General features: G+C 44.2%; 1 protein-coding gene across 2 annotated transcripts; it reads right to left on the bottom strand.

Moving 5' to 3' along the window:
- Window positions 1-7,342: 7,342 nt before the first annotated feature.
- Window positions 7,343-21,592, bottom strand: LOC140491272 (NACHT, LRR and PYD domains-containing protein 3-like). Of its 2 annotated transcripts, XM_072589243.1 has the most exons (4): window positions 21,182-21,592; window positions 19,675-19,844; window positions 13,985-14,051; window positions 7,343-10,010 (listed from the first exon to the last, which is right to left on the bottom strand). In XM_072589243.1, exons 3-4 carry the CDS (start codon window positions 14,031-14,033, stop codon window positions 8,701-8,703), a joined length of 1,359 nt encoding a protein of 452 aa, XP_072445344.1. In that variant the 5' UTR covers window positions 14,034-14,051; window positions 19,675-19,844; window positions 21,182-21,592; the 3' UTR covers window positions 7,343-8,700. The 2 variants fall into 2 exon arrangements, with proteins under 2 accessions (XP_072445344.1, XP_072445343.1); XM_072589242.1 differs by lacking the exons at window positions 19,675-19,844; window positions 21,182-21,592 and having other exon boundaries at window positions 13,985-14,282.
- Window positions 21,593-66,291: the final 44,699 nt, after the last annotated feature.

Here is a 66,291-nt window from a genome sequence, read left to right as displayed (position 1 = left end):
CATTTGGTCCACTTTGGTGACTGAGATCACTGCTCATGATATAGTTCTTTGGCAATGTGTTTAAACTTTGGTCAGAAGGCAACTCTTCCGTATTTGGACCTTCTGATACTCATCTGCAAGAGGCCACTCAACTCATCATCCAGAGGTGTGATGGGAAATGGGGTAACGTGGTGGAATCTGGAGTGGAATTCTGGTCCAGGTAATGTCTAAAATGAGGAATGTATGACCAAACTTAAATTGACCAAGTCCCAGTACGATCCGAGGTTACAACCGGAATGGGATCCGATCTTCAACATTGTGCAGCTTTAGCTTCTCGTGACTCTAAAATAGGTGAGCTAAGTCAAAGAAAACCATTCCCATTTGTCCAGCCTGACAAGAAGTGTGCTTACATTTTCACTGATTCTGGGTTTGCCTTCTTTCAGCTTCATGATTTCCCACACCAGTCTGGGAAATGCTCAAACTGTAAAGTCAGTTAAATCAAGGTTCAAAAATCTCATTGAAACTTACAAAGATGTCAATCAGCTTTCAGGAAGTGGACTAAGGTTTATCCCATAAACTCTGTGTATTAAACTTTGGAATAGGCATGTCTGAGATTAAATTAGATCACAGTTGTGATGTTTAACCATTTGCTTAATTCAAAGTCCATGTCTTTTTGTATCAAAATACAGATATGATAGCCTGGACTCGGACAGTATGTTTGCTTCAAACTATTTTGGTCTATTTTCTTTTCTCTCCCAAGCAACAGTGAATTTAGTGGCACTTAATATTTTGTCTCTGGAAAGTGTGGCCTGTCTTCCTGCACCTCTTGCTACCTGGTGGCCATGGCAGCATCTGATCTGATGGTTGTTATCACTGAGGTCATACTGAGGCAGATCAATGTTTATTATTTCCCTTTCCTTTCTTGGATAAAACTCCTGTGTGAAGCATAAACTATGTCCTGTCAATAACAGCCACTTCTTGCTCTGTTTGGTTCAATGTCACTTTCAGCTTTGATCGTTTTGTCACTATATGCTTCCAGAAAATGAAAAACTAAATATTGCACAAAGAGAAATGCTGTTGTAGTTCTAACAACAACCTACCATGGTTTTGTATTTCAAAGCCGAGCTATTATAGTGAATCCCAGCTGGGTGGGATTTAAATGGCTCCTTACAGTTCTTAATCCATTGTTGCCATTTGATCTAATTCTGCTGCTCAACGCTCTGACAGTTAGACATATTATAATAGCCAGTCGAGTCCGTAAGGGACTGAGGGGTCAGAACAAAGAAGAGAATTACAGTGATCCAGAGATGGAGAGCAGAAGGAGGTCTATAATTTTACTCTACCATTTCTGGCAGCTTTGTTATTTTGTGATCCACATATGTGATAAATTTCATTTGCAATACTATTCCTCGAACTTATCCCATCGATGGAAATCATTCTTTACACGTATTTGAACAAGTCGGAGTTATTTTGGTGAATTTAAGTGGTTGCACAAATGCATTTATTTGTGGGGCAACACAGTCCAAATTCAGGCACCAGATTAAGAAAGCAGTGAAATGTTCTTTTCCATAAATCAGCATTGTAATGAACAAATAGAGTGTCCAAATACAGATCCTAGTGTTTCCAAAGCATGGAAGGTTTATTAATATCTTAACTTGACATTTGCATTTCTCTATTGGCTGATTTTGTGGGTGGATAAATGAGATGCTGCTGGGGAATGGTGTGTAGGGGGATGCAGGTAGTGTTGTAGATGGTAAAATAATTGTGATTCTGAAAACACTGCACAGAGCTGGTATCCCATTATCAGGTCACCTTTTATCTACATGTGCACAGTACACTGGCTGTGGGTAGCCAGCTCAGAATCAGCCCCTGAAGTGAGGAGACTGAATTTTTTTTTTTTCTTTTCTCTTAAACTATTTCAGATGGTGGTAATTCTGTGTGAAGTTGTGCTCTGTTATTATTCTTATGCAGCCTGTTTCGGAAGTCAATTGCTCATTCATTCTCTTTGCCCAATCTTTCGAAATCATAGAATCCCTACAATGCAGAAGGTGGTGATTAGGACCATTGGGTCTGCCCTAACCCTTCAAACAGCATCCCACCTAAATTCAGTGCATCAACCTACCACTGTAACCCCAATTTACCACGGTCAATTCACCGAGCATTGTACACCCCTGGACACTACTGCATAGTGAATCCACCTAACCTCTACACCTTTGGAATGAAGGAGGAAACCCACATGGACACAGAGAGAACATGCAACCTCTACACAGACAGAGGGTGGAATTGAACCCAGGTCCCTGACACTGTGAAGCAGTCATGCTAACCACTGAGCCACCATGCCAACTTTCCCACAGATGGAAGAAACTGGAATCAAATCAATGAAAACAGAGGAGTAGTTGTGGCTATATCTTCACCCCAATATTGTATAATGTTGCAGAACCATTGGCATTACCTCAGTGTCCCTTAGCTTGTTGTCAAGGAAGAGCTGAATCTCATGGTCATTTGTACAATTAATAAACTTGTACAACAAATCTGTGTAATCACTGGATGGCCGTCTGTGAAAAGGATTGATGTTTACCCTCAGAAACTCAATAAAAAAGTAAAACTTGCTGACTTTACAGGTTCATGTCAATCTCATTCATACCTTCTGTTGATCCCGTGGGAATTGTGTGAAATAATTGCTGGAATAGGGAAGGGTCCAGCAATTCCTTTCCCTCCAGCTCAGTCTGAACAGCATCAAGAAGCTGTGACTCTGGGACTGGAACAGATCTGCAGCAATCTCGGCTGGTTCTAACAAGTTAGTCTGACAGAGAGAGAAGTTTGTGTGTGGATGTGTGGATGGCACGGGCTGGGTCCTGGTCACTGGATATCCCACACTTAGTCTAGGTTCAACCCTCCCTGTTCCACTAAGCTGCCATCACCTGACTGGTCGCACTGTATACTGCAAAGGTTGTGCATCCTGACAACATCAGTCTCTAAAAATTGTCACATGCCTAATAAAGGTGTGCCAGTACAGCTACAGTGCTGGCGTGGAATACAATGTCTACACTGTGAGATAACTGATGTATGGACAGTCCACAGTGTGCAATGTATGCACTGTCTACAGTAATACAATATCTACAGTAATGCAACATCTATAATATTTGATAACTAATATACGGACACTCTGTAGTGTGCAAAATGTGAACTTCCAACAGTGATATGCTGTCTACAGTGTGTGACAATGACATGTGGACAGTTAGCAGAGTGCACGTTTTGTATTTGTCTACAGTAATACATAGTCAACAGTGTGGGAGACTAATGTCTGAACATTTAGCTGAGTGCAGCCTGAATTGAACACACGGGTGCACAATGAAATGCTGGGTCCTTTCCAGTCTTTACCATTGGACGATGCACCATTTGTTGAACTCTAAGACTGAATGGAGCCTTGTGGAGATCTGCGTTAGAGGCAAATATTTAACAGACAAATTGACAAAATTGCCGTTGGACACTGACAAGTCGACCCGACCCTGCAACCCGACATGAGATAGGGACCAGAGATGGTCAAAGTGAAGTCACAGTGAATGCAGTGGGAGCATCAAAAAATGGTCTTTTAGGGACTGGGAGGGAGATTACTTAATTAATCCTCCCTTACAAATGTGATTTCTTTCAGAGTTTTGTTAGCGGGGTCTCCAGTGTATTTGATGAGAGTGGGACAGGCACACGTGCAGATGGTCACTGGTTCCAAACTACGACCTGATCCCGACTGATTTTACACACACTGTTGATGCTGACCCTGTCATTCCCACAGGGGAACAGTTACAGCGCTGACCAATCTCTGACCCAGTGTCAAACACAGACTGTCACTAAAGTCGAACGCTGGGAATAATTACACACTTAAACATATGACTGTTTGTGTAATAAACATATGTTTATGACAAGTTGAATATCGCTTTATGTACAACTGAAGACAGGTAATAATAAGAAATAATTAATAACTAACCGGTTTATTGTACAATTGAACAAATTGCAGAGAATGGAGTACAGGAGTTGGAATGCCTTGTTGCAGGTATACAAGAGTTCTTTGAAGAAGTAACAAAGAGGGTTGATGAGGACAGAGCAGTAGATGTGATCTATATAGACTTCAGTAAGGCTTTGACAAGGTTCCCCATGGGAGACTGATTAGCAAGGTTAGATCTCATGGAATACAGGAAGAACTGGCCATCTGGATACAGAACTGGCTCAAAGGTAGAAGACAGTGGTGGTGGAGGGTTGTTTTTCAGACTGGAGGCCTGTGACCACTGGAGTGCCACATGGATCCTCTACTTTTTGTCATTTATGCTCACGTCCAAATTATTTATGTAAGAGGTACAGTTAGTAAGCTTGCAAATGACACCAAAATTGGAGGTGTAGTGGACAGAGAAGAGGGTTACCTCAGATTACAACAGTATCTGGACCAGATGGGCTAATGGGCTGAGAAGTGGCAGATGGAATTTAATTCAGACAAATGCGAATTCGTACATTTTGGGAAAGCAAATCTTAGCAGAACTTAATAGTAAGGTCCTAGGGAGCGTGGCTGAACAAAGAGACCTTGGAGTGCAGGTTCATAGCTCCTTGAAAGTGGAGTCGTAGGTAGATAGTGAAGAAGGGGTTTGGTATGCTTTCCTTTATTGGTCAGAGTATTGAGTACAGGAGTTGGGAGGTCATGTTGCAGCTGTGCAGGACATTGATTAGGCCACTGTTGGATGCAATTCTAGTCTCCTTCCTCTTGGAAAGATGTTGTGAAACTTGAAAGGGTTAAGAAAAGATTTACAAGGATGTTGCCTGGGTTGGAGGATTTGAGCTATAGGGAGAGACTGAACAGGCTCAGGCTGTTTTCCTTGGAGTGTCGGAGGCTGAGGGGTGACCTTATAGAGGTTTACAAAATTATGAGGGGCATGGATAGGCTAAATAGACAAAGTCTTTTCCCTGGGGTTGAGTAGTCCAGAACTAGAGGGCATAGGTTTAGGGTGAGAGGGGAAAGATATAAAAGAGACCTAAGGGGCAACTTTTTCACGCAGAGGGTGGTACGTGTATGGAATGAGCTGCCAGAGGATGTGGTGGAGGCTGGTACAATTGCAACATTTAAGAGGCATTTGAATGGGTATATGATCAGGAAGGGTTTGGAGGGATATGGGCTGGGTGCTGGCAGGTGGGACTAGGTTGGGTTGGAATATCTGGTCGGCGTGGACAGGTTGGACCGAAGGGTCTGTTTCCGTGCTGTACATCTCTATGACTCTATGACTCTAAAAGATATTTTGATAAATACATGAGAAGGAAAGGTTTGGAGGGATATGGGCTTGGAGCAGGCAGCTGGGACTATTTTAGTTTGGGATTACGTTCAGCATGGACTGGTTGGACCAAAGGGTCTCTCTTCATGTTATTTGACTCTCTGAACAGTTGAACGCAATTGATTGTCTTATATCCAATTTTTTTAAACATTTATGCAATTATATTCCATTGAACTCATCCATATGTAATCCAGCAAAGAGTAAAAACAATGGTTAATTGTGAGGCATTATTGTCCTGCTTGGATAACACAACAAAGAAAAAGACTTATAGACATCAATCAATCAATAAATTCCTCCTTCTGTGATGTATTTAACAATACACAAGCCATGTTTTCAGTTCCAAACAGAATGGATAATAGTTCATCCCAACAGTCATGTAAAATATGTGGTGATGAGCTGCCCAATCTCCCTGCTGCTGAGGTGAATGGTGAATCTTGTGCTACCACAAAGGGCAGATCATGCCTCCTGTAAATCACAGACTGTTGAACCTCTATTTCAAACCCACCCTGACCCGCCCCTGTAACAGTTTCAGATACATGAATGGCAGCCTTGCTGTTAGCAACGTATTCTGCATTGAACTAGGTACAGCATTCACTTACTATTTATCTAGTGAATGGTTGGGTCAAATACAATATCAGATTAGCTTTGGTTTGTAAAAGTAAACTACAAACGATGATATTCATCTCTGCAATGGCACACAATTGGTGACAGAGGTTGGGTTCAACAGTTTGATTTGCCACCTGATCTCCATTGCTATTCTCTGTCAGTGAACTGTGTTCAGTCACACACCAGGTCTGTTCATTTAATTGAGGGCCTCTTAGGATTAGTGTTCAAACCTTCGCCAACTTTTCATTTAATTTATTATTTCATCAATATTGCTTTGTCGCTGTGAACTGCAATGAGCTGGAAATGATTTTTGGATTGTGGACAGCAACTTATGTTTCAACAAAACAAACAAACAAGCTGCTGTTTGTTCGCGAGGTGGGGCTTCAAAGTTTAATGGCAGGTTAGCTCTTGATCAATAGGATCCTGTAGATGTTTCAGCACAGTGGGAGAGCAGCACATTGAACCAGAGAAGAAATGTTTGGGAATTGATCAGGCCAGTACCTGGGAATTGTTGTGAACAAGCCTGGGATAGAACATAAAATCAAAAGAACTGTGGATACTGGACATAAGAAACGAAAACAAAAATTGAGGGAAAAGCGCAGCAGGTCTGGCAGCATCTGTGGATAGATATATTTTGGTCCAATGAGCTTTCCTTAGAACAGCAATTTCCATTTGTTTCTGGGAGAGAATGAGATGGTCAATCATAGGCATAGATCATGATTTAAGTTGGTTTTTGGGACTGTGCTTTTGAGAGAATGAACTTAGCTATTGACATTACAGCATGAAGATTTAAATGCTCCCTGCCTAAACTTCCACTTTATTTCAGAATTTGAGTTCTCAGAGTGAATTCAAAGGTGGCACAGATTGATATCTTCAGAAAATTAACAAAGAAACCATTAAATATACATTGAGAATAAGATATGAAAACCACTTAATCTGGCCAGTTTTGTTACTTTATTTTAATTATCCCTTCACTGTGTTTATTTGTCTGTCTGTCTGTCTTTTGTGTGAATTGCCCTGAAAACAAGGCTATTGGTTTCAAACTTTGTTGTTTAATTTTGCTCTGCTAAAGTTCCTATATTGGTAATAAATTGCTTTTTTTTTGTTGTTTCAGTTATTAACCTACCGCCTAGGTTTCATTTATCAACAGAGTCTGCGATTGGTTATAAAGTCTAGTTAGGAATTGTTGAGGTTAAAATCTTTGAAGGTTTTCATTTTACTCTGTTGTGAACACAGAGGTACGATGATTTGGCTCAGTTCTTTGTTTCCTTGTCATAGCACTAGTTAAAGACTCTGCCAGACTCCTTGTGGCTTTGAATGTCCCACAGTGTAAGACCAACTAAGTTAGCCTGGTGCTTTTTTTTTGTTATAGTTAAGAGTACTTAGTATCAAGGTCAATGCGGTAGTAGCGTTAAAAATAAATAAAAAGCATGGAAAACTCATTGACTCTCCTTGAAAAAAAAACGATAGTAATTGTGATTCAGCTACTATAGTGACAAGTGGCTCAACAGTTAGCACTGTTTCCTCACAGCACCAGGGATCTGGGTTTGATTCCACCCCTGGGTGACTGTCTGTGTGGAGTTTGCACATTCGCCCAGTGTCTGCAGGGGGTTGCCTTTGGGTATTCTGGTTTCCTCCCACAGTCAACTATGTGCAGGTTAGATGGACTGATTGTGCTAAATTGCCCATAGTGTCCAGGGATGTGCAGACTAGATGGGTTATAGAGTCATAGAGATGTACAAGGAAACAGACCCTTTGGTCCAACTCGTCCATGCCGACCAGATATCCTTAATTAATCTAATCAAATTTGCCAGCATTTGGCCCATATCCCTCGAAATGATTCCTATTCATATACCCATCCAGATGCCTTTTAAATGTTGTAATTGCACCAGCCTCCACCATTTCCTCTGGCAGCTCATTCCATACGCACACCATCCTTTGTGTGAAGAAATTGCCCCTTAAGTACCTTTTTAAATCTTTCCCCTCTCACTTACAGATCCCAAGGAAAAGACCTTGCCTATTTACCCTAAACATGTTCCTCATGACTTTATAAACTCTTATATATAAGGTCACCCTCAGCCTTCAATGCTCCAGGGAAAACAGTCCCAGTCCATTCAGCCTCTCCCTATAGGTCAAATGCTCCAACCCTGGCAACATCCTTCTAAATCTTTTCTGTAGCCTTTCATGTCCCTTGGGAAATGCAGGGATAGGGGAGGGGTCTGGATGGGATGCACTTCAGAGGGTTGATGTAGACGAGATGGTCCAAATGACAGTTTTCTGCTCTGTAGAGATTCTGTGATCCTATGAAATTCATATCAGGTGGAATTTATAAGAGAAAATCAATGGGTCATTGCTGACATGTTATCTAATTTCACCCGGATCAAACCTATCTTAGAACTTTGCACTTGTGGATTGCAGGGGCCAATCGTTTGATTCCCTCCTCCTGAATATAACATTTCTCCAAATTCAACTCCATCACTGATTCACAACGTTGTCCAACATGAGACATTACAAAACAGTCCATTGGGTTCAATCTCAGTGCATTCTTTGGATTGGAGTCCCCAAAGTTCAAATGTTCCACAGATCCAATGGTCTTCAGAACTAAAGCTCAATTCTGAGACTCTGACAAATAATGGAATGTGTTCAGCAGTTTCCTCTTTCCAGTGACTCTGTCCATGTTTTTAATTTCTGCCTGAACATTGGCCTGCAGCCAATCTATTACCTGACAGGTCGTGTGATCAGACAGTGGACCCAGGAATGGTTCCAGATTTCGGGATGAAGTGGGTGTTGAAAGACCAACTAAAAATCAAATAAAAATCTCAAACCGACCATCATCATTCTTAAAAGCACAGTGAAGCATTTCCACCACATTCTGAGCCAGGGCGGCCAAGAATTCCTGGATGGTAAGGTGGAGAAATGTATACACAATGTTTTTAGCTGTGTCATCCCTTTCAAGGATCTCCATCATGAATCCTGAAATTAATTTGCTGGACTTCAGCTGATGCTGAATGAAGTGATTCTCATTAAAAACAATTCTCCTTTTCGAAACTCCCTGGTAAGCCAACTCCCTGAGTCGCTGTAAAACCATCCGCTGGTCCTCAACATCTCGCTTGTGGTTGTCCAAGAGATTGGAAAGGTAGATGGAGAAAAGTTGAGTGATGGTTTTGGGAAGAGGTTGCTTGCACTTCTGCTGTGTAAAGAGCGGGCCTAAGGTTGAGCAAATGATCCAGCAATATGAAGGGTTGTAGCACATGGTGTACAGGATCTCATTCTCCTTGACGTGTTTGAAGACATTGGTAGCGAGTTGCTCACTGCCAAAAAACTTTCTGACAAACTCTTTTCTTTCATCAGCAAGAAAACCCAGGATCTCAGCCCAAAGGTTGACATTGGCCTTTTCCAATGAGTCAAGGGCAGTCGGCCGGCTGGTAACCAGCACAGAACAACCTCTGAGCAGCTGTTGCTGTACCAGGGAGTGCACCATTTCAAAAATTTCACATCTGCAGTCAGGTGCAACACAGTGATTCGCAGAGACATCACCAGCCACGCGGCCAGTGAAATCAATCTGGTGTTTGTACTCATCTAATCCATCAAAAACCAAGAGAAGATATTCAGGTTTCATCCAGATATCTTCAATTATCTTTTCTAAATAAGGGTACTGATCCAATACCATTTCAGTCAGAGAAACGGCTCTGTTGATGACATTAAGATTTCGAAATGTGAAATGTAGAACAAATTGGAACTGAGGATAGATGTTTCCTGATGCCCATTCATGGACCATCCTCTGCACCATTGTTGTCTTACCAATGCCAGCCACTCCGCTAACCACCGTGGTGCCAGACAGGCTGGAGTGGCCAAAACTGCTCCTGAATAATTGATCAATCCGATTTTTTTCAAGTTCGCTGGTGATGTACTTCCGCTGCCATTCTTCATGTTCCCTACCTCTCGAAAGGAGCTCATGTTCCACTAGTCTCCGTTCAGGCAGAGTGGAAATAATGATAAGCTCTGTATATCGATCAGTGAAGGAAATGATCGTTATTTTGCTGTCTCCTTTGATGGTGTGTTTGACCACATGCTCGGTTTGGTGGAGGAGGTGTTGCTTATGTTGATCTTGTATACCTTTCATGACAATGATCAAAATTATGTTGGCATTGTTCTTATTTGTTAATTAACTACATTAAAACAATTAACAAGAAGCAAGGAGGAGTTTGAGTTGGGTAGCAATACAAAATATGTGAGTCGAATCCAAATTTTACTACGCCGTGCTAGAAATTAATCTTGCCGGATAAATACTGAATTAAATTAAATATAAACCAGGGAGAATCAGATGGATTATAGTAGATTTTACGTTATAACAGACAAGCCCCTCCACTCTTTCATCTTCTCCATCTCCATTTGAGGAGAATTTACCATTGGAATATCTGAGAAGCCAAATATTATCACATTGTTCACTTATTATTATTTACTGTATTCATTTTTGTTTTGTCTGTTGTCCTCAGTGGAGATAGTATCAGAGTGTTTATAAGATTGATGTCTGCTTCAATCTCAGACAACTTATACCTAATGTAAACATATGGCCCACTGGCTGAATAGGGACTGTGCATAACACTCACTTTTTCAATGCTGAATGTTGGGAACAGGATGACAAACCAGTGATACAATTAAATGTGCTATGTGAACCATAATTATAAAACAACACTGTCGATGTATAAGGATCACATTGGGATCTTCCACCAATTTTATCAACTCATTGTTCATTTCAGTGCGAAAGCTGAAGCCTCTCATTGTACAGTCTAAGATTGTATGTAAATGAACTCCCTATCTATTCTGAATCTTCATGTGAATCTACCTATACCCAGCTTGACCCCATATTTGATTTCATGTTTTAACAAGTTCGAGACATAGATACATAGATGAAGCAAATCTTACCCCATTATGAGCCTAAATATGTTTCCAAGTCAACTAACTACCTGGCCAGACAATTGAGTACAGTCTTTGACACAGCCACTCTATGTCAGTAAGATTTCAGCAAATATGTGCTCTTCACAAATCCAATGTTTCAGCACTGTGTGTAGAAATGTGTTTCAGGGATATGTGACTTATTGAAAAACAATTCCTTATCTAGTCCTGGTTGATCAATTAGGTCAAGCTAATATCATTGTAGCCCTATTTGTGCCTTCATTCAATGCCCAAACAACATGTGTGCAATCTGATACATGGTGAACTCTAGTACACATGCAATCGGTAGAAATATGACACTTGGATGTTTAAAGATTCTGTTTCTATACGTGACCCACATCCTCACCTTCTTTAGGTCAATGTGTGTTTCAAGTCACTGCCCAGGGTGGAGCCGACATATGAATCAAGACCTTCTTCAACCAGTACATACATATCAGTTCAGACTGTCCACACTATGAGACCACACTCTAACTTCTGTATTCACCAGATCTGACTTCATCAGTAACTAGTCTAGATGTGCATAAATCCTATCCCTTACAATTCTCTCTAAGACTTTGCCCACAACAGAAGTGAGACTCACTGGCCTATAGTTACTAGGATTATCCCTACTCCCCTTCTTGAACAAGGGAACCACGTTTGCTAGCCTCCAGTCCTCTGGCACTACTCCTGTCGACAAAGAGGACACAAAAATCAAGGCCAATGGCTCTGCAATCTCCTCCCTTGCTTCCCAGAGAATCCTGGGATAAATGCCATCAGGCCCAGGGGACTTATCTATTTTCACCCTTGCCAGAATTTCCAACACCTCTTCTCTACATATCTCAAAGCCATCCATTCTACTTATTCGTGCCTCAGTATTCATATCGACAACAATGTCCTGTTCCTGAGTGAATACTGACGAAAAGTATTCATTCAGCGCCTCCCCAATCTCTTCAGCCTCCACACGCAACTTCCCATTACTATCCTTGATTGGACCTATTCCTTCCCTAGTCATTCTTTTATTCCTAACATACCTATAGAAAGCCTTAGGGTTTTCCCTAATCCTACCAACTAAGCACCTTTCATGTCCCCTCCTTGCTGCTCTTAGCTCTCTCTTCAGGTCCTTCCGGGCTACCTTATAACTCTCAATTGCCCCTATTGAACCTTCACGCCTCATCTTTACAAAGGCCGCCCTCTTCCATTTAACAAGGGATTCCAACTCCTTATTAAACCACGGCTCCCTCACACGACCCTTTCCTCCCTGCCTGATAGGTACGTACTTATCAACGACACTCAATAGCTGCTCCTTGAACAAGTTCCACATATCAATTACGCTCTTGCCTTGGAATCTACTTTTCCAATCCACACATCCTAAGTCATGCCTCAACGCATCATAATTTCCCTGCCCCCAGCTATAACTCTTGCCCTGTAGTACACACTTATCCCTCTCCATCACTAGAGTAAAAATCACCGAATTGTGGTCACTGTCCCCAAAGTGCTCACCTACCCCTAGTTCTAATACCTGGCCTGGTTCGTTACCCAGAACCAAATCCAGTATGGCCTCACCTCTTGTTGGCTTATCTACATATTGCTGTTTGTCATTTTTATAAATGACCTGGAGGAAGGGTTAGAAGGTTGGGTGAGCAAGTTTGCGGATGATACGAAAGTCGGAGGAGTTGTAGACAGTGAGGAAGGATATGGCAGGTTACAGCGGGATATAGAGAAGCTGCAGAGCTGGGCAGAAAGGTGGCAAATGGAGTTCAATGTAGCTAAGTGTGAAGTGATTCACTTTGGTAAGAGTAATAAAAAGATGGATTACTGTGCTAATGGTAGACTACTTGGTAGTGTGGAAGAGCAGAGGGATCTTGGTGTCCATGTACACAGATCTCTGAAAGTTGCCACCCAGGTAAATAGTGCAGTGAAGAAGGCATATGGCGTACTGGCTTTTATTGGTAGAGGAATTGAGTTCCGGAGTCCTGAGGTCATGCTGCAGTTGTATAGGACTCTGGTGCGGCCGCATCTGGAATATTGTGTGCAGTTTTGGTCGCCATACTATAGGAAGGATGTGGAGGCACTGGAACGGGTGCAGAGGAAGTTTACCAGGATGTTGCCTGGTATGGTAGGAAAATCCTATGAGGAAAGGCTGAGGCACTTGGGGTTGTTTTCATTGGAGAAAAGAAGGTTTAGGGGTGATTTGATAGAGGTGTACAAGATGATTAGGGGGTTAGATAGGGTTGACAGTGAGAACCTTTTTCCACGTATGGAGTCAGCTATTACAAGGGGGCATAGCTTTAAATTAAGAGGGGGTAGATATAGGACTGATGTTAGGGGTAGGTTCTTCACTCAGCGAGTCGTAAGTTCATGGAATGCCCTGCCAGTAGCAGTAGTGGACTCTCCCTCTTTATGGGTATTTAAGCGGGCATTGGATAGGTATATGGAGGATAGTGGGTTAGTGTAGGTTAGGTGGGCTTTGATCGGCGCAACATCGAGGGCTGAAGGGCCTGTACTGCGCTGTATTCTTCTATGTTCTAACCAATTGTGATCCTATAAATGACATCATCTTTACTCAGTCTGTCATGTATTTGATTCAAGCTTTAACTGGGTCTCGAACTCTATGTGACTCCAGCCCAATACAGACTTTGTAGACTCCGAGACTCTGGCGATATTGAGGTTTACATTTGCATAAAGGCACCCTAAGGCCTTGTATTGACAGTAAAAGCAAGACTTCTATTCAGACCCTGATGTGACTGAAGGGAAAAGAAATAATGGCCTGACAAAGTACTAGGGAAGATTTTAAAACCAACTGACTTGCAAAACTGAATGTGACTTTGTGGTTCAGCATCTAAAACTGGAAAGTTGGGCTCAGTCTACTCCAGAGCAGCTGGGAAAATCAAAATGAGCATTCAGCAATTTCCAACAAAGCTCAATATCACACAAGTGGAATATAATTTGTGGCAGATGGAACACTGTCCATGCCCAAGTTCCAGTTCATTTGCTTCGTGTTGTAACTTTGATTGCAGTTTATAGAAACAGTTCATGGTAATAATTTGGAGGGTTTGTTTCCTTTCAGTGGTGAAATGTGAGACACAAATAAAATGTTAGAACTTAATTAATGCGGTACGTTTTTATGATTAACGATTATTTTTATTTTGACTTACCTTTTGAGGTGATCTGATAGCTCTCCTTCCATCTCTCCGATGCTTGCATTATAAAGCAAGTCAAAACCTGGGAAAGATGTTTCATTTCATTAGTAGTGTATGGCAGCCTCACCCATTAAAGAGGCAACCATGTTTGATTGCTAGAAATACTTGGACTGTACAACACTTCTGCTCTGAATTTCTTTCAGAATGAGTTTCAGTTTTGGTTTTGATTCTTGCATTTTCACCAATGTTTCCCAAAATATTCGTTCTCCACAGCCATTGGTTTTGGTCACTGTGTTCAGAAAATGTTTTGTTGCTTCCTTTCTCTGTTGATGCTCTGACAGATTATGGATATACTGAAATAAAAGAGAAGAACAGGTAAAATAGAAAGGGAAAAGGGAAACAATAGATGAAGGAACGGAATGGAAGAATGAATTGATGGAGGAAATGAGGGAAAAAGAAAGATGGGAAAGAAAGAAACTAAGGAAGAGCAATGGAATAAACCAGAAAGAAACAAGAAAAAGAAGAAATAGAAAGGAAAACCATGAGAGAAAATGATAAACAGCAATGTCGTAATTATGAAAAGCTGTTACATTAATGATGTTCGATTGGTGAAGAATATTCATCTCAGCACACTGATGAGACCTTCCCTCCACTTGTGAAGAAGTACTATGAGGGAGACATTAGTAGTAGGCAAAAACAAGGGCTGCAGATGCTGGAAACCAGATTCTAGATTACAGTGGTGCTGGAAAAGCACAGCAATTCAGGCAGCATCCGAGAAGCAGGAAAATCGATGTTTTGGGCAAAAGCCCTTCATCAGGAATAGAGGAATCTATTGGATATGACATGAAACTTGCAGTTAACAAGTCATGTGATAAACAAAGCCAAACTCTACAATATTGGAAGTGGAAGTTTTGGGGTTTGGGTTTGAATCCATAACAGTTGAACTATGATGTGAACATGAGATCCATGTTGTCACTTTAATAGCCTTTGATGCTAGAACCACAACACCTTCAATGAATTCCTACATTAAAAGTGGACTAGTTTCACTGCTATATCCAAAGAAACAAAAAGGAAATCCAAAACAATAAATTGGAAATTTTGTAGGAAATATTGAAAAGTTTGTAATTGCCATGATTTTATTGCAGTAAGAATTGAAAGGATATCAACGGTCATTATGGTATTTGGGGCAATTTGGGTAACTAGTTCTGATAACATCATGAAACTCCAATAATTGAAGTCATAAATATCCTTCAGCTCACCAACAGACACAATATTAACATCACTGCAACTGCATGAAGTGTTGCCTTTTCAACTCGTGTGCTTACAAAGAACAAAGAACAAAGAACAAAGATAATTTACAGTCCAGGAACAGGACCTTTGGCCCTCCAAGCCTAAGCCAATCCAAATGTACTGTCTAAACCTGTCGCCCAATTCCTAAGCATCTGTATCCCTCTGCTCCCCACCTACTCATGCATCTTAAATAAATCTACTGTGCCTGCTTCTACCACCTCTGCTGGCAACGCGCTCCAGACACCCACCACCCTCTGTGTGAAGTACTTGCCGCGTGTATCCCCCTTAACCCTTCCATCTCTCACCTTGAAAGCGTGACCTCTTGTTATTGAATCCTTCACCCTGGGTAAAAGCTTATCTCTATCCACCCTGTCTATATCCTTTATGATTTTGTAAACCTCAATCAGGTCCCCCCTCAATCTCCTTTTTTCTAATGAAAATAAACCTAACCTACTCAACCTCCCTTCATAGCTAGCACTTTCCAGACCAGACAACACCCTCATAAACCTTCTCTGCAACCTCTCCAAAGCGTCCACATCATCCTTTTGGTAATGTGGCGACCAGAACTGTACACAGTATTCTAAATGTGGCCAAACCAATGTCTTGTACAATTTTAACATGATTTGCCAGCTCTTATATTCAATACCCTGTCCAATGAAGGCAAGCATACTGTATGTCTTCTTGACCAGTCTATCCACCTGTGCAGCAACCTTCAGGGTACAGTGGACCTGCACTCCCAGATCTCTCTGCTCATCAACTTTTCCCAAGGCTTTTCCATTCATTGTATAATTCACTCTTGAATTAGTCTCGCCTAAATGCATCACCTCACATTTATCTGGATCGAAAGCCATCTGCCACTTTTCCACTCAACTCTCCAGTCTATCTATACCCTCCTATATTCTCTGACAGTCCCTTTTGCTTTCTGCTACTCCACCAATCTTCGTGTCATCTGCAAACTTGCTGATCATACCAACAGTGCCCTCTTCCAGATCATTTATGTATATCACAAACAACAGTGGCCCCAACACTGACCCCTGTGGACCACCACTGGTCACGTTTCCCCATTTCAAGAAACTCCCTTCAACTACTGCTCTCTGTCTCCTGTTGCTCAACCAGTTCTTTATCCACCTAGCTAGAACACCCTGCACACCATGTGACTTCACTTTCTCCATTAGTCTACAATGGGGAACCTTATCAAATGCCTTACGAAAGTCCATGCAAACGCCATCAACAGCCCTTCTTTCATCTATCAACTTGGTCACTTCCTCGAAGAACTCTAATAAGTTGGTAAGGCACGATCTCCCCCGTACAAAACCATGTTGTCTACCACTGATAAGCTCATTATTTTCCAAATATAAATAGATCCTATCCCTCAGTACCTTCTCCAACAACTTTCCCACCAATGACGCCAGGCTCACTGGTCTATAGTTACCCGCAATATCCCTACTTCACTTCTTGTAAAGGGGGACAACATGAGCAACCTTCCAGTCGTCCGGCACCTCACCTGTATTTAAGGATGCTACAAAGATATCTGTCAGGCCCCAGCTATTTCCTCTCTCACCTCCCTCAGCAACCTGGGATAGATCCCATCTGGTCTTGGGGATTTGTCCACCTTAATAACCTCTAGCCGACCCAACACATCCTCCCTACTTGTGTCAGAGTGATCCACTCCACCACGGATATGCAAATCCTGGACCTCCTCCACCACCAAATCCTAACCACCTGATATCTAGAGGAAGAATGTCTCATCTTCTGTCTTGGGACCCACCAACCACCCAGAATCAATTTGGGTTTCACCATTTTCCTCATTTCCCCTTCCCCCGCCTTCTCCTAGATCCAACCTTCCATCTCAGCACTGCCCTCTTGAACTGTCCTACCTGTCCATTTACCTCCCACCAAGCTGCTCCACCCTCCTCTCCAACCTATCACCTTCACCTTTATCTACCTATTGCATTCCCAGCTACCTATACCCCACCCCACCCCCCCAGCCCAACCCTATCTCTCAGTCCCCTTGGGACCCCCCCATTCCTGATGAAGAGCTTGTGACCAAAACGTCGACTCTCCTGCTTCTCAGATGCTGCCTGACCTGCTGTGCTTTTCCAGCACCAGAGATTCTGATCTCCAGCATCTGCAGTCTCACTTTCTCATCCTTAAAATTAAATTGGGCGACTTTTCTTTTTCAATTTCTTTCTGGTTAGTGCAGACATGCTGCACTGAATTGCTTTATTCTGAATCTTTATATTCCTATCGTACCAAATCCACAACCCTGATATTCAACCTACAAACAATCTGGACTTGGAAATATTCTACCTTTCATTCACTGCAGCTGTTTAATAATCCTGGATCCCAATCCTATCGAGAATTCAGCTAGATCACATCAAATCGAGTGCAATGCTTCATGAAAGCATGTCATTCCCAACTTGGCAAGAACAATTAATGACTCAATGCAAATGCTCACTGAGCCACTGGGGAGGAAACTTAATGAAATGATAAATTTGCATGTTATTATATTTCACTGTGATGTCATAATCATTATCTGACTTAGCTTGATGGTTCATGTTTCTAAGGAAGCCTTTCTTCCACCAAGGAATAATTTGTTTTTGGAATCATGAAATATTTCCTTCACAGCTCTGGTCTTAATTTGTAAACATTTTCCCGAAGATTTTTTTTACTGTGGAATAGCTGGCATGATATACTTTTATAAATGTATGTCATCTGTCCAAACATGAAAGGCTCTTCCCTTCAATATGAATTGATAAATTTTCAAGCTGTGGTCATTCTTGGTGACAGGGATATTCACTATGGCAAAACTATTTACTGTATTCATTACATGTAACTTGTTTTTGTTTTGTTTAAAAATATTTTGTAGTTGTAAGAAACCATTTTGAATGAACTCTGCGTGTTAATTTCAAGTCACATTTACCAGTTTGTTTTGTACGTTTTACAATGTGACACATGAGCACGTGGAAAATCTATATTATGATTTGACTAGAGACCAATTACCTTCATCTAAAGAGTAGACACAGTGAGTTCAAGGAACTTAGTCAACGAAAAAAGCTGAATAATTCTCTAGCAACAAACAGCAACAGATTTTACTTAATACATTTATAACAGTGGGCCAGAATTTATGCACAGTTTATGTTCAACATCCAGAATTAACAAGAGGCAAATATGGGAACAGACTTTGATATAGCACACTATGGAGCACATTGATTAGCAAAAGTAATTAGTACAGTGACCAGAGATTTCTCAGCTAAACTCACCGGCCATGAATAACATGGAACACTACCAAGTCAAGAAAACTTCACAAGGGGTTGTAATTCCTCACTTTCAATGATCTGGACAGAACACTTCTTCAAGAGTCCCTCAATATTACCTGCCTCAGGGACATGAGTGGCACCTTACTGGTACTTGAACTTGAACTTCATAAGGTTTAAAACTTGACAACATATTTCTTATTTTTTTTAGATTCCCTACAGTGTGGGCACAGGCCCTTCAAAGAGTAACCTACCCAGGCCCATTTCCCTCTGACTAACACACCTAACCTATGGGCAATTTAACATGGCCAACTCACTTGACCTGCACATCTTTGGACTGTGGGAGGAAACCGGAGCACCCGGAGAGAAATGTGCAAACTCCACACAGATAGTTGCCTGAGGCTGGAATCGAACCTGGGACCTTGGTGCTGTGAGGCAGCAATGCTAACCACTGTGCTGCCCTGTGACAATGTTTCACTTATTTCTAGGTCAAGCCAAACTTAACTCTCTCAGTTCTGAATGACACAATGACCATAGTGTTAGAGCTTAAACCAAAAGCTGCATACAACATAAACTGAAGAATTCCATCATAATCGATTTGGAAACTGAACTCACTGGGTATTCCAGCGTCACCCTTAAAACCGCTGACACCAATCCCTCCCCACCATGGTATTTTTATTTGTGCTCTCTGCTAGGATCTTGTTGCTTGCAGAGCACACACAAGCTATTCTTCCCAGTGAAATATTCATCATGGCATTTCTTCCATCTCGCTAAAACTAATCTGGTATCCTGACATTCTCTAACATGTGGTTTTCATCATCACATGGTTTCATCCACTAACCACTAAGCCATGGGGTCCCACCTCCCTAATTTCTATTTTGCTCTCAGTTCGTTATCGGTCCTTCAAGTAAACAACTTTTCATTATTTTTTTTATTTGAAAAAAATATTGTTTCAGTATTTTCTATTTTCTGGTGCATTTTTAGTTTTGTACCCCTGACCCTTACTTTTATTGTTTTTCATATCATTAATGAGATGCACAACCTTGTTACTTTTCCTTAAATTTCCAAAGGTTCCTTCAATTACATGCCCACTTCAATCAATTTACTGATATATTATAGAATTTTTCCATTATTCCATTATTCTATTGTTAAACTTACAGTGTAATTTCCATTGCTCAATGAATCAGTTGCTGTTAATGTCAGGGCAATGCTCTCCACCAAGTCTAATATTGCATCCTCCAATCTCTCACAGTAGAATTGGGTAATCAGGTTTAATTCCTTGTCGCTGTAACTATTCAGCAATTGACTAATTCCTTTTCCATCATTGTCTGTCAGAAGAAAGTGAACCAAACATGCAATTAAAAAATCTGATGTAAAAAGTTAAAGAAATATCACACCGAAAACCTTCTACTTTCAACCATAGATACAAAATATTAATTTGCAATAAATAATTGTGCGATTTTACTTGCAGACTCTTCCTGTCTCTATGTAGCAATTTCAAAAGGATTAATGGTCTCTTTCTCCTCCTACATGACAGTCAAAAACCTAAATTGTTTCAGTTCTCATTAGTTATTTCTAATCACTCTGCCCATAGATATTACACATTTAGGGTAGCAGGCTGAACTTGAACACACTTAAGAATTCTAACCCTGCACCATAGGAGTCCTTCATTGCTGTGTTTTATTAGTATATGTTTCTACCCAGAAGTGTTATCACACAAAAATGAGTTCTTTCCCACTGCAACTTCTTTTGTTGTTTTTGTATAACGAGCAGCCACCACCAGTAAAAACTCATGTGTATCCAATTGATGATTTACAAGCGCAGCCTTTTCTGGGCAATGCAATACCAAATATAAACATGGTAGGGGACGTAGTAGGAAGAGAGGGAAGGGATAAAATCGAAATGGAGTTGGACGGGAAATAAAGCACTGTATGCCTCTGTGGTGTTCCATCCCTCTAAAGGCATTGAGATGGACATTCTGCACCCCATCTCCAAGGATGCCCGGGCTTGAATGGAACCACAGAAGGACAGATAGTTACCTCCCTCCACAGCCACACTGCCAAGACCTGCTTACAACCAGCCTGACCATCCAATTGATGTTATGAGCTGGTTCAGTAAACTGAATTCTGTGTTTCCATGTAGCAGGATCGTGAGCCTAGATGATCTCTCCTGCTGCCACAGATCATGTATGAGGGGATAAAACAACTGTTTTTGTTCATAGGTGGTCTGCCCAGTGGCCAAGCACCAAATACCATTCATCTGCAAGTTGTGCTCAGGCTATGCAGTCTCCTGAGATGCTTGCCATGCTGTTTACCATTCTGATAGCCACAGTTACTTCTCAGCCTTTCCTGAAATTGTAACATTCTATCCTGGAGTGTCTGATACTCATCAGGGAATATTGCCAGTAACACAGCTGATCTTTGAACTTTATCTTTTCCATTTCTTCCTTTCACTGAAGTACATTGTATTTGTCCCACATTTACTCCGTCATAATTTTGCATTTGTTCACAAGCTAAACAAAAGAATATGTACCATTGTTAGACTGATCAAAATTTGGCGGAATTTTGTTGCTGCTGCTATTGAACAAATGTAAGCAAACTACATTCTAATAACAGCAAAATGATCATGTTGATATCAAAATGCAATGACACAAAAAATATTTAACTGTATTGATTTAAGATGAAAAGTCATCTAGACTCGAAACGTTAGCTTGTTCTCCCTCTGTGAATACTATCTGACCCGCTGTGATCTCCAGCATTTGTTGTTTTCAGTTCCGATTCCAGCATCTGCAGTCATTTGTTCCTGCACCTTGATTAAGATCTCAGTGTGTTATCTTCTGGTTATATGATTGTCGTAGAGATCGACAGCACAGAAGAAGGTGATTCCGATTTATCCCCTTTTTCACACCTCTCAGTGACAGGTTGATTAATATTTAATCGACACTGTCAACACCCAGCACAGTCCAGGCTCCCTGTGACCCGGCAATGAAACGGTCTCACTCAGTGGGAGCTTCCAGATCAATCCCGAAGGAGCAGGGTCGGGTTTGAAGACACACCTTGAGGGGCTGAAGCAGCGGAAGGAGCTTCCGGGGCCAAACCTGGAGGGGAGTGACGTCACAATGCCAAAGTAACGTTTTGGACAGAAGGGCTGCTGATTGGTCAGTAACAGTCAGATGACTCACTATTCTTACCTGAAACCTCCATTCACCTTGCCCTCCCCATCAGGTTTAAGGGCAATGGGAGTTAGGCTGGTGGGGGAGCAGTACAGTCATGGGATTTAGAGTGGGATCTAGACTGCTATTTCTAGAATTAATTGCATATTTAATGTTCTTTAATAAGATTCTAACTCTACGGCTGTAAGTTAATTTTAATAGACATTAATTTTCAATGAAATAGTTGTGAGAAGATTAAAATGGGTAGTGTGCTTATCATGTCGAATGTAGGAAGTAAGAGACAGTTCGAACAGTCATGCCAACCAAACCTGTGGGAACTGTCCAATTGTAGCTTCTTACATGGGTCAGTTTGTGGATACACTTCGTGGCATTCAGGAAAGTGAGTGGAAAGCGTCATAGACAGGAGTTTTAGAGTCGTGGACGCTATCAAGGTTCAGGCAGGTAGCTGGAAGGGACAGGCAGTTGGAGACTGGGACACCCCTGTGGCTAAACCATCTCCAACAAGAATACTGTTTTGAATATTGAGAGGAGAGGAGTGGAGTGGTTGGTAGGGCCTGATCAGGGGATAACAACAGCAGCTGCCAGAACAGTGCTACCACAGCTGGCACTGTTGTTCAACAGGCAGGATCAAAGTGCAGAAAACCAGTACTAATAGGGGTCTCCACAGGCTATTCTGTGGCTGCAAAAGGGACCAAGATGGTGCATGGCCTCCCTTGTTCCAGGGTCAAGGATGTCTGTGAATGGACATAGAACATTGTCAAAAGGAGCAATGAGTTGAAGCTGTACAGGACATTGGTTAGGTCACTTTTGGAATATTGTGTGCAATTCTGGTCTCCCTCCTGTAGGAAGGATTTGTGAAACTTGAAACATTTCAGAAAAGATTTGCAGGAATGTTGCGAGGGTTGGAGGATTTGAGCTAGAGGGAGAGGCTGAACAGGCTGAGGGGTGATCTTATGAAAGTTTATAAAATCATGAAGGGGCATGGATGGGATCAATCGACAAAGTATTTTCCCTGGGGTGGGGGAGTCCAGAACTAGAGGACATAGGTTTAGGGTGAGAGGGGAAAGATAAAAAAAGGGACCTAAGGGGCAGCGTTTTCACATAGAGGGTGGTGCCTGCATGGAATGAGCTACCAGAGGAAGTGGTGGAGTCTGGTACAATTACAGCATTTAAAATGCATCTGGAATGGGTACATGAATAAAAAGGGTTCAGAAGGTTATGGACCAAGGTGCTGGCAAGTGGGACTAGATTAGGTTAGGATATCTAGTTAGCATAGATGAGTTGGACCAAAGGGTCTGTTTCCATGCTGTACATTTCTATGACTCTGAGTAGCCAAAGAGTGTGGCACAGGTTGGTATGAATAACATAGGCAACCCCTCTGGGTTCACATCTCAGGACTATTCCATGTGCCAGTGAGGCGAGGAATAAGAAGACAGTGCAGTGAAAAACATCACTAAAAGGCTGTCGGATGGAGGGCTTCCAATATGTGGATCATTGGAATGTCCTCCAGGGCAATTGGGACCTCAACAAGAGGGAAGGATTTAACGCAAATTGGAGAGGCACCAATATCCTGGCAGGGAGGTTTGCTGGTTTCACTCAGTAGGTGTTTAAAGCAGGGTGGGAGAAAGGGAGGACTGCAGATGCTGGAGATCAGAGTCGACTGTGGTGCTGGAAAAGCACAGCAGGTCAGGTAGCATCTGAGGAGTAAGAGAGTCAACGTTTCAGTCATAAGCTCATTATCAGGAATGGGGCTTGTGGGCCAGGGGTTTGAGAGATAAATGGGAGAAGGCTGGGGCTGGGGGGAAATGTACCTGGAAATGTGTTAGGTAGGTGAAAGTGGCAGGGAAAGGTGATAGGGTGGAGTGGATAGATGGGAAGGAAAATGGACAGGTCAAGAGGGTGGTGCTGAGTTGGAGGCAAGGGACTGGGATAAGGTAGAGGGAGAGGAAATGAGGAAACTGGTGAAATCCATATTGATCCTGTGTGTTTGCAGGGTCCCAAAGTGGAAGATTTGGGTTTGGTGATGGAGGAGGACCAGGACCTGCTTGTCCTTGGTGGAGTGAGAGGGGGAGTTAAAGTGTTCGGGGGGAGGGGGTTGGTTGGCGCTGGTGTCCCAGAGATATTCTCTGAAACAATCTGCAAGTTAGCGTCCTGTCTCCCCAATGTCAAGGAGGCCACATCGGGTGCAACGGATACAGCAGATGATGTGTGTGGAAGTACAGGTAAATCTCTGTCAGATGTGAAAGGATCCTTTTGGGGCCTGGGATAGAGGTGAGGGGGGAGATGTACGTGGGATCGATGTGGATTTCACCAGTTTCCTCATTTCCCCTCCCCTGCACATTATCACAGTCTCAACCCTCCAACTCGGCACCGCCCGCCTGACCTGTCCATCTTCCTTTTCACCTATCCGTTCCATCCTCCTCTCCGACTATCACCTTCCCCCACCTCCCCCAACCTTCACCTATTTATCATATTTCCCCACTCCCCCCAGCCCCACACCCCTCCCATTTATCTCTAAGCCCCCCTGAACTACAAGCCTGATTCTTGATGGAGGGCTTTTGCCTGAAACATCGAGTCTCCTGCTCTTTGAATGCTGCCTGACATGCTGTTCTTTTCCAGCAGCGCACTCTCAATGAAGTAGAAGAACAGACAGGAAGAGGTTACTGAACACTGCAGGACTGGCGATGTGAAGTGAATTTGTTCTAATGCAAGGATTATGGCACATTAAACAGATGAACTTAGGGCTTGGATTCATGCAAATAACTATGACATTGTAGCTATTACTTGGTTCAAAGAAGGAAAAGAATGGTAGCTTAATGTTCTATATTTTATCATGCAAAATAGAGAGGGATGTAAAAGATGTTGAGGATTATTGATTAGGGAGAATATCACCGGTTTACTGAGGGAGGACATCTTGGAGGGCTTATCCAGTGAGGTCATATGGGTAGAGCTCAGGAATAAGAGGGCTGCAAACCTTTCAATGGGTTTGTATTACAGGCTTCCCAACAGCCAGCGGGAGACAGAGGAACATATCCATGGAGAGACAATGGAAAAATGTGAAAACACCAGGGTTGTGGTGATGTGTGATTTTAACATTCTAGAAATTGACAAGGACTCTCTTAAGGAAAGTGGCTTTTGTGTGGGTGGGGGTAGAATGTGTTAGTTGAGTCCAAGAGGATTTCTTGAAGCAAAATGTCTCTAGTCCAATTGAGGAAGGGAAATACTTGACCCGGTATTAAGAATGAGCCCAGTCACGTGATCAAAGATTCAGTGGAAGAACATTTTGGGAACACTGACCATAATTCTGCAAATTATACATTACTTACGATGAGGATAAAAGTGGTTCCTGGCGAAATTGGGAGAAGCTAGCGATGGCGATATTAGTCACAAACTGGAGCATATATATGGGAGTAGCTGTTTGCGGATAATAAGGACTGTTTTAAAGGCTAGTGAATTCCAGACCAGCGTTTCCTGTGAAAGCGAAGGATAATGATGGCTAGTTTCAAGTGCTTTTGATGACAATTGGTTAAGCTACTTTTGGAATACTGTGTGCAATTCTGGTCTCTCTCAATATGTTGTGAAACTTCAAAGGGTGCAGTAAAGATTTACAAGGATGTTGTCAGGGTTGGAGGCTTTGAGCTACAGGGAGAAGCTGAATAAATGGAAGCTATTTTCCCGCTAGCATTGGAGGCTGACGGGTGACTTTATAGAGTTTTATGAAATCATGAGGTACATGTATAGGGTGAATAGTCAATGTCTTTTTCCCAGGGTATGAGAGTCCAGTGTCAGAAGGCATAGGTTTAAGATGAGAGAGGAAAGGTATAAAAGGGACCTAAGGGGCAACGCTTTCACACAGAGGGTGGTGCATGTCTGGAATGAACTGCCATTGGAAGGGATGGAGGCTGGGACAATTACAATATTTAAAAGGCATCTGGATAGGTACATGTATAGGAAGGGTTTAGAGGGATATTGGCCAAAGCTGAAAAATGTGTTGCTGAAAAAGCGCAGCACATCTGGCAGCATCCAAGGAGCAGGAGAATCGACGTTTCGGGCATAAGCCTTCTTCAGGAATGAGGAGGGTGTGCCAAGCAGGCTAAGATAAAAGGTAGGGAGGAGAGACTTTGGAGAGGGAGGAGGGAATGCGATACGTGGAAGGAGGTTAAGGTGAGGGTGATAGGCCGGAGAGGGGGTGGAGGCGGAGAGGTCGGGCAGAAGATTGCAGGTCAAGAAGGTGGTGCTGAGTCCGAGGGTTGGGACTGAGATAAGGTGGGGGGAGGGGAAATGAGAAAGTTGGAGAAATCTGCATTCATCCCTTGTGGTTGGAGGGTTCCTAGGCGAAAGATGAGGCGCTCTTCCTCCAGGCATCGTGTTGCCATGGTCTGGCGATGGAGGAGGCCAAGGACCTTCATGTCCTTGGCGGAGTGGGAGAGGGAGTTAAGGTGTTCAGCCACGGGGCGGTGGGTTGGTTGGTGCGGGTGAGGGAAAAGCCAGGTCCAGTTGAGGACAAAGAAGGAAATTTCTGCATGAAGCCAGAGGATGTGGGTGAGGACCTTAGTGAATAATTTGCATGGGTATTCAATAGAAATGGACATGGTAAATAGTGAGTCTAGTCAAGGGTATGTTGATAATTCTATGGCATGTCTATATAAAAAAAGCAGGAAATGTTGGGCTTTTCAAAAAACCATGAGGTTACAAGTTCCCAGGAGCTATTCTAGGGAGGAAATTGCTGGGGCCTTGTACAAAATCTTTAAATCCTCTTTAGTTACAGGAGAGGTCCAAGAGGACTGGAGAATAGCCAATGTTGTTCCCTTGTTTCAGAAGGGCAACACGGATAATATGGGAAATCCAGTGAGCCTTATGTCAGTGGTAATTTAACATACCTGGTCAGTATGGATGGGTTGGATCGAAGGGCCTGTTTCCTTGCTGTACAACTCCATGACTCTATACCGCCAAGCCAAGAGATCTTGGAGAAGATTCTTAGGGCCAGGATTTACTCACATTTGGAAAAAAAAGGACTAATTAGTGACAGGCAGCAAGGCTTTGTGTGGGGAAGGTCATGTCTGACATACTTGATTGAGATTTTTGAGGAAGTGTCAAAGATGCCTGAAGAGAGCAGAGTGGCAGATATTGTCTCACTGGACTTTAGCAAGGCCTTTGTCAAGGTCTGTCATGGTAAGCAGATACTGGGGGTGAAGTCATATGGCCATATGACCAGTATTGTTGCACAGGGATCAGTATTGAGACCCCTCATTTGTTAAAAAATAATTTGGAGGAGAATATCCATTGTCTGATCAGTACGTTTGCCGATAACACAAACATTGAGGGAGCTATGGATAATGTGGAGAATTGCCAGAGGATACAGCAAGATTATAGATAATCTGGAGATTTGGGTGAAGAAATGGCAGATGGACTTTAATCTGGAAAAATATGAGCTGATACATTTGGAAGTCCAATGCATAAGGGAAGTTACACAGTAATTGGCAGAACCCTTAGAAGCATTAAAGTACAGGGGCTTGAAGCATACAGGTCCACAGTTCCCAGAAAGGGACAATGTCAATGGATGAGGTAGTCTAGAAGGCATATGGCATGCTTGCCTTCATTGTTTAGGACACAGAGTATAAAAATTGGCAAGCCATGGTGCAGAGCGTTAGCAAGGTCGCATTTGGAATATAGTGTACAGTTCTGGTCATTGCATCATGACCAGAAACATGTGAGAGCATTGGAGAGGGTACAGAAAATGTTCTCCAGGATTTTGTCTGGTTTGGGAGATATTATCTGTGAAGGAGATTGGACAAGATTGGTTTTTACTTGAACACCAGAGGCTGAAAGGCGGCCTGATAGAGATTTACAAAATTATGAAAGGCATGGATAGAATGCATAGTTTTCTTTTTCCCAGGATAGAAATCTCATTTACGAGAGGACATAGATTTAAGGGTAAAGGGGGAATGATTAAAGGAGGTGAGAGAGGCAATTTCTTTTTTCCACAGAGGCAACTTCCTGAGGAAGTGGTGGATGTGAGTATAATTACAATGTTTAGAAAGAGATGAGAGAAGTACATGAATAGAAAAGGTTTGGAGAGTTGTAGGCCAGGAGCAGGCAGGTGGGACGAGTTTAGTTTGGGATTATGCTCAGCATGGACAGGTTGAACTGAAGGGTCTGTTTCCATGCTGTATGACAATATGACTGACTCAATGTGCCTGGAATGCGCTTTCAGAGGATGTGGTCGAAGCAGACACAATAGCAATGTCTATTGGCATTTTGACAGACATGATTGGCAGGAAATAAAAGGATACAGACAATACAATATACAATACTGTTCACCTTCATCAACATTGACCTGGCAAAGGAAACACTGACCACACTTTTAGAAGAGACCATCACACACACCCCAACCACCATCCAATCACATTACCAATGAAAACATCATGAAGCTAGTGGACATGTGTCTCACCACCCACTTCACCTTCAACAACATAATCTACAAACACACCAACGGCACATCCATGGGATCTCCGCTATCAGGATTCATAGCGGAAGCGGTAATGCAAAGACTACAACAGACAGCCCTACCAACCATCAAACCAAAAATCTGGGTCCGCTACACAGATGACACCTTTGTCATCACAAAACAAAACAAGATAGAAGAGATATTTAACATCATCAACAACACCCTCACAGGCATAAAGTTCACCAAGGAGGAAGAAACCGACAACAAACTCGCATTCCTGGACGTCACAGTCGAAAGAACAGACCTGCCTATACAGAAAACCAATAAACACTGACCAATTACTTAACTATACCAGCAACCATCCCAACACACAAAAAATGAAACTATTCCAACGAGCCGCCACACACTGCAGCACAGATGAACTTCAGAAAACAGAGGAGAACCACCTATACAACGTATTCAAGAAGAACGGATACTCAAAAAATACAGTCCGCAGATTCCTCAAGAACAATGACAAGCAGACCAATAACAACCAGAAAGCCTAACCACCTTACCATACATCAAAGAAGTTTCAGAAATGACAGCCAAACTACTAAGACCCTTCGGACTCCTAGTAGCACACAAACCCACCAACACTCTCAAACAAAAACTGACAAACTTAAAAGACCCAGTACAAGCCATGGACAAAACCAACGTCATCTTCAAAATTCCATGCAAGGACTGCCACAAACACTACGTAGGACAAACAGGAAGAAAGTTAGCCACCAGGATCCACGAACACCAGCTAGCTACAAAAAGCCACGACCCTCTCTCCCTTGTAGCCCTACACACGGATGAAAGAAACCACCAATTCGACTGGGACAACACATCTATCCTGGGACAGGCTAAGCAAAGACATGCCAGAGAATTCCTAGAGGCCTGGCACTCCAAACACAACGCCATAAACAAACACATAGATCTAGATACAATCTATCAATCCCTCAGAAACACAACAGGAAATGACATCACCACAAACACCAGGAACCCCATCCATGACAAACATATAAATAGAAAGCAGGAGACAACAGCTTCGCTTCACTTGGAGGTCACCACTGATGATGTTACCTAGCCAGGTAATGAAACATCTGGATATCAAACCTACAGGTCAGCGAGCAAACCTACATCCTAAACCTCAACCTGAGCTACAAACCTTCACAAACCTTGCACATACAATACTAGTCCGATTAAAACATCCCTTTGATTAAGATTTACAAAAAAAAACAAAACTTCTTATCTCAAAATCAGGCAGCTTTTGTTTTTCTCTGTATTTCAGTCTTCTTTCCTTCTCCTTGGGGATATTGCGTCACAGGTTACTGATCAATAAAGTTTGGTTTTTTTTGGGATACAATTTAAACTGATTGACCTAATTCGATTCTGTTTTGTCGTTTCCTGGCAACCAGGCTACCCTAGCTACACCAGTAGCTGGGGCACGTTACATTATCTTTTTTTTTCTGTCAGGTAGTTCTGTAGCTTTTAACTCTCTTAAAGGTACAGTACACCCCACATCTTCACAACACTCACCCAAAATTAACTTGTAGGATAAATTAATTTTGTACTTATGGATGCTTCTTAAACTCGCATTCAGATGCGTTGTGGCACAGCTCTGAAGTAGATGGGTTTTAAACAGAGGTCTCTGGGCTAGGGGAAGCAATGGCCTAGTGGTATTGTCACTAAACTGTTAACCCAGGGATGCTGGTAATGAGCCTGGTCCCCAAGTTCAAATTCCACCGTAGCAGCTGGTGGAGTTTGCATCCGATACAAAATCAGGAATGAAGAGTCTCACAATGACCATGAATCCATTGTTGACTTTTGGGAAAACCCTTCCTGGTTCACTGATGTTCTTTAGGGAAGGAAACTGCCATCCTTACCTGGTTTGGTCTACATGTGACTCCAGACCACCTAGCCAATGTGACTCAATCACAACTGGCCTCTGGGCAATTAGGGATGTGAATTAAATGCTTCCTGAGCCAGCAAAGCCTTTCTCCTGTGAATGAGTACAAAATCCCAGCCACAAGAGTCTCTAAATATTTCAATCAATCTGTTCAGACCCATCTTTAGAGAAGCTGGGTCTTGAACCCAGGACTCCTGGGCCAGAGCACCGCAAGAGCCCAATTTTGCTCTCGTGTTGAATATTGGGAGTAGCAATCTAAATTTTTCACAAATACTTAAAGGTTGAGTGCAATGTTACTAAGCGTAATGTGCCTTCAGAGGCATATTGTGCAGTAGTAATGTCCCATCTCTGAGTCAGGTGGCCAGAGTCCGAGTCTTGCCTACGCAATAACATTTCTGAACAAGTTGCTTTGCGGAAAATAAAATGAACAGAATGGTTAGTTTTCAACCATCATTTATTGGTGCGCTGTTGCTCAGAATTTGAAATGCCCATTTTTAGGATGGTGCTTTTGCCTCCGAGGCAGAAACATATGGGATCCTACTCCCAAGACCTGCTCCAGGTGGATGCTTGTTGCATAATAATAATGGAAAGTCACTCATCATCTGTGACATTCTCTAGTGTAAATTTAAAACTCCATTACAGGAGCCAGAAAACATCACACCACTGCTAGTTCAGTTTGGGAAAGCTGGGCGGCATCGACAAGTTGAACCCAAAGGTCTGTTTCTATGCTGTATAATTCTATGACTGCAAGATTAGAAGAATTTTGAGCTGAGTTCTGTTCCTCAACTAACAACCTGGAGGTCGCAGACATTTCATGTGATGTCTCTTTATAAATTTAGAAGTTTAAGCGGTAGTCTGATCAAACTCTTTGGGATATTAACAGGAAAAGACAGGGTAGGTAGGGATCAACTCTTTTCACTGATTCGAGAACTAGGTGATATAGTCTGTGTATAGGACAAAAGGTGTTAGGAAGCACATCTATGCATAAGGCAGGTAGATATTTAACATCCTCTTCCACAAATAGCTGTGGATGCTGTATCAGTTCTAATTTCAAATCTGAGGTTGATAACTTTTTGTTAAGCAGAGATATTAAGGGATCTGCGTCAAAAGCAAGTAAATGAGGTTAGGCCACAGATCAGCCATGATCGCATTGAATGGCAGAAGAGTCTTGAGGGGTTGATCGGCCTATTCCTGTTCCTATGTTTCCTTTCATTTTAGTGTTTATTGGTTTGTCAGTGAAACTTGTCAATTTGCCCACCTCTTGACCTCAGCAGGCTTGCCAGTCAATCACACTGTGGGTTGCGAAAACAAAAAATGGGATGGCAGATTTTCTTCCCAAATGTAAGTTGCTGAAAAAATAATTAGCTTTGATTAAAATAGCTGTTACATTCACTGTCATTGGTATTCCACATGATTTCATAGATTTCAAATTCAATCAGCCAACACAGCAGAATTGGTACACTGTCTAGACCTTTCATCCTATTAGTTCAAGAACTCCAATACAACAATACTGCATCTGTGCGAAATAAATGTTCTTTACTTCTATTCGTTACAATAATGTGAAAGAATTTCAAAGTCTGTGAAAAGATTTTAGCTTGTGTGCTTGTTGTTGTGGTTCTGTTCGTCGAGCTGGGAATTTGTGTTGCAGACATTTCGTCCCCTGTCTAGGTGACATCCTCAGTGCTTGGGAGCCTCCTGTGAAGCGCTTCTGTGATCTTTCCTCCGGCAATTGTAGTGGTTTGAATCTGCCGCTTCCAGTTGTCAGTTCCAGCTGTCCGCTGTAGTGGTCGGTATATTGGGTCCAGGTCAATGCGCTTATTGATTGAATCTGTGGCTGAATGCCATGCCTCTAGGAATTCCCTGGCTGTTCTCTTGTTTGGCTTGTCCTATAATAGTAGTGTTGTCCCAGTCGAATTCATGTTGCTTGTCATCTGCGTGTGTGGCTACTAAGGATAGCTGGTCGTGTCGTTTCGTGGCTAGTTGGTGTTCATGGATGCGGATCGTTAGCTGTCTTCCTGTTTGTCCTATGTAGTGTTTTGTGCAGTCCTTGCATGGGATTTTGTACACTACATAGACAGCTAATGATCCGCTATCCTTAGTAGCCAGTGTCGTGTTTAGAGATGACAAAAGATTAGGTATAGCAGCTTAGGAATTGGGTTTTGTTTGGCTTATCGACAAACAGAAGTGCCGTGGCAATGTATGCTCCAAGTGCAGCCATGTTTATAGTTGTTTGAAGTAGTCACTATCAAATAAAAATTGAAAGAACTAGGGATGCTGGAAACAAAAACAGAAATTGCTGGAAAAGCTCAGCAGGCCTGGTCACATCTGTGGAGCGAAATCAGACTTAATGTTTGGGATTCAGTGACCTGTCCTCAGAACTATTCTCTACTTCTCTTTGTTACAATAATTTCAAAAGGATCCCTTATACAATGTAAAACATTCTGAGGGAGGATCACTAGACCCGAACAGTTAACTCTGATTTCTCTGCACAGTTGTTGCCAGACCTGCTGAGCTTTTCCAGCAATTTCTGTTTGTTTCAGTCACTATCAAATATCCTTCCATTTAACACTGAGACTCCGGTAATAGCTGCAGATTCAACCACATCAATATCTGGCTTGGGAAATTAATGTGATCATTTTTCCACCTTCTCTGCTGAGCTTTTTCTGACAACTTGCTTAGGAAGGAGGCTGCAAAGAGCAGAGGACAGGTCTGAACGTCTGTGAAAATACCCGAAATAGATAACATTCACATTTAATCTTATTTCGAAACAAAGTGACGCAGTAATCAGACTGATGCCTCAGATTGTTGTTTTTTACTCAAATTAGTGGGACAAGTCGAATTTCACTGGAATCATGGTGTTTAGAGCCATGCTTCATTGATTGATTTTGTTCCTACCCTATAATGAGCACTGTGCAAAGTGACACAATTGGATGCATACAGTATCATGTTAACCACACAGCCTAACCAAAGTCCACTGATTGAGAGTCTTCTTTCTGTCCTTACAGTGAATTTGTCCCACTCCCTGGTCAAAGTTGAGATTCTGATTACAATTACCAAGGGTGACTCAATCTGATAAGCACTAGTTTTTATTGATTTGTAATTATACTTGTTGATAGGAAGTCATCAGTTTATGATCTATCATTGCAAGTCCCGAACAAAGGTTACACAAACGGGCTTCAATCTTTCAACTTTGAGGGCAGGTTACATGCAAAGGAAAAAGAATAATGATTGATCAGGTCCACGTGAGAAGGTTGTGGTGACAACTATTTTTCTGCAGTCAAGAATTATTTCTAGATGCCTGATACGGTTACGGACAGTTAAAAACAAATGTTTCTGTGGCAGCAATCGAGACACCAAAATGGTGTGTTGCCTTCCTGGTGCCAGGGTCAGGGACATCCCTGAGTGGTTGCATGAAATTCTTAAGGGGAGGGTGAGCAGTCATTGTACATATTGGTACCAACTGCATGGGTAGGAAAAGAGATTAGGTCCTGACCAGTGATAATAGGGAGTTAGACAGAAGGTTAAAATGTGGGACCTCAAGGGCAGTAATTTCTGGACTACTTCCGGTGCCATGTGGAAGCGAGAGTAGGAATAGGGGGATTTGGCTGTTGAGTGCGTGACTTGAGAGATGGGGCAGGTATTCAGGTACATGGATCACTGGGATCTCTCCTGGCATAGAGATGATCGGAACTGGAGTTTGGGAGACCTGCTAGAGTCACAAGAGATGGATGAGATCCTAATGAATATGTCTTGTCAGTATCTACTGTTGAGAAAGGCATGGATGCGAGGGAATTTGGGGAAATAAATTGTGATGTCTTAAAGACAGTTTAAAGTACAGAAGAGTAAGTGCTTGAAGTCTTAACGTGAATTAAGGTTCAATCCCCAGGACCTGATGAAATGTCTTCCTGGACTGTGAGAGGCTAGGGAGGATACTGAGAGGTCCCTGGTGGAGATATTTGTATCATCGACTGCCAGGGATGGAATGCCCGAAGATTGAAGAGTGACTAATGTTGTACCATTATTTAAGAAAGGCTGCAGGGAAATGCGTGGGAACTTTCCACCATTGAGCCTCCCATCTGTGGTAGGTAAGTTGCTACCGGGGATTCTGAGAGACAGGATTGAAGGTATTTGTAAAGGCAACGATAGTCTGGGATAGTCAGCATAGCTTTTTGCATAGGAAATCGTGTCTCATGAATTTGACTGAGTTTTCGAAGAGGTGATCAAGAAAGTAGATGAGCGCAATGTAGGAGATGTTGTCTATATGGACTTTAGTGAGGCTTTTGACAAGGTACCACCTGGTAGATTGTTGAGTAAGGTTAAAGCTCATGTGATTCAGGGAGAGCTAGCCAACTGGATCCAAAATTGGTTTGACAGATGGTGGTGGAGGTTGTGTGTCCACTGTTATTCATCATTTATTTAAATAATTTGGATGTGAATTTAGTAGGAATGGTTAACCAATTTGTGAATAAGACCAATATCGATGGTATAGTGAATGGTAAAGAATGTTATCTGGGAAGTCAGCGAGATCTTGATGAACTGATCCACTGAGCCGAGGAATGGCAGATGGAGTTTAATTTAGACAGGTGCAAGATGTTGCATCTTGGTCGGGAAAACCGGGGCAGGAATTACAGTCATAGGCCTCGGGGGAGCGTTATACAATAACGGGATCTGGGGATAAGGTTCATAGTTCCTTGAAAGTGGAGTCACAGGTAGACAGGGTGGTAAAGAAGGCTTTCGACATGCTAGCTTTCATTGGTCAGAACACTGAATACAGGGATTGGGGCGTTTTGTTGCAGCTGTACAAGACATTGGTGAGACCACATTTGGAGTACTCCATGCACTTCTGGTCACCCTGCTATAGAAAGGATATTATTAAACTAGAAAGAGTGCAGAAAAGATTTATGAGGATGTGACCTGGACTGGAAAGTTTGAGTTATACAGAAAGACTGGATAAGCTCAAACATTTCCTTTGGGGCATCGGAGAAGGAGGGGTCTCCTTGTAGAGGTCTATAAAATGAGAGGCACGGATAAGGTAGATAGCCAAATGCTTTTCCTCACGGTTGGGGAGTCTAAAACTAGACAGCATAAGTATAAGGTGAGAGGGGAGAGATACTAAAGGATCCAGCGGAGCAATTTTTTTTCACACCGAGATGGTGTCAGGAAGGAGCTGTCAGAGGTCATGGTGGAAGTGAGAACAATTTCACTATTTGAGAAACATTTGGGCAGGTACGTGAATGGGTAGGTATGGAGGGATATGGACTAAACGGCCTGTTTCTATGCTGTAAAACTCAGTAACTAGGAATGGCAGATGTGCACAATTTCCTCATGACTTTTCCTAACCATCCCATATTTTTTCCATATGACTTTATCCCAAATAATTGTTCCCCAGAGTTAAACTGACAAGGTTGTAATTGCCAGGGTTAGCCTTAGGTTTTCAACCCTTTTTAAAACAAAGCTGTAATGCTGGCAACCCTCCAGTCTCCTGACACTTCCTCCCAGTTCAGGGGAGACTGTAATGTTATAATGTTTATGGGCGGCATGGTGGCACAGTGGTTAGCACTGCCGCCTCACAGTGCCAGTGTCAATTCCCGCCTCAGGCGACTGACTGTGTGGAGTTTGCACATTCTCCCCGTGTCTGCGTGGGTTTCCTCCAGGTGCTCCGGTTTCCTCCCACAGTCCAAAAATGTGCAGGTTAGGTGAATTGGCCATGTTAAATTGCTGTAGTGTTAGGGGCAGGGGTAAATGTAGGGGAATGGGTCTGGGTGGATTGCGCTTCGGTGGGTCAGTGTGGACTTGTTGGGCTAAAGGGCTTGTTTCCACACTGTAAGTAATCTAATCTAACCATAAGAAGTAGGAGTGGAAGTAAGGCCATTCGGCCCATCGACGCCACTCCACCATTCAATCATGGCTGATGGGCATTTCAACGCCACTTACCCGCACACTCCCTGTATCCCTAATTCCCTGCAAAATTAACAATTTATCAGTCTCTGTCTTGAAGACATTTAACGTCCTGGCCTCCACTGCACTCTGTGGCAATGAATTCCACAGGCCCATCACTCTCTGGCTGAAGAAATGTCTCCTCATTTCTGTTCTAAATTGACCCTCTCTAATTTTAAGGCGGTGCCCATGAGTCCTAGTATCCCCGCCTGACAGAAACAATTTCCCAGCATCCACTCTTTCTAAGCCATGCATTATTTTGTAAGTTTCCATTAGATCTCCCTTCGACCTTCGAAACGCTAATGAATACAATCCCAGAATCCTCACCCATTCATCGTACATTAGGCCTACAATTCCAGGGATTATCTGTGTGAATCTCCATTGGACATGCTGCAGTGCCAGTATCTCCTTCCTGAGGTGTGGGGCCCAAACTTGGACACAGTATTATAAATCGGGCCTAACCAGAGCTTTATAAAGTCCCAGTAGCACATCACTGCTTTTACATTCCAACCCTTTTGAGATAAATGACAACATTACATATGCTTTCTTAACCACGGACTTAACCTGCAAGTCAACCTTTAGAGAATCCTACACTAGCACTCTCAGATCCCTTTGTACTTTGGCTTTTTGAATTTTCTCACTGTTTAGAAAATAGTCCATGCCTGTGTTCTTTTTCCCAAAGTGCAAGATCTCACATTTGCTCAGATTGAATTTCATCAGCCATTTCTTGGACCATTCACCTAAACTGTCTAAATCTTTCTGTAGCCTCCCCACCTCCTCAGAACTACCTGCCTGTCCACCTAACTTCATGTCATCAGCAAACTTCACCAGAATGCCCCCAGTTTCTTTGTCTGGATCATTTATGTAGAAAGTGAACAGCTACAGCCCCAGTACTGAACCCTGTGGGACACCACTTGTCACCGGTTGCCATTCTGAAAAAGAACCTTTTATCCAAACTCTCTGCCTTCTGTCAGACAGCCAATCCTCAATCCATGCCAGTAGCTCACCTTGAACACCATGGGCCTTCACCTTACTCAGCAGCCTCCTGTGAGGTACCTGATCAAAGGTCTTTTGGAAGTCTAGGCAGATAACATCCATTGGGTTTCCCTGGTCTAACCTGCTTGTTACCTCTTCAAAGAATTCTAACAGGTTTGTCAGGCATGACCTCCCCTTACTAAATCCATGCTGACTTGTTCTAATCGATACTACACTTCCAAGAATTTAGAAATCTCATCCTTAACGATGGATTAGATTAGATTAGATTAGATTTCTTACAGTGTGGAAACAGGCCCTTCGGCCCAACAAGTCCACACCGCCCCGCCGAAGCGCAACCCACCCATACCCCTACATCTACCCCTTACCTAACACTACGGACAATTTAGCATGGCCAATTCACCTGACCTGCACATCTTTGGACTGTGGGAGGAAACCGGAGCACCCGGTGGAAACCCACGCAGACACGGGGAGAACGTGCAAACTCCACACAGTCAGTCGCCTGAGGCAGGAATTGAACCCGGGTCTCTGGCGCTGTGAGGCAGCAGTGCTAACCACTGTGCCACCGTGCCGCCCACTCTAGAATTCTAGGATTCTAGAATTTTACCTCCAACCATGGTTAGGCTAATCATCTATAATTTTCCATCTTTGTCTTGATCCTTTCTTGAACAAGGGGGTTACAACAGCGATTTTCCGTTCACCTGGGACTTTCTCTGACTCCAGTGATTTTTGAAAGATTATAACCAATGCCTCCACTATTTCTTCAGCCACCTCCCTCAGAACTCAAGGATGTAGCCCATCCGGGCCAGGAGATTTATCAGTTTTTAGACCTTTTAGCTTTTCAAGTATTTTCTCTTTTGTAATGGCTACCATACTCAACTCTGCCCCTTGACTATTGTTGGGATATTACTCATGTTTTCCACTGTGAAGACTGACACAAAGTATTTATTAGGTTCTTCAGCTATTTTCTTATCTCCTAGCACTCACCTTCCTGCTTCAATTTGGAGCAGCCCGATCTCTAATTTTGCTTCTCATTTGTTTCTTATGTATTGAAAGAAACTTTCATTCACATTTCTAATATTACTGGCTCGCTTACCTTCAGATTTGATCCCCTCCTTCCTTATTTTTCTCTTTGTTATCCTGTTTGTTTTTGTAGTCTTCCCAATCTTCTGATGTCCCCATGCTCTTGGCCACTTTATAGGCTCTCTCTTTTTCTGAGTTCCTTCATCAGCCATGGATGTCTAATGTTGAGGGCAGAGGTGTAGGACATGGCTGAGATGCATTGGAGGGCATTTTCAACCACGTAGGAGGGTACATTACAGTTTTTAAAGAAGGAGGACATCTGGTGTGTTCTCTGGTGGAACTGGTTTCTATTTCCCCTCCCCCCACCTTATCCCAGTTCCAACCTTCCAGTCAGCACTGTCCCCATGACCTGTCCCACCTGTCAATCTTCCTTCCCACCTACCTGCTCCACCCTTCTCTCTGACCTATCACCTTTATCCTCACCTCCATCCACCGATTGCACTCTCAGCTACCCACCCCTCTTCCATTTATCTCTCCACCCCTGAGGCTCCCAGCCTCATTTCTAAACGAAGGAACTCCTGCTCGAAATGTCGATTTTCCTGCTCCTTGGATGCTGCCTGACCTGCTGTGCTTTTCCAACACCACTCTAATCTTGACACCGTGAGAGTCCTCAGGGCGGGCCTTGGTTCTCCATCCCACTCTGATTGGTTAGAAAGTCTGTCCATCGCGAGCTGAAAGCCAATAGGAAGTGTGGTTCCACTTTGGGAACGTCATCTGGATGTGAAAGTGATTGAAAAGAGAAATCGCTTGAGAAACCCAGCAGGTTTGGCAGATTCTGTGGAGTTAAAGCAGAGTTAACGTTTCAGATCCAGTAATCCTTCATCATAACTGATAGGAGCGAGGAAAAGGTGCAGATGGGGGTGTGAGGCATCTCACTGCTGCAATAGGTGGAGATGGAGCCCAGAAAGAGACAGAAGAGCAGTCAGACAGATAAAGGGGACCGATAATTGTGAGGCAGGGAGAAAGGAAAAGCTGATCACGGGGCGACAGATGAAAATGGAGTTGGCTGTGCCTCCATTTTGACAGAGCGGCGAGGAGAGAAGGTGGAGTGAAGCAAGGGCTGCTGGGAAGGTCAAGGCTTAATTTATATTTGGGCAGTGGCTAAACCCGAGATACTACACAGGTAATATCTCCCTCCTGCACACCCCCCCACCCCCCACCTCAAACCGGAAGAAAAAGATTCTGTAAGATAAAGCTTTTATTTTTTCTTTATCTTTCTTTTTCATATATTTAAGGGCATTGTTAGGTTTTCGTTAGTTGATATAAAGCTAAGCCTACAATGGCAGGGGACCTCAGACCCATGCCCTGTGCCTCTTGCTTGACATTAGAGCTCAGGGATGTGTCTGATGTTCCTGACCCTTACACTTACAAGAAGTATGTCCAGCTGCAGCTCTTGTTTGACCGTATAACGGCTCTGGAGCTGTGGATAGACTCACTGTGGAGCATCTGCAATGCTGGGGAGGTCGTGGATAGCACATTCAGTGAACTGGTCACACGCAGGTTAGGATTGCTGAGGGAGACAGTAAATGGGTGACCAAAAGGCAGAGAAAGAGTAGGAAGGCAGTGCAGGTGTCCCCTGAGCTCATCTCCCTCCAAAACAGGTATACCATTTTGGATACTGTTAGGGGAGATGGCCGACCAGGGTAAGGCAGCAGTTGCCAAGATCATGGCACCGTAGTTGGCACTGCTGTTCAGAATGGCGGGAAAAAGACTCATAGGGCCATAGTCATTGGGGATTCTATTGTGAGGGGTGTAGATTGGCGGTTCTGTGGCCGAAAACGGGACTCCCAGATGGTATGTTGCCTCCCAGGTGCTCGGGTCAGGGAAGTTACCGATTGGCTGCAGCGCATTCTAAAAGGGGAGGGTGAACAGCCAGTTGTCTTGGTGCATACAAGCACCAATGATATAAGTAAAAAACACGATGAGGTCCTGAAAGCAGAATTCAGGGAGTGAGGAGAGAAGTTAAAGAGAAGGACCTCAAAGGTAGTGATCTCAGCATTACTACCAGTGCCACGTGCTAGCCAGCGTAGAAATGAAAAAATAGGCAGGATGAACACATGGCTAGAGGGATGGTGTAGGAGGGAGGGGTTCAGATTTGTTGGACATTGGGACCGGTTCTGGGGAAGGTGGGACTATTACAAAATGGACGGTCAATGTCTGAACCAGACTGGAACCAATGTCCTTGGTGGACGTTTTGCTCCCGCTGTTGGGGAGGTTTTAAACTATTGTGGCAGGGGACTGGGAACCGAAAGAGAAAACAAGTAGGCAGTGAGGTGGAGACTGGAGATGGTAAGAATAATGAAGATAGCATTAATAAAGGGAAGAATAGGCAGAGACCAAATGAATGCAAAAGAACTGGTGGCCTGAAATGCATCTACTTTAATGCAAGGTGTATAGTGTATAAGGCAGGTGAACTTAAGGGCTTGGATTGGAGCCTGGGAGTATGACTTTAGTGCAATCACAGAGACTTGGTTGAAGGAAGGGCATGATTGGCATGTTCCAGGATATAGTTGCTTCAGACAAGACAGCGAGGGAAGTCAAAGTGGGGGTGGGGCGGAGTTGCATTGTTGGTCAGGGATGATACCACGGTTGTGCTAAAGGAGGACACTATGGAGGGCTTGAGTAGTGAGGCAAGATGGGTGGAGCTAAGAAATAAGAAGGGTGCAGTTACATTGTTGGGGCTGTATTCCAGGCCTCCCAACAGTGAGCGTGAGGTAGAAAACAACTAGGTAAACAGATTATGGAAAGATGTAGAGGCAATAGGGTAGTAGTGATGGGAGATTTTAATTTCCCCAACATTGACTGGGATACACTTAGCATCAGAGGACTAGATGGAGTAGAATTTGTACAAAGCATCCAGGAAAGTTTTCTAGAGCAGTATGTCAATAGTCCGGCGATAGAAGAGGCCATATTGGACCTGGTACTGGGCAACAAGCCAGGACAGGTGGTAGAAGTTGCGGTGGGGGATTTCTTTGGGTACAGTGACCACAATTCTGTAAGTTTTAGAATACTTGTAGATAAAGAGGAGAGTGGTCCTAAGGAATGAGTACTAAACTGGGCCAAGGCCAAGTAGATCAAAATTAGTCAGGAGCTGGGAAATGTGGATTGGACACAGCTATTTGAAGAGAAAATCACATTTGAGGTGTGGGAGGCTTTCAAAGAGAGGTTGAAGATAGTGCAGGGTAGGCACGTCCTGTTGAAGGCAAAGGATAGGAAGGGCAAGATTGGTGAACCATGGATGACAGGAGAAATTGTACAACTAGGAAAAGGGAAGTGTACATAAGGTCTAGGCAGCTAAGAACAGAATGGGCCCTGGAGGAATATCGGAAGAGTAAGACCAGTCTTAAATGAGGAATCAAGCAGGCTAAAAGGGGTCATGACATAGCTTTAGCGAGCAGAATTAAGGAGAATCCCAAAGCATTTTATTCTCATATAAGAAGCAAGCCAGTAACTAGAGAAAGGATTGATCCACTACAGGATAATGAAGGAAGGCTGTGTGTCGAACCTGAGAGAATGGGTTAGATTCTGAATGATTACTTTATATCAGTGTTCACTGAGGAGAGGGACATGATGAATGTTGAGACAGAAGTTTGATTAGTCTGGATCACATTGACATAAGTAGGGAAGATGTGTTGGGCAGGCTAGAGGTTTGTAAGGTGGACAAATCCCCAGGACCACATAGGATTTATCCCACGTTGCTGTGGGAGGTGAGACAGGAAATAGCTGGGGCCCTGACAGATATCTTTTTGGCATCCTTAAATACAGGTGAGGTGCCGGAGGACTGGAGGGTTGCTCATGTTGTCCTCCTGTGCAAGAAGGATAGTAGGGATATTCCAGGTAACTACAGAACAGTGAGCCTGACATCAATGGTGGGAACGTTGCTGGAGAAGGTGCTGAGGGATCGGATCTATTTATATTTAGAAAAGAATGGGCTTATCAGTGATAGACAACATGGTTTTGTGCAGGGGATGTCGTGCCTTACCAACATAATAGAGTTCTTTGAGGAAGTGACCAAGTTGATAGATGAAGGAAGGGCTGTTGATGTCATATACATGGACTTTAGTAAGGTGTTTGATAAGGTTCCCCATGGAAAAATTAATAGAGAAAGTGAAGTCACATGGTGTGCAGGGTGTTCTAGCTCGGTGGATAAATAACTGGTTGAGCAACAGGAGACAGAGAGTAGTAGTTGAAGAGAGTTTCTCAAAATGGAGAAAGGTGACCAGTGGTCCACAGGGGTCAGTGTTGGGGCCACTGTTGTTTGTAATATACATAAATGATCTGGAAGAGGGCACTGTTGATCTGACCAGCAAGTTTGCAGATGACACAAAGATTGGTGGAGTAGCAGAAAGCATAAGAGACTGTCAAAGAATACAGGAGAATATAGATAGACTGGAGAGTTGGATGGGAAAGTGGCAGATGGAGTTCAATCTAGCCAAATGTGAGGTGATGCATTTAGGCAAGACTAATTCTCGAGTGAATTGTACAATGAATGGAAGATCCTGAGGAAAAGTTGATGGACAGAGAGATCTGGGAGTGCCCTGAAGTTTGCTGCACAGGTGGATAGAGTAGTCAAGAAGGCATACAGTATTCTTGCCTTCATTGGATGGGGTATTCAGTATAAGAGCTGGCAAGTCATGTTAAAATTACCAAAAGGATGTGGACGCTTTAGAGAGGTTGCAGAGAAGGTTTACGAGGATGTTGTCTGGTCTGGAAGGTGCTAGCTATGAAGGGAGGTTGAGTAGGTGAGGTTTGTTTTCATTAGAATAAAGGAGATTGAGGGGGATCCTGATTGAGGTTTACAAAATCATAAAGGATATAGACAGGGTGGATAGAGATAAGGTTTTACCCGGGGTGAAGGATTCAATAACAAGAGGTCATGCTTTGAAGGTGAGAGGTGAAAAGTTTAAGGGGGATACACACGGCAAGTACCTCACACAGAGGGTGGTGGGTGTCTGGAATGTGTTGCCAGCAGAGGTGGTAGAGACAGGCATGGTAGATTCATTTAAGATGCATCTGGACAGATGCATGAGTCGGTGGGGAGCAGAGGGATACAGATGCTTATCAATTAGGCGACAGGTTTAGACGTAGATTTGTATCGGCTCAGGCTTGGAGGGCCGAAGGGTCTGTTCCTGGGCTGTAAATTTTCTTTGTTCTTTGACTATGAAATGTGTCTGCAAGAAGTTAAAAATCACACTACACCAGGTTATAGTCCAACAGAATTGTTTGGAAGCACTAGCTTTTGAAGTGCTGCTCCTTTATCACAACCACCTGATGAGGAACGGTGCTTCGAAAGCTAGTGCTTCAAAATAAACCTGTTGGACTATAAACTGGTGTTATGCGATTTATAATTTTGTCCACTCACCCCAGTCCAACACCGGCACCTCCAAATCAAGTCTGCAGGATGAGAAACAAGAGAAAGTGCAGATTTTCAAATCCATGGCAACTTCCATCCAATTAAATAACAAATCTCAAGATTAAGATCAAACATCTTTTTTAAATCTAATGAGGATTATTGGGCATTATGGCCACATGCTGAGAATGGTTTGCATCTCTGCAAACTCTTGAGGTTGGCACCCTTGGTAATTTTGGTGGAATTGAGGGCAATGATGATGTGAAGCAGGGCATCATCTCTCCACAATGCCCTCCCCTCTAATCCCACGATCAGACACCTCTCCCACCCTACTCTCTCACAGGGAGCTCCCCTTCAATCAATCTCTCTCCAACTCAATTTCTGACCTGTCTTCCTCCCAGTCACATGCATTGTCTCTGGGGTCTCCTCAAATTGTTCGCACATCAGTTCTCTACTGAACAATTTTTACCACCCTTAATGCTTTTCAAAAGGATGAACATAGGGATCGGCCTAAGTCCATTCGGGACAGCTTCTGTCCCTCGTTAAGAATCAGTTCTGTGTATCTCGCCGGTTTCAATAAGCCCTAAACTTTCTCAGAATAAATCTCTAGAGCATTATTCTGCAATTACTCCCAAATCCTCAGTCAGTGCAAGGGGAAGAATTTTACACTAACCTTTTTTAGGGCAGCACATTGACTCAGTGGTTAGCACTGCTGCCTCACAGTACCAGTCCCAGGTTCAATTCCAGCCTTTGGCAACTGTCTGTGTGGAGTTTGCACATTCTCCCTGTGTCTGCGTGGGTTTCCTTCGGGTGCCCCGTTTCCTCCCACAGTCCAAAGATGTGTGGGTCAGGTGAATTGGCCATGCTAAATTGCCTATAGTGTTAGGTGCATTAGTCAGAGGGAAATGAGACTGGGTGGGTTACTCTCCGGAGGGTCGGTGTGGACTTGTTGGGCCGAAGGGCCTATTTCCACACTGTAGGGAATCTAATCTAATATCGAAAAAAAAACTTTCAAAGTTCCCCATCTTCTGCCTGATCAGATTGCTGATGGTGTTTTCAAAGCTTTGTTTTCTCTTTGTAAAGTCCAGCTGTTTTGATGATCTCTCTGATCACATTCACTCCCAGACAGATCAGCCAGAGACACGGTCAGTGCAGTGATCTAGCCTTCCCTGTGTTTCCTGGAGCAGCCTCATGTCTCCGATGAAGCCAGTTTATAAACCAATTGTGATGTCTGAGCTCTCTCTGTGATGTACATGGCGAGGTCACACTTGTTCTGTGAGGTCACACTTTGACCTGTCCAGTTCAAGTGGCCTCACTGCGATCAAACAGGGAGTAAGTCCTCACCTTTCTCAGGTTACAATGTGTTCATATTCCAGAACATACAAAGCAGTTCTAGACATAGACATTAGGGTGTACGGGTGATGCTCAATGTCACGGAGTCAGAGACACACAGATACAGATTGAGGCTGCCCAGGAGATGTCTCAGAGCTGACTCTGAGACACACACGATCTGTACAGCAGCAAATCGGGGTGAATCACATTCTTTGTTCCCTGCAGTGTTCTGGGCATGCTCAGTGAAGAAACCCAAAACAGCTGACTGATGATGGAGCAGTTTGAAGGGAGATGGAGGGGTGAGGCCAGGGAGGGTATGGGTCTGGGCCCACTATACAGAGAGGTGTGGGTTTCACTCCTTATCTGTCATATCCTCTTGCTTCACTGTCTACATCAGTCTGCAGCCTTGTCCACTGTGGCATTTCAAAATATCATTCATATAATTCCGAATTGTCTTTAGGGTTCACACCTCTCACACCATTTAGGTTGCACTTTCCAGCTCTTTCTCTTATCCTCCAGCCATTTAGTTGTTGACACGCTACTCCTCCCTCAACTAAAGGGTTCAGTTTCCTTCACTTAAATCTACGCCCCGATCCTTAATCCCCCCATCCATTGGAAATGTTCTCTTCCTGTATACCCTACGCCCATCATAGTTTTATACATCTCAGTCATGTCTTCTCTCCATCACCTCTGCTTTAATGAAAACAATCCCAGTCTGTCCAAACTCTCTTCAGAACTAAAACTCTCCAGCCCAGGGAACGTCCTGGTCAATCTCCTCTGCACCCTCTCCAAGCACTCACATCCCTTCTAGAATGTACAGAACTCTGTTGGCCAATATTTCAAGTGAGTTTGAGAATGGTCATGTTGAACCTTAGACATCGCTGGTAGCATCATGGACAGTCCTAGAGTGTTCTGTACTGGATGGAATTCGATGGGTCAGAATGTTGAGCTTTCCACAAAACACACATTTCTTATACCACAATTAAAATGCAAACAATGAAAAAAACCCAACTTGAACCTGTCGGAATACAGAACAAAATAATATATTATTTAATTCTACCCATCAACTGTTCCATTACAGCCACATCCTATAAACAGACCCATAGTCAAGGCAAATTCAGCAAAACAGATTTCCCTCACTTCCTATCTCCTCCAATCCAAAAGATGGGAACACCAAAACAAACAATCTCACAGCAGAGAGAGAGTTCAAGCTTTTATCCTACAGCAGAGAGAGGTGACAGCTGTGACTAATAGCTTCAACACCAAATAATGCAACTTCAATAACTGAGAGCAGCACTGAGCCCCTGGATCGGTGAGAGCCAGACTCCACTTCCTCATGCTGCTTTGGTCGTAATTTAAGAAAACCCAAAGTTATTTACTCTGCTTTCCATGGAACATACACCTTGGCACCAGGTTGATAACATCCCTCATCAAGAGAAACAGAACACATCCTTCTTAAAGGGACAAGGTTCAGTCTGCTCTCCTTAGAGTCAGTGATACAGACACAGTGGGGTCAGCCTTCCCTCCCTGGGGTCAGTGACACAGACACAGTGGGGTCAGCCTTCCCTCCCTGGGGTCAGGGACACAACACAGTGGGGTCAGCCTTCCCTCCCTGGGGTCAGTGATACCTCCACAGTGGGGTCAGCCTTCCCTCCCTGGGGTCAGTTATACAGACACAGTGGGGTCAGCCTTCCCTCCCTGGGGTCAGTGACACAGACACAGTGGGGTCAGCCTTCCCTCCCTGGGGTCAGTGACACAGACACAGTGGGGTCAGCCTTCCCTCCCTGGGGTCAGTGACACAGACACAGTGGGGTCAGCCTTCTCTCCCTGGGGTCAGTGATACGGACACAGTGGGGTCAGCCTTCCCTCCCTGGGGTCAGAGATACCTACACAGTGGGGTCAGCCTTCCCTCCCTGGGGTCAGTGATACAGACACAGTGGGGTCAGCCTTCCCTCCCTGGGGTCAGTGACACAGACACAGTGGGGTCAGCCTTCCCTCCCTGGGGTCAGTGGTACAGACACAGTGGGGTCAGCCTTCCCTCCCTGGGGTCAGTGATACACACACAGTGGGGTCAGCCTTCCCTCCCTGGGGTCAGTGACACAGACACAGTGGGGTCAGCCTTCCCTCCCTGGGGTCAGTGATACACACACAGTGGGGTCAGCCTTCCCTCCCTGGGGTCAGTGATACCGACACAGTGGGGTCAGCCTTCCCTCCCTGGGGTCAGTGATACCAGCACAGTGGGGTCAGCCTTCCCTCCCTGGGGTCAGTGATATACACACAGTGGGGTCAGCCTTCTCTCCCTGGGGTCAGTGACACAGACACAGTGGGGTCAGCCTTCCCTCCCTGGGGTCAGTGACACAGACACAGTGGGGTCAGCCTTCCCTCCCTGGGGTCAGTGATACCGACACAGTGGGGTCAGCCTTCCCTCCCTGGGGTCAGTGATACCAACACAGTGGGGTCAGCCTTCCCGCCCTGGGGTCAGTGATACACACACAGTGGGGTCAGCCTTCTCTCCCTGGGGTCAGTGACACAGACACAGTGGGGTCAGCCTTCCCTCCCTGGGGTCAGTGACACAGACACAGTGGGGTCAGCCTTCTCTCCCTGGGGTCAGTGATACAGACACAGTGGGGTCAGCCTTCCCTCCCTGGGGTCAGTGATACAGACACAGTGGGGTCAGCCTTCCCTCCCTGGGGTCAGTGATACAGACACAGTGGGGTCAGCCTTCCCTCCCTGGGGTCAGTGATACCTACACAGTGGGGTCAGCCTTCCCTCCCTGTGGTCAGTGACACATACACAGTGGGGTCAGCCTTCCCTCCCTGGAGTCAGTGATACAGACACAGTGGGGTCAGCCTTCCCTCCCTGGGGTCAGTGACACAGACACAGTGGGGTCAGTCTTCCCTCCCTGGGGTCAGTGACACAGACACAGTGGGGTCAGTGTACTCCCCCTGGGTCAGTGAAACAGAGTGGGGTCAGTTTGCTCTCCCCTGGGTCAGTGACAGATACGCAGTGGGGTCAGTCTGCTCCCCCTACATCAGTGACCCAGACACAGTGGGGTCAGTCTGCTCCCCCTACATCAGTGACCCAGACACAGTGGGGTCAGTCTGCTCCCCCTACATCAGTGACCCAGACACAGTGGGGTCAGTCTGCTCCCCCTACATCAGTGACCCAGACACAGTGGGGTCAGTCTGCTCCCCTACATCAGTGACCCAGACACAGTGGGGTCAGTGTGCTCTCCCCTGGGTCAGTGACCCAGACACAGTGGGGTCAGTCTGCTCCCCCTACATCAGTGACCCAGACACAGTGGGGTCAGTGTGCTCTCCCCTGGGTCAGTGACCCAGACACAGTGGGGCCAGTCTGCTCTCCCCTGGGTCAGTGACCCAGACACAGTGGGGTCAGTCTGCTCCCCCTACATCAGTGACCCAGACACAGTGGGGCCAGTCTGCTCTCCCCTGGGTCAGTGACCCAGACACAGTGGGGTCAGTCTGCTCCCCCTACATCAGTGACCCAAACACAGTGGGGTCAGTCTGCTCCCCCTACATCAGTGACCCAGACACAGTGGAGTCAGTCTGCTCCCCCTACATCAGTGACCCAAACACAGTGGGGTCAGTCTGCTCCCCCGACATCAGTGGCCCAGACACAGTGGGGTCAGTCTGCTCTCCACTGGATCACTTTCATCTGGAAGGAAAAGGGCAGCAGCTATATCCGAACACCATCTCCTACAAGTTCCCCTCCAGAACACTCTCAATTCTGACTTGGAAACATATCGCTGTTCCTTCAGTGTCATTGAGTCAAAGTCCTGGAACTCCCTCCCTAAGGGGCACATTGTGGGTCAATCTACATCACATGGAGTGCAGCAAGTTGAGGAAGACAGCTCCTTCTTCTTGAGGAGCTTCTCAAGGGGCAACTAGGAACAGGCAGAAAACATTGGCCCAGCCAGTTCTGCCCATATCCCACGGGTCAATGAAAAATATCATTCCACAGTCTGGGAACAATGGGACTGTCCCTTTGGCTTCAATGAAGAGTTTTATTTATTCAGAACGTAATGAATTTGTGCAGCCAGAGGTTTTACTGTGTTACTGATCTTCCCTCTGAAGATAGACAATGTTGCTGCATAAATAAATCTGTTTGTACAACAACGTAACCTCTGCAGCATGTAACCAACAACACTGAACACTAACAGAAACGGTGGGTAATCATCAGGATTGATGCCTCGATTGACATAATATCAGAAATCTACAACATTGATGAACCACGGGAGGGTGAAGCTCCCAGAGATGGTGAAGGGCAGAAGCACAGCCTTCCTTCTGCTCTCCATCTCTGGGTCTCTGCGGGTCTCTCCTTTGCTCTCACCCTTCAGACTTTTAATGATCAACTGGTCACTAAACTAGAACATCACACATTACAGCACAGTACAGGCCCTTCGGCCCTCGATGTTGCGCTGACCTGTGGAACCAATCTGAAGCCCATTGATCCAACACTATTCCATTTTCATCCATATGTTTGTCCAACCACCATCAAATGCCCTTAAAGTTGGTGAGTCTCTAACTGTTGTAGGCAGGGTGTTCCATACCCCAACTACTCTGACATCTGTCCTGTATCTATCACCCCTCAATTTAAAGCTATGTCCCCTCGTGCACGCCATCACCATCCAAGGAAAAAGGCTCTCACTGTCCACCCTATTGAACCCCTGATTATCTTGTATGTCTCAATTAAGTTGCCTCTCAGCCTTCTCTCTAGGATTGTGACAGAGGGGTACCGAAGGAATTGCACAATTCAAAAGACTGTTCTGTCTTGGAGAGAGGTAGAGAAACAATTGATGGTGAGTTTAACCAAAGTACCACCTCACCTCTCTACATCTCACATCAGCCATCCAGCCAACTGTGCTAACTGAGCCCCTGCAGCACTGGGGGCTGGACGGCTGGTTTGTGATGTAGAGTGATACCAACATCCAAAGTTGGATTTGGTGCTTGGCAATGAACCAGGCCGGGTGTCAGATCTCTCTGTAAGAGAGCATTTCGGTGATAATGATCATAACTCCATGACCTTCACTATACTCATGGAGAGGGATAGGAGCAGATGGTCTGGGAAAGTATTTAATTGGGGGAGGGTGAATTATAACACTATTAGGCAGAAACTGGGGTATCTAAATTGGGAACAGATGTTCTCAGGGAACTGCTCAACAGAAATGTGGAGGTTGTTTAGGAGGACAGGTTTGTCAAACTGAGGCAAGGAAGGGATGGTAGGGTGAAAGAACCTTGGGTGACAAGGGATGTGGAACACCTAGTCAAGAGGAAGAAGGAAGCTTACTGAATGTTGAGGGGGCAAGCATCAGACAGGGCTCGAGAGGGTTACAAGATCGCCGGGAAGGAACTGAAGAATGGATTTAGGACATCTAGGAGGGGGCATGTAAAGGCTTTGGGAGGCAGGATGAAGGAAAACCCCAAGGCGTTCTATACTGATGTGAGGAACAAGAGGATGGTCAGAGTGAGGGTAGGTAAAAACAATGACTGCAGATGCTGAAAACCAAATACTGGATTAGTGGTGCTGGAAGAGCACAGCAGTTCAGGCTGCATCCAACGAGCAGCGAAATCAACGTATTCCTTCATCAGGAATAAAGGCAGTGAGCCTGAAGCATGGAGAGATAAGCTAGAGGAGGGTGGGGGTGGGGAGAGAGTAGCATGGAGTACAATGGGTGAGTGGGGGAGGAGATGAAGGTGATAGGTCAAGGAGGAGAGGGTGGAGTGGATAGGTGGAAAAGAAGATAGGCAGGTCGGACAAGTCAAGGAGACAGTAACTGAGCTGGAAGTTTGAATGCCTGGAGGAAGAACGCCTCATCTTCCGCCTCAGAACACTTCAACCCCAGGGCATCAATGTGGACTTCAACAGCTTCCTCATTTCCCCTTCCCCCACCTCATCCTAGTTTCAAACTTCCAGCTCAGTTACTGTCTCCTTGACTTGTCCGACCTGCCTATCTTCTTTTCCACCTATCCACTCCACCCTCTCCTCCTTGACCTATCACCTTCATCTCCTCCCCCACTCACCCATTGTACTCCATGCTACTCTCTCCCCACCCCCACCCTCCTCTAGCATATCTCTCCATGCTTCAGGCTCACTGCCTTTATTCCTGATGAAGGGCTTTTGCCCGAAACATTGATTTCGCTGCTCGTTGGATGCTGCCTGAACTGCTGTGCTCTTCCAGCACCACTAATCCAGAGTGAGGGTAGGGCCAATCAGGGACAGTGGAGGGAACTTGTGCCTGGAGTCGGAGTAGGAGGTAGTGTTGGTCCTCAATGAATACTTTGCTTCATTATTCACTACTGAGAGGGAACTTGATGTTTGTGAGGACAGAATAAAACCGGCTGACATGCTCAAACAGGTTGGTGTTAAAAAGGAGGATGAGCTGAAAGTTTTAAGGATAGCTAACTCCCCTGGGCAGGAAGGAATATACGCAAGGTTACGACAGGAAGCAAGGGAAGAGATTGCTGTGCCTTTGATGATGATCTTTGGGTCCTCATTGTCCACTGGAGTGGTGCCAAATAATTCAAGGATGGCAAATGTTATTAATCCCTTATTCATGATAGGGAATAGGGAAATCTTAGGAATTACAGACCAGTCAGTTTTACATATGCTTTGGGCAAATTATTGCAGAGGATTCTGAGACACAGGATTTATGCTTAGTTGGAAAACCATAACTTGGTTAGAGATAGTCAGCATGGCTTTGTGAGGGCAGGTCATGCCTCACAAACGTTATTGAATCCTTTGAAGATGTGACAAAATGCACTGAGGAAGGTAGAGCAGTGGATGTGGTGCACATGGATTTTAGCAAGGCATTTGCCCATGGGATTTGCCCATAAGGTTGCCCATGGGAGGCTCATTCAGAAAGTAAGGAGGCAAGGAATACTGGGAAATTTGGCTGTTTGAATACAGAACAGGCTGGTCCATAGAAGACAGAGGCTGACAGTAGATGGGAAGTATTCAGCCTGGAGCTTGGTGACCAGTGATTTGCACAGAGATCGGTTCTGGGACCTCTGCTCTCTGTGTATTTTTTATAAATGACCTGTATGAGGAAGTGGAAGGTTGGGTTAGTAAGTTTGCCAATGACATGAAGGTTGGTGGAGTGGTGGACAGTGTGGAGGACTGCCCTAGGTTGCAACAGGACATTGACAGGATGCAGAACTGGGCTGATAAGTGTCAGATGGAGTTCAACCTGGAAAAGCATGAAGTGATTCATTTTGGAAGGTCAAATTGAAATGCAAAATGCAGGGTTGAAGGCAGCATTCTTGGCAGTGTGGAGGAACAGAGGGATCTTGGGGTCCATGCCAATTGATCCCTCAAAGTCACCCAGTGCCCCCCAAATTTGTTGAGGCAACGTATCGCGTGTTTGCTTTCATTAGCAGAGGGATGGAGGCTAAGAGCCGTGAGGTTATGCTGCAGCTCGAAAGAGCCCTGCTTCGACCACATTTGGAATATTGTGTTCCGTTCTGGTTGCCTTATTATAGGAAGGATGTGGGAGCTTTAGAGAGGGCGCTGCCTGGACTGGAGGGCATGTCTTATGAAGAAAGGTTGAGGGAGTGAGGGTATTTCTCACTGGAGTGAAGAAGGATGAGAGCTGAGATGGTGGAGGTGTACAAGGGGATGAGAGACACAGATAGAGGGAACAGACAGAGATTTTTTCACTGGGCGGAAAGGTCATCATGAGGGAGGTATCATTTTAAAGTGATAATAGGAACTTTTAGGGGAGATGTCAGATGTAGGTTCTTAACACAGACAGTGGTGGGTGTGTGGAATACACTACCAGCAGTGGTAGCAGAGTCAGATAGATTAGGAACAATTAGAATATAGAACATAAACATGACAGCGCAGTACAGCCTTCGGCCCTTGATGTTGTGCCGACCTGTGTAATTAATCTGAAGCTCATTTATCCTACACAATTCCATTTTTGTCCATATGATTATCGAATGACCATTTAAATGCCCTGAAAGTCGGTGTCTACTACAGTTGCAGGCAGTGCGTTCCATGCCCCTACTACACACTGTGTAAAGAAACTACCTCCGACATCTGTCCTATATCTATCATCCCTCAATTTAAAGCTATGTCCCCTTGTGCTACCCATCACCATCCGAGGAAAAAGCTCTCACTGTCCACCCTATCTAACTCTGTGATTATCTGTATCTCACAATTACGTCATCTCTCAGCCTTCTTCTCTTGAACGAAAAGAGCCTCAATCTTATCAAACTAGGTGGCAACTTTCAGGGATCTATGTACCTGGATGCTGAGATCTCTCTGCTTATCTGCACTACCAAGAATCTTACCATTAGCCCAGTACTCTGTATTCTTGTTCCTCCTTCCAAAGTGAATCACCTCACACTTTTCCACATTAAGTTCCATTTGCCACCTCTTAGCCCAGCTCTGCAGCTTATCTATGTCCCCCTCTGAAGACTGCAACATCCTTCAACACTATCCACAACTTCACCGACCTTATTGTCATCCACAAATGTACTAACCCATCCTTCTACACCCTCATTTATAAAAATGACAAACAGCAGAGGACCCAAAACAAATCCTTGTGACAACACCACTAGTAACGAACTCCAGGGTGAATATTTCCCATCAGCCACCACCCTCTGTCTTCTTTCAACTAGCCAACTTCTGATCCAAACTGCTGAAACACCCTCAATCCCATGCCTCTGTATTTTGTGCAATTTAAGCGACTCTTGGATAGGCACATAGAGGAGAGAACAATAGAGTCAGATAAATGGTCAGCACAACATCGAGGGCTGAAGGGCCTGTACGGTGATATATTATAGTATGTTCTATGTTAACATCACAGGTTCAATCCCCACACTGGCTGAGATCATGATGAAGGTCCTACCTTCCCAACCTCACCGTTCCCCTGAGGCACGGTGACCCTCAGGTTAAACTCATGGCCAGTTGTGTCTTACTAATGAGAGAGCAGCCCTATGGTCCATTGGGTCTATGGCGATTTTACTGAAGGAATATATACCCAAGTCAGGATGGTGAATGGCTTGGAAGGGAACATGCAGGTCATGGTGTTCTCATACATCTACTGCCTTTGTCTTAAGGAAGTTAGTGGTCATAGATATTGAAGGTGAGTGTCTGCAATGTGTATTGTCAATGATACTCAGTGCTGCCAATGAGCACCGGTGGTGGAATGACAATGTTTGTAGATGTGGTGCCGATCAAACTGGTTACTTCATTGTAAAAGAGAAAATGTTGGAGAAACTCAGCAGGCCTAGTTGAACTATGAAGAGAGAAAGAGAATGAATGTTTCTAGTCCGACATGACTCCTTGTCAGCACTGTTCTGAAGGAGGGTGATATTGGACTCAAAAGTTTAACTTTATGTATCTCTCCACAGGTTTGCCAGATTTGCTGAATTTCTCCAGCACTTTCTGATTTCATGTCAGAATTTGAGTATCTGCAACATTGTGCTTTTATATGGCTGCTGGGTCATGCTGGGATCCCATTTCTTGAGGGATCTTGGAGATATTTCCATCCAGGCAAGTGGGGAGTATTCCATCACAATCCTGACCTGTGCCTTGGAGATGGTGGAGAAGCTTTTGGAGCCATGAGGTACATCCCTCACTGCAGTGTTCCTGCCCCCTGAGCTGCTCTTGTACCCACAGTACTTACATTGTAAATCCATTTCATTTTCAGCTCAATGGGAACTCCCAGCTTGGTGATTGTGGGGGATTCAGCAACAGCAAAGCATTGAATGTCACACGGCGTTATCGATGTGATCTCTTCTTGGAGGTGATAATTGTTTTGCATTTGTGTGACACAGATGTTAATTGCCATTTGTCAGCCCAGGCATGGAACATAGAACATTGACTATTACGGCACAGTACAGGCCCTTCGACCCTCGATGTTGTGCCGACCTGTGAAACCAATCTCAAGCCCATGTAACCTACAATATTCCAGTATCATCCATATGTTTATCCAATGACCATTTAAATGTTCTTAAAGTTGGCAAGTCTACTACTGATGCAGGCAGGGCGTTCCATGCCCCAACTACTCTCTGAGTAAGGAAACTACCTCTGACATTAAACCTCTGTCCCTTTGTACCAGCCATCTCCACCCAAGGAAAAGGGCTCTCACTGTCCACCCTATCTAATCCTCTGATCATCTTGTATGTCTCTATGAAGTCACCTCTCAACATCTTCTCTCTAACAAAAACAGCCTCAAGTCCCTCAGCCTTCCCTCATTAGACCATCTCTCCATACCAGGCAACATCCTGATAAATCTTCTCTGCATCCTTTCCAATGTTTCCACATCCTACTTTTAATACCAGAACTGTACGCAATATGCCAAGTGCGGCCGCACCAGAGTTTTGTACAGCTGCAACATGACCTCATGGCTCTGAAACTTAATCTGTCTACTAATAAAAGCTAACACACTGTGTGCTTTCTTAACAGCCCTATCAACCTGGGTGGTAACTTTCAGGGATCTATGTTCATGGACACCGAGATCTCTATGCTCACCACACCACCAAGGATCTTGCCTTTAACCCAGTGTTCCGTATTTGTGTTCCTCCTTCCAAAGTGAATCACCTCACACTTTTCTGCATTAAACTCCATTTGCCACCTCTCAGCCCAGCTCTGCAGCTTATCTTTGTCCCTTTATAACCTGCAGCATCTTTCTGCACTGTCCACAACTCCATTGACCTGGTGTCATCCACAAATTTAATGAACCCATCCTACTACATCCTCATCCAAGTCATTTATAAAAATGACAAACACCAGTGAACGAGAAACAGATCCTTGTGGTACACCACTAGTAACTGAACTCCAGGATAAACATTTCCTATCAACCACCACCCTTACAGCTCACCAATTTCTGATGCAAAAAGCTAAATCGCCCTCAATCCCAAGTCTCCGTGCCTCCGTATTTTGTGCAATAGCCTATCATGGAGACCCTTATCAAAAGCCTGACTGAAACCAATATCCACCATATTGACCACCTAATCTGCTGCTTGGTCATCTTCTCAAAGAACTGAATAAAGTTTGTGAGGCACGATCTATCCTTCACAAAACCATGTTGACTAGCCCTAATCAACTTCATCCTTTCTGGAGGATTGAAGGATGATTATAAATCGAAACTCTTATAACTTTTTCCAACACTTTATCCACAATTAAAGTCAGGCTCACTGGTCTATAATTACCAGGGTTGTTTCTACTCCTCTTCTTGAAGAAGGGGACAACTTTTACTGTCCTCCAGTCTTCTGGCACCATTCCTGTAGACAATGATGACATAAAGATCAAAGTCTCTGCAATCTCCTCCCTGGCTTCCCAGAGAATCCTAGGATAAATCCCCTTCAACCCAGAGGACTTATCTATTTTCACACTTTCCAGAATTGCTAACACTTCCTCCTTATGAACCTCAATCCCGTCTTGTCTAATAATCTGGATCTCAGTATTCTCCTCGACAACATTGTCTTTTTCCAGTGTGAATATGAATGCAAAATATTCATTTAGCGCCTCTCCCATCTCCTCAGACTTCACACACAACTTCCCATTATTGTCCTTGACTGGTTCTAATCTTACTTTAGTCATTTTTTTATTCCTGATATACTGATAGAAAGCTTTAAGGTTTTCCTTGATGCGACCTGCCAATGACTTCTCATGTCCCCTCCTGGCCCTTCTTTGCTTTCTCTTTTGGTCCTTCCTGGCTAATTTGTAACTCTCAAGCACCTAACTGAATCTTCATGTCTCATCTTTACATAAGCCTCCTTCTTCTTCTTAACAACAGATACAACTTCTTTACTGAACCATGGTTCCCTTGTTCCACCATCTCCTCGCTGCCTGACACGTACATACTTATCAAGGACATGTTGTAGCTGATCCTTGAAAAAGCTCCACATTTCAATTGTGCCCATCCTCTGCAGTTTCCTTCCCATCCTATGCATCCTAATTCTTGCCAAATCACAGCATAATTGCCTTTCCCCCAACTATATCACTTTCCCTGCGATATATCCCTGTCCCTTTCCATTACTAAAGTAAATGTATCCTAATTGTGGTCACTATCACCAAAGTGCTCACCTACCTGCAAATCAAACACCTGCCTGGGTTCATGACCCAGTACTTACTAAATCCAATGTGGCCTCGCCCCTTGTTGGCCTGTCTATATACTGTGTCAGGGAACGGTCCTGCACACATTGGACAAAAACTGACCCATCTTAAGTACTCGAACTACAGTGTTTCCAGTCAATATTTGGAAAGTTAAAGGCCCCCAGAACAACGACCCTGTTACTTTCTCTCCTATCCAGAATCGTCTTTGCAATCCTTTCCTCTACATCTCTGGAAGCCTACAGAAAACTCCCAACAGCATGACCTCTGCTTTCCTGTTTCTCACCTCAGCCCATTCTACCTCAGTGGACCAGTCCTCATCAAATGTCCTTTCTACCACTATAACACTGTCCTTAACGAACATAGCCACACCTCCTCCTCTTTTACCACCTTCCCTGTTCTTACTGAAACATCTAAACCCCGGAACTTGCAACAACCATTCCTGTCCCTGCTAAATCCAGGTCTCTGAAATGGCCACAACATCGAAGTCCCAACCCATGCTGCAAGGTCACCCACCTTATTCTGGATGCTCCTGGCGTTGAAGTAGACACACTTGAAACCAACTTGCTGCCTGCCACTGTATTCCTGCAACATTGAAACCCTATTCAGGACCTCATTGCTCTCAACCTCCTGTGCACTGATGCTACAATTCAGGTTCCCATCTCCTGCTGAATTAGTTTAAACCCTCCCAAAGAGCATTAGCAAACCTGCTCCCAGGTTAGAGTACCTCTTTGGTTCAGGTGTAGACCATCCTGTTTGTAGAAGACCCACCTACTCCAGAATAAGCCCCAATTATCCAGATATCTAAATCCCTCCCTTCTGCATCATCCTTGTAGCCACATGTTCAACTCTTCTCTCCCCCTATTCCTTGCTAGCATGTGGCATAGGTAACAAACCAGAGTTGACACCTCTGTTTGTTCCAGCTCTAAACGTCCACTCTAACTCCCTGAATATCTGCTTTTAAACCCCATCCCTTGTCCTACCCATGTCATTGGTGCCAATGTGGACCATGAGTTGGGGCTGTTCTCCCTCCAACTCAAGAATCCTGAAAACATGATCTGAGATGTCATGAACCCTGGCACTTGGGAGGCAGCACATCAACCCTGATTCTCTCTCGTTCCTACAGAATCTCCTATCTGTCCCCTCACTGTGAAGTCCCCAATGACTAATGCTCTGCTCCTCTTTCACTTCAAACAACAAAGAGCCAAGAAAATTTACAGCCCAAGAACAGGCCCTTCACCCCTCCAAGCCTGAGCCAATTCAAACCTACTGTCTAAACCTGTCGCCCAATTCCTAAGCATCTGTATCCCTCTGCTCCCCACCTACTCATGCATCTGTCCAGTCGCATCTTAAATGAATCTAACATACCCGCCTGTACTACCTCTGCTGGCAATGCATTCCAGACACCTACCATCTTCCGTGTAAAGTACTTGCCGTGTGTATCCCCCTTAAACTTTTCACCTTTCACCTTGAAAGTGTGACCTCTCCTTACTGAATCCTTCACCCTGGGAAAAAGGTTATCTCTGTCTACCCTGTCTATACCCTTCATACCCTCAATCAGGTCCCCCCTCAATCTCTTTTTTTCTAATCCTACCTTTCTGAGCAACATGGACAGATTCTGTGCCAGAGACCTGTGCCCCATTGCTTACCCCTGGTAAGTTGTCCCCTCCACAGCAGTAACCAAAACAGTACGCTTGTTATTGAGGGGATCGGCCACAGGGGAACTCTACACTGTCTGCCTGTTCCTTTCTGTCTCCTGACTGTAATCGACCTTTCCCCTTTACCTGAGGTGTGACTACCACCCTGTAACTCCTCTCAATTACTCCCTCAGCCTCCCGAATGATCCGAAGTTCATCCAGCTCTTGCCCCAGTTCCCTAACACCGTTTCCGAGGAGCTGAAGTTGTCAGGATCTTGCTGCAGAGCCACATGGAGTGCTTCAGTATCTGAGGAGCGAAGAATGCTGCTGAACACTGTGTGAGTATTAGCGAACTCTCGGACTCATGACATTCTGACTGAGGGAAGGTCAGTTATACAGTCACTAAAGATAGTTAGGGCTGGGATGCAATCTTGAGGACCTCCTGCTATGAGGCCCTGGAGCTTAGATGGCTGACCTCCACCAACTGCATCAGTTGCTGTGGGTCTGGAGTCACATGTAGCCCAGACAAGACAAGGACAGCCCTAATCCTTAAAGGGCTTTAGAGAACCAGATTGGTTTCAACAACAATTGACAAGGGTTTTATGGAGAGATAAATGAGAGGAGGGTGGGGGTGGGGAGAAAGTAGCATAGAGTACAATAGGTGAGTGGGGGAGGGGATGAAGGTGATAGGTCGGGGGCGGGGGGAGAGTGGAGTGGATAGATGGAAAAGAAGATAGGCAGGTAGGACAAGTCATGGGGACAGTGCTGAGCTGGAAGTTTGGAACTGGGGTGAGGTGGGGAAGGGGAAATGAGGAAACTGTTGAAGTCCGCATTGATGTCTTGGGGTTGAAGTGTTCCGAGGCGGAAGATGAGGCGTTCTTCCTCCAGGCGTCTGGTGGTGAGGGAGCGGTGGTGAAGGAGGCCCAGGACCTCCATGTCCTCGGCAGAGTGGGAGGGAGAATTGAAATGTTGGGCCATAGGGTGGTGTGGTTGATTGGTGCGGGTGTCCCGGAGATGTTCCCTAAAGCGCTCTGCTAGGAGGCGTCCAGTCTTCCCAATGTAGAGGAGACCACATCGGGAGCAACGGATACAATAAATGATATTGGTGGATGTGCAGGTAAAACTTTGATGGATGTGGAAGGCTCCTTTAGGGCCTTGGAAGGAGGTTCAGCAACAAACCCATTAGTGTATAACTCCTGCTCTGATTTGTCTTTTCAAAATATAGCACCTCACATTTATCTAAATTAACCTCCATCTGCCACTCCTTGGCCTATTGACCCATCTGAACAAGATCCTGTGTACCCTGAGGTAACCTCCAATTTGGGTGTCATCTTCAAACTTACAAACGATACCTGCTATTTTCACATCCAAATTATTTATGGAAATGATTAGATTAGATTCCTTACAGTGTGGAAACAGGCCCTTTGGTCCAACAAGTCCACACCGACCCTCCAAAGAGCAACCCACCCAGATGCATTCCCCTACATTTATCCCTTACCTAACACTATTGGCAATTTAGCATGGCCAATTCACCTAACTTGCACATCTTTGGACTGTGGGAGGAAACCAGAGCACCCAGAGGAAACCCACGTAGACACGGGGAGAATGTGCAAATTCCACACAGACAGTTGCCTGAGGCAGGAATTGAACCTGGGTCTCTGGTGCTGTGAGGCAGCAGTGCTAACCATTGTGCCACCGTGCCACCCCAACTTGCTTCTCACCTTACTTGCTTCTCACTGATTTCTAGGATACACCTGATCAGGTCCTGGGATTTATCTATCTTTATGCATTTTGAGATGTCCACTGTAACATGAGCATTTTTTAAGATGTCACCATCTCTTTCCCCACATTCTATATCTTACATGACCTTCTCCACAGTAAACACTGATGCAAAATATTTGTTTAGTATCTCCCCATCTCCTGTGGTTCCACACATAGACTGCCTTGCTGATCTTTGAGGGGCACTGTTCTCTCCCCAGTTAATCTTTTATCCTGAATGTATTTATTGAATCTGTTTGGATTCTCCTTACCCTGATTTGCCAGTACTATCTCATGTTCCGTTTTTGCCTTCCTGATTCTCCTCTTAAGTATATTCCTAGTGCATTTATACTCTTCTCAGGATTCACTTGTTCTCTGCTGCCTATACCTGACATATGCTTCCTTCTTTTTCTCAAATAAAACCTCAATTTCTCAAGTCATCCAGTATTCCCTGCACCTACCAGCCTTGCCTTTCACCCGAACAGGAACATACTGTCTCTGGACTCTTATTAACTCATGTTTGAAGGCTTCCCATTGTCCAGCCCTGAGTAGCTTTGAGTGTGAGTTTAGAGATAAAAACTCGATGGAGCAAAGGGCCATCTCTATCCTGTATGATGTCATCATTCTATGATTTGGAACTGAAGGTTCTGATTATTTTTGTCTTTGTTTTGAGAAAATGTGACCGAGTGGAAGTTCCAGCTGTAGGTGTGGTCGGTATTAGCTTCATGTTCTGTATTAGAGTGCTCATTCATAGAGAGAATTTCCCAAATCAGTTGTATTAACAAGGAAAGCTGTGGGATAACAGTGTGCAGGAGAACAGCTCTCAAAAACTTCAACAGGATGAGGCATTGAACGACTGAATAACCTCAGCAGAACGAAGGTCATCACTGAAAAGAATATGAAAAGGTATTTCGATATTGATAGGATTGATAGTGAGTGAAATATTGCAAATATTGTTACTTGAAAACATGAATGTTTGAGACTTAACAGGATCAGATCAATCCAGCCTTTGGGGTATTCAAATCTTGTTGTAAATCTCAATGCTATCATCATTAAAATAAACCTGCTGTCGTAACTTGTTTGTTCAAAATACGTTAAAAAATTTGAAGATATAATCACGGTTTCCCAGTGGAGATACCACACAATATAAAATAAAGTCTCTGGAACTGTGTCAACTCCATCTCTGAGAGAATTCTCCCATTCCAACAGATTGCCAGCAGCAGGAAAGGTTGTGTCATAAACAACGAAATGCATCTTCTCAGAGAAAGAATCGGTAGAATGTACGAGACCATCCTTGTTGCTGTTGGTGTTCCTGGTAAGCATTGGAACAACTTATATAAACCACTGCATTGAATCATCCTTATTTCTACAGATAACTGATAAATTATTATATTTCCATTTAGCAAGGCAAATCCTGATGTCTGACATTAGTGTCCTCACTGACTGAATTTAAAGTGAATAGTTTGTCAGTTCGGGGGTTCCTCAGTAATGTGCAGCATTATGTGTTTCCCTATACTGTGCAGAATGGGTTTACACTGAGGCCACATTGATGGAGTTTGGCTGAGCACCGGCCCTGCCTGGTTTAGAAAGGGTTTCGGAAGACCACCCTCTCTCTGTGGTAGTTCACAGCCTGCTATCGGTCAGATGGGTTTTGTAACAACCCACTTCGCAGTGACACCTGGTGTTTCCCATTCCTTGATGGAAAGGGATTGTGTTGGTGGATCTTGCTCAGGCAGTTCGCTCCAAATGGGAGCTCAGATACAACAGGACAATGGGTGGGTTCAGCAGGTCATTAGGAATTAGGAAATAATGGGGACTACTGATAGGGCGATGTGCTGGAAAAGGCACAGCAGGCAAGATAGCATCTGAGGAGCAGGCAAAATCGACTGCTGCTGACCCAAAAACATCCTGAGTATATGACTGTGTTTCTGTGAGTAATCTGCTGCTCATGTTCTTCCCTATGTCCTTTAAAAGAGCAAATGATTCATTGAGAGAGATTCTTTGAACTTCATATAACATGGAACAACAATTATCTTTGTGTCATTACTTACAATCTGGGCTCAGGCACAGAGAATGTTTTATTAATAACTTCAAATCTATTTTTTCCTTTCTCTTACAGTTAGTCTCGTGGTGATTGTAACCTTAGCTCGGGGCAAATGTGGTCTTTCTACATGCAGCACTCGCTACCTGGTGGCCATGACAACGTCAGATCTACTATTCATTGATTTTTATATCATCCTTCACCAATTTTGAAAATATTATTGTCCACTGTGTTTCCTGTAAATCACTCCTGTTTGTGGTGTTATCTATGCCCTCAACCGCTTGAGCATTGATTGTTCTGCGTGGTTCACCATTGCTTTTTCCTTTGATCGATTTGTTGCCATTTGTTTCCATGAGATGAAAACTAAGTATTGCACAGGGAAAACTGCAACCAGGGTTCTAGCAACAATCTGCATCTTCTTTTGTTTAAAGAACATTCCCAACTCCTTTGTGTATTACCCTGGAAAGATGATCAATAATTAGATTAGATTAGATTACCTACAGTGTGGAAACAGGCCCTTCGGCCCAGCAAGTCCACACTGCCCCGCCGAAGCGTAACCCACCCATACCCCCACATCTACATCTACATCTAGATCTACATCTACCCTTTACCTAACACTACGGGCAATTTAGCATGGCCAATTCACCTGACCTGCACATCTTTGGACTGTTCCATGGTACTGTTATACCAGGTCTAGTTATTATTATGACCCTTGGTGGATAGGTTTTAGATATTTTCAGACTTTTTTAACACCACTGTTCCCAATCACTTTTATTGTCTTTATCAACATTCTGACTGTCAGACATATCTTCGAGGCCATTAAGGTGCGGAAGGAACTGAGAGGTCAGAGTAAAACAGAGAATGATCCAGAGGGAGAGAGCAGGAAGAATTCTGTGATTTTACTCTTTGCCATATCTGCCAGCTTCATACTTCTCTGGTTGTTGCATATTTTATATTTCTTTAATGTTGGTTATTCCTTGGATTCTGTTTCTTTTGGTCTCTTTGTTCAGATTGGATACATGCTGAGGAACTTCAGTTGCTGCACAAATGCCCTTATTTATGTGGTGACACAGAAACATTTCAGAGACCAGTTAAAGTACACCATGACATATCCAGTGAGAACAATAATTCAATTGGTGAATCAATCCAAGTAACTGAGAGTCAACATTAGGTGCAGCAGAGAACGGAACGAGGAGTCCACGTGAGGAATGGACTGAAAGGAGAAGGAGGAGCAGCAACATGATAACACTCCTTTCCTCATGGACAAGGAATGACTCCATCTGAGGGGCAAAATGAAAGAGCCTGGAGGTGGAAAGTCAGTGTAAAGTGCTGTTCGTAATCAGCAACAATTAGTAGGAAGTGGAGGAACAAAAGCAAAACCAAATATATAAAAAAGCTACATTTATTCCAAGTAATCCGTCCTCAGTGAGTGAAGTGGGTAGAAAAATAAATGATGTGGAGGAAGGTGTAATCGCTCCCTGCAGGCCAGAGAGGGAAATGCAACGACAGGCTCCTGTCCACTCTTCCTCACTGAATTCTCTGAGCCACACGTGTGGACAATTTTTTTTAAAAAACGAGAAGTTTCCTGTTGAAAAAGCAAATAAAATATTGTAAAGATTCTGTGTCTTTATTTGCACCTTTACTTTCAACAATAATGTACTTTGTTTCCATTCAATTCCTCGTGTTGGTTCCTGGCAATCGCACTTTTAGGACAGGAAAACCCAAAGAGCAAAGGAATTTGATCAGTTTGTGAATACATGTGGCTTTCATTCTAAAAGAATAAAATGCAAAGCAGGAGGAGACAAAGGCAATCTGGACTGAACCAGTTCTCCGACATCATCCCGTTTCTTTATTTGTTCCTTTCCATGAACCAGCTGATGCATTGCCGGGGAATCCAAGCCCAACCAGAGGGATTTCTGGACTCCCTCTCTGCACCCACCCAATGACCCAACTCCCTCTCCGATTTCAGATGCTCCTTCAAATCTACCTCTTCATATAAGCTATCGTCACCTGACTGAATATCACTTTCAGTGAATCAACATGAACTCTGTTTAATTTGTCATGATAAAGGTCTTTTTAACTATGTTTGGGGACTGTGTTGTGTTAAAGTGCACAGTAATGGTGCTATCCTGGTTAGTGTCGCTGTCTTCCAAACAGGTGACCTGGGTTAGATTCCTGACAATTGCAAGTTGAGATTTGTCACATTGATCAATAGGAAATCACAAAGACAAAAGGAATTGGATCATTTTGAAAATACATTTGTTTTTTATTCCAAGACAATAAAATGCAAAGCAGGAGGAGACAAAGGTAGACTGGATGAAACTGTTTACCTGCTGCATTCTCTCACACCTCCTCGTTCCCTCACTCCCTCCCCCCTCTAATCCCACTGAGATGACTCTGGCTATGCTCCATCCCTGGGGGAGGTATGCCCTGGGTAGAGAGAGCTGGGAACTGACTGGATGAGCTGGGACTTGGGCAGAGAGGGTGCTTTCAGTGAGAGACTTGGGATATTTCAAACAGGTTCTGGCAGCCATTTTCCCTTCAAAGAACAAAGAACAAAAACATTTACAACCCAGGAACAGGCCCTTCGGCCCTCCAAGCTTGAACCAATCCAAAGCCTCTGTCTAAACCTGTTGCCCATTTCCTAAGCATCTCTCTCCCTCTACTCCCTGCCTACTCATGTATCTGTCCAGACGCATCTTCAATGAATCTACCGTGCCTGCCTCTACTACCTCTGTGTTCCAGACACCCACCACTCTCTGTGTGAAGTCCTTGCTGCGTGTATCCCCATTTAACTTTTCACCTCTCACCTTGAAAGCGTGACTTCTCGTTATTGAATCCTTCATTCTGGGAAAAAAGCTTATCTCTGTCTACCCTGTCTGTACCCTTCATAATTTTGTAGACCTCAATCAGGTCCCCACTCAATCTCCTTTTTTCTAATGAAAACTATCCTAACCTACTCAACTTTCACTGTGTGCACTGAGCAGGGGGTGAGTATTTGTGGGTTTCTGTCTGTCACTGTGTGTGAGAGTGTGGGGAATGGTTGAATCTCAAAAACAAGCCCCTGGAGCAGAGTTTGACTTAAATGGGAGAGAAAGAGTTTGAGAAACCATCGCGAGAACTGAGACCAACCAGAATGGTGAACATCAATTGTTAAATCTCACCATATCTTTCCTTAGCATGTGCTTATATCTGTCTGATGTTTCCTCTTTTCTCTCCCTTTATCTCTCTTTACCTCTGCCTCTCACCCTCTGTCTGTATTACTCTACATCTCTCTCTCCTTCTCAACCTTTCTGTCTCTCTCTCTCTCTCTCTTACTGGCAGCCTCTTCTTTTGTATTTTTCTCTCCTGCCTGTTATTCCCACCTTTATCTGTGTTCGTTCCCATTCTCTTGCTCTTTTTTCTTCTCTCATTTTTCTCTCTCTTTCCTTCTCCTTTTTTCCTTCCCTGATTCTGAGATGGAATCTGCACCCCCCCCACTTCAATATTGGACAATCCCACCCCCACCACTGCAAATTTAGCCCCTGTCCCCCTCCATGTCCCCTGTCTAATTGCCCTCCCTTGTGCAGCTTCATCAATCCTGATCTGTCCCTCTGTAGTTCCTCCATTATACACCCACTGTGTATAGAAGCCCCTCGGTATCTCCATCCATCAACAATACCCTTCCCCGTGCTGTGTCCCAGCCCATGAGCTGGAGAGCAAAGTGAGCGTGTGCAGAGACTAACGTGTCTTTTGACTGCGTACCGTAATGTCATGGAGTCATAGAGTCATACAGCACGGAGACAGGCCCTTCGGACCAACCAGGCCACACCGACCATGTTCCAAAACTAAACTATTCCCACCTCCTGCACTTGGCCCATATCCCTCTAAAACTTTCCTATCCATGAACTTGTCCAAATGTATTTTAAACATTGTAACTGTACCTGCATCCAACACTTCCTCTGATAGTTCATTCCACAGCCAAAATTCTAAAAACATTGCCCCTTCTGTCCTTTTTCAATCTTTCTCCT

Source organism: Chiloscyllium punctatum, chromosome 19, assembly GCF_047496795.1.
Source record: "Chiloscyllium punctatum isolate Juve2018m chromosome 19, sChiPun1.3, whole genome shotgun sequence".
Taxonomy (NCBI): Eukaryota; Metazoa; Chordata; class Chondrichthyes; order Orectolobiformes; family Hemiscylliidae; genus Chiloscyllium; species Chiloscyllium punctatum.
The sequence above is the reverse complement of the archived record's forward strand: the minus strand, read 5'-3'. Positions and strand labels throughout refer to the sequence as shown.

What these genes read in the sequence shown, in the direction of transcription:
- LOC140491272 (XM_072589242.1), bottom strand. Translation starts at nt 14,069, where the DNA reads ATGAAACATCTTTCCCAGGTTTTGACTTGCTTTATAATGCAAGCATCG. An exon ending in CTATCAGATCACCTCAAAAG is followed by an intron (nt 10,011 to 13,984) that starts GTAAGTCAAAAT and finishes TTGTCATGAAAG; the next exon opens with GTATACAAGATCAACATAAG.